Source organism: Triticum aestivum, chromosome 4A (genome assembly GCF_018294505.1).
Source record: "Triticum aestivum cultivar Chinese Spring chromosome 4A, IWGSC CS RefSeq v2.1, whole genome shotgun sequence".
NCBI lineage: Eukaryota > Viridiplantae > Streptophyta > Magnoliopsida > Poales > Poaceae > Triticum > Triticum aestivum.
Window position 1 is genome coordinate 585,369,330 of NC_057803.1, and position 71,783 is coordinate 585,441,112.

Below are 71,783 nucleotides of genomic sequence, written 5' to 3' on the forward strand. Positions count from 1 at the left end.
GGCCAAAGGGGAAAGCCCACAAGGTTTTTGGAAAGCGCAAAAGGAAGTTTTGCGGAGTCCAGGGGCCAGACGCCAGGGTCCCTGGCGTCTGGGTCCAGACACCGGGAACCCTGGCGTCTGGCCCTGGAGTCCGAGAAGGACTCTTGCCTTTCGGGTGAAACCGACTTTGTGGAGGCTTTTACTCCAAGTTTCGACCCCAAGGCTCAACATATAAATAGAGGGGTAGGGATAGCACCCAAGACACATCAAGAAACACCAAGCCGTGTGCCGGCAACCCCGTCCCCTCTAGTTTATCCTCCGTCATAGTTTTTGTAGTGCTTAGGCGAAGCCCTGCGGAGATTGTTCATCACCAACACCGTCACCACGCCGTCGTGCTGCCGGAACTCATCTACTACTTCGCCCCTCTTGCTGGATCGAGAAGTCGAGGACGTCACCGAGCCGAACGTGTGCAGAACTCGAAGGTGTCGTGCTTTCGGTACTTGGATCGGTCGGACGTGAAGACGTACGACTACATCAACCGCGTTGATATAACGCTTCCGCGAACGGTCTATGAGGGTACATAGACAACACTCTCCCCTCTCGTTGCTATGCATCACCATGATCCTGCGTGTGTGTAGGAATTTTTTTGAAATTACTACATTTCCGAACACTGGATGCATATCAAGAAATCATACAGTCGGTATTGGTTCTTTAAAAACATGCGGGCTGCTTGGGATCTTGCCCAGGACTGCAAGTTCCGTCTGTTGGAGGATAACCTTTATACAGTTCAGTTCCTTTTCTTGGGAGATTGGGAACGGGTGATGCAGGAGGGCCCTTGGAACTTCCGTGGGAACGCAGTCATCCTAGCACAGTATGATGGCATAACACATCCCTCTATGGTACCATTGGACACGCTTGACTTTTGGATTCAGATCCATGACGTGCCGGACAAATATGCACACCTGGTTGATGCTCTTGCTAGCAGGGTGGGGGAAGTCCTATTCTCAGAAAAGCTTTCCCAAGATTTTGCAGGCAATTTTTATCGGGTGTGGGTTAAAATTAACGTGCTAAAACCTTTGAAGAATGTTGTCACAATGGTGAGAGATGGCACACGTCAGATTTATAGAGTTCGGTATGAAAAACTTCCGAACTGGTGCGCAGTATGTGGGCATCTTGGCCATTTCAAGGAGCACGGGGATGGGATCCATCCACCATCGTCTATGTACTTCAAAGATCTGCGTGCGTCGTGGGCAATGCGGACTAGAACAGGCCCTGGAGGGGGTCGTGGTCGCAGGGGGGGGGGGCAGAAGTGCACAAGGAGGACGAACAGCAGCCGAGCCAGCTAAGAAACCGAGGTCAATGGACATGGAAATTGCAAACAGAGAACAGACAGGGTTGGAGGGGGATATTGACATGTCTGAACCGAACAGGAAGCGAGGCGACAGGAAGGACGCAGGCCAAGGCAGCGGTATCTAACACTAGCTCAAAATCTTTGACAATCCTCTAGCGATTGTGCCATCAGCTACAAACCCCACGAGTCCCCCTCCCAAGAGGGAGCCGAAGAGAGTTAAAGCTTCTGAAGGAGTCGAGGGAAACAATGAAACAACAAAACCAACTAAGGCGGGCCCCAATGACGGGCGCCGCCGGGCCCAATGAGTCCTTGTGTGGAACTTCCGTGGTGCTGGCAAACCCGCGGCAGTTCGAGAGCTTTGCAATATGGCGAAGCAGTTTGCCCCCTCTATTACATGCATTGTTGAAACTCAGTTAGAGGGTAGTCGTGTTGAAAATTTAGCTGAAACACTTGGTTATGATAAAGGTTTTGCTGTTAGTAGCTCTGGCAGGAGCGGTGGTTTAGGCGTGTTTTGGAACGATTCAATAAAGGTTGAAATTATTGGTTATTCGGAGTATCATGTGGATGTTGAAGTGGATTCCTTATTAGGTGTTGACGCAAGATTTACCTTTGTATACGGGGAGGCCCAAGTAAACGAGCGTTTCAAAACTTGGAACATGATGAGAGGCATTGCTAGCTCGAGCTCTCTGCCTTGGGCGACCTTGGGAGATTTTAATGAAGTCCTAAGAGCAGATGAACATGATGGTGTAGGCAACAGAAGTCAGGCCCAAATGGATGCATTCCAGGACGCAATCGACACTTGTGGTTTAGCAGATATTGGATATCAGGGACTCCATGGACGTCTGAAAAGAGGGTCACAGGTGGCACCTATACCAGGGTGAGGCTGGATCGGTGTGTTGCTTCGCCAGAGTGGTCTTTGGCTTTCCCATCAGCAAATCTTGAACACAAGAACACGGCCAACTCGGACCATGCAGCAATCCTCCTAACTTTGGCCGATGAGAATGCTTTTAATGTCCGGCCACAATCCTTTAGGCACGAGCTCATGTGGGAATGACACCCAGATTTTATGGATATGGTAAATGAGAATTGGAACAGATCATCCGCAGCCACAGTGGGGGAGCTGCAAGAAAAATTGGAAAACCTCTCTAAAGGATTGTTAGCCTGGGACAGAACAGAGTTCGGATCAGTTTTGGCAGAGATAAAAAAACTAAAAACTGAACTTGATGCATTGCGTGCTCAGCCAGGAAGGTCAGGGCCGAATCATCTAGAGACGAAGGTGATGGATCGATTGGTGGAACTTTACCACCGTGAAGAGATCTTGTGGCGCCAGCGGGCTAGAATTGAGTGGTCATCTCATGGGGACAAAAACACTTACTTCTTCCACTTGAGAGCGAGTAGAAGAAGAAGGAAGAATAAGATTAAGGCACTCCAACGGCCTGAGGCAGCCTCACGGAGGATACTAGAGAGATGGAGGAGATGGTAAATTCGTTCTACCAACACTTATACAACTCTAAGGGAGTTCATGACATGGAGAGAGTAATCGGGACCGTATCACGGAAAGTCACGGATGAGATGAATGCTCAGCTTGATACGCCCTACCCACAGCAAGAGGTGAAGGACGCCCTGTTTCAGATGTTCCCCACGAAATCACCTGGCCCTGATGGCTTTCCTGCTCATTTCTTTCAGAGACATTGGGGGTGTGTGTGGGGAAGAAGTCACTAAGATGGTGCTAACTTAGTTGAAGGCAATGAGTCCCCCGAGTGCATCAACGAGACTATCTTAGTTTTGATCCCAAAGGTAAAGGAGCCGAACCAGTTAACTCAATTTCGTCCAATTAGCTTATGCAATGTCCTATATAAAATTGCTTCAAAAGTGATCTCGAACCGTCTGAAAGTGGTCCTTCCTGAGATTATCTCCCCGGAGCAGTCGGCCTTTGTCTCGGGCAGGCTTATCACTGACAATATAATTGCAGCTGATGAATGCATACATTTCATGAAGAGAAATAAGGCGAAGAAAAATCAGCATTGTGCTTTGAAACTGGATATGACGAAAGCCTATGATAGGGTCGAGTGGGCTTACCTTTGAGCTATTATGATTATACTCGGCTTTACACAGAGATGGGTGGATATCGTCATGGGCATGGTCCCGTCGGAGAAATTCTCGGTAATGTTTAATGGTAAGAAGTTGGAACAATTTATCCCTTCACTAGGTATTAAACAGGGAGACCCAATCTCTCCATACTTGTTCTTGTTAGCAGCAGAGGGCCTTTCGTGCATGTTAAAATCTCGAGATGAGTCATCAAACCTTAATGGAGTACAAGTGGCACCCTCGGCGTCGCATGTAAACCATCTTCTTTTTGCAGATGACAGCCTGCTGTTTTTCAAGGCAAATAGTGTGGGAGCGAATGAGGTTAACCAGGTCTTGGATATGTATTGTCAAGCAACGGGCCAACGTATAAACTATGATAAATCATCAATATTTTTCAGCAAGGGTGTTCCGGGAAGTGTTCGAGATGAGATCAAGCAAACACTCCAAGTCCCTAATGAATCCCTAAATGAGAAATATTTCGGTATGCCTTCAGATGTGGGATCTTCAAAGAACAGTGCCTTTAAGTTCTTGAAAGACAGATTATGGAGTAGAATACAAGGCTGGATTGAGAAGACTCTATCCACAGCAGGCAAGGAAGTACTGGTAAAATCAGTGGCGCAAGCTATTCCTGTTTTCTCCATGTCTTGCTTTAAACTTCCTCGGGGATTATGTGAACATCTCAACATGCTGATAAGGAAGTTCTGGTGGGGCAGCAAAGAGGGGCACCGAAAACCTAGTCGGGTTTCTTGGAAGGCGATGACACAACCCAAGGCTATGGGTGGATTAGGCTTCAAGGACTTTGAACTTTTTAACCTCGCAATGTTAGCTAAACAGGGCTAGAGGATCTTCCAACAGCCGCACTCGTTGAGCGCTCGGATTCTAAAAAGTGTGTATTTCCCAAATACAACAATACTTCAAGCCGAGTTGGGCTCCCGGCCAAGTCAAGTATGGAGAGCGCTTAAAGAAGGTGTTGATGTTTTGAAACTTGGACTGATAAAACGCATCGGTAATGATAACAGTACCGATGTATGGCTGGACAACTGGATACCCCAAGATGAAATGTTGCGCTCTTATGGAAGCAAGATTGTTAATCCACCCAGGTTAGCTTCAGACTATTTCAACTTAAGCACCGCCTCATGGGACAAGCAAAAAGTTGAACAGACTATTATGCCTATGGATGTTGAAGCTATCCTAGCGATTCCTATATGCATCCGCAACTTTGATGATTATTGGGCTTGGCACTTTGAAAGGAATGGTAAGTTCACAGTCCGGTTAGTGTATAGAATGATGGTGGCCATACGGAACAGAAGGGGCGCTTGGCTCGAAGGAGTGGCTGGACCCTCGACGACAAGTAATGAGGAGAAGTCATGGAAGCAGCTTTGGAACGTGCAGGTACCGGCAAAAATCAGGATGTTTCTATGGCGATTAGCAAGACAATCCCTCCCCACTGAGGATGTTCGAGCTCACCGTAATATATCAACTACTAGCTCATGTTGCTTCTGTGGCTCGCACGACTCGTGGAGACACTCCCTCCTTGAGTGTTCAGTTGCACGGTGTGTATGGGCCTTGGAGGACGGCGAAACGGTGGATTGGATGATAGCTACGAAGGAACCAAATGCAAAACAGTGGCTCTTTACCCTCATGGCGTCCTTGAGTCATAGCAGCTTCGTTCGGGTGGCGGCGACTTTGTGGGCCATCTGGACGGCTCGGCGAAAATATATTACACGAAGGAATCACCCAAAGCCCGCAGGCCATCTTCTTGTTCGTCAGCAGCTTCATCCGAGAGCTAGAATTGGTTCATGCAAAGCCACAACGCAATTTGCAGGGAGCTCCTCGAACAACTCCGGCGGTACATGCAAGGCCAAAAGCACCTCCGAAGGGATTTGTGAAGATCCATGTGGACGGAGCGGTCTACCGAAATCGACGTGGGACGGCGGCGGCGGTATGCCGTGACCAGGCGGGCAATTATCTGGGCAGTTCGGCGTTGGTCTTGCCAGGGATCACCGACCCACCCACATTGGAGGCGATTGCTTGTAGAGAAGGACTGGCTTTGGCGGATGATCTTCTCTTGAGGAACCTAATAGTCGCATCAGACTGCAAGCAGGTTGTTGATGATATCAAGCTTCGTAATCAGGGTTCTTATGGTTCGGTGATTACAGAAATTTTACTTCGCTCTTCGGACTTTAATTGTAATTTTGTTTTTGAAAGTCGTTCTTCAAACGGTGATGCTCATAGGTTAGCTAAGTATGCACTATCTCTCGATGTGGGGCACCACGTTTGATTGGTCAACTCTTACAATCCGAATTTTATACCACTCCATGTAGATTTTGATCAATAAAGCTTAGCGTTTGCCCTAAAAAAAAAGGTGAGCAGTGCTATTGCCTCGCATAAAGCAAGACCTAGCCGCGCCCCAATCTATGTCTTTCAATGGTGTAATTCGATAAAAGAAGAGTATCGGCCTGATATGGTCACACTAACCACCCCTAGCCCAATGTGATAATGAAACATTAACGAGGCCATGAGCATGTACGTACCTTGTGGCTATGCCAGGCCCAAACATCACCAAGTGTCATGCAGACTAGTGGTTGGGGCCCGCCAATGGCGGGCCTCCTGAGGCGTTCCTATGCGGCCCTATCTTGACTCAGTACATTTTTCTGTCTTGTTTGATCCCTAATCTCAACTCATGTAACCTTTCTTTACATGTCTAAGAGAAACACCGATCCTGCTAATGGATGGGACAAAGCTTATCAGGTTGCTACAAGTTTACAACCAATTGGTCATTATTGTATGATTGGGTGCACACATCATTTGGTTGGAACACTTCCCCAAGAAAATTCAAGAGTAAGGTTAGACCTTATCTAGTCAAGAATAAAATGACATCAATATCAACATATTCACTTTGCACCTCAAGGCAATGGGAGAGGTTAACGCAGATCATAATGGAAAGATGTATGAGCAGGACGAAGACACTTGTTTTATAGTCTTGACATATATGAGGATATACCATAAGTTACATGTAAAAAGTAGCAATGGGCTTATAATATAGTTTCTAGAATAATCTTCAATGAGAAATAAACTTGGTAGGGTAAACAATGAATTTATGATCTTTAAGCTTTAGCCGACACATCAGTCTTTACAACCTTAAAATATACTCTAAAATATTCATAGCTTGAAGGGGCAAGTAGATTTCCTACAAAAAAATAAATAGAAAATAGTTAGGCGTGGTGACTGGTGAGTGGACAGACACATTAGTGTGGTCAAAAGGAACAACAACATTTTAACATGCCTACAAAAACCAGAAAATATGGGAGGACACTGTAATATCATGCAAAGAAGAAATCATCTCAGACACTTCTCCCTTTTTAGGAGAACTGTATCAAACACCTGAGTTGTACAAACCAAAAATACGAAATTAGCAACTCTCGGTACTTCCTTCACATTCAGTTATATGAGTTTCATCATTTACAACCTGCAATATTTAACTCTTGCTAGTCCTTAGAGCTAGAAGTACACATATTAGATTGGGAAGATCACATTCAGTTAGTCCAAATTAATCAATGAACTACTCAACTAAGTTTGCTTGTGTAAACAATAATATGCACCCATCAATGATCTGGCTATGCAAACAACTATAATTTATAATTTTCTAGGATCCTCGGGTCTGAGTATACCTTCACTAAACTGCTGCTCAGGTTGGTCACCTCGGATCACATCAGTGCCTACAGCACTTTCAATAACAGACTTGCTAAAACTTCTTACTACTGGCACGCTTTCCTGCAAAGTAGGTTCGATCAAAGAGCATCAAGGGAGAGTGAGTACCTAAAAATTCTGAAGATCTAGAACGTAACCTCCTGCAGGCGGCACGCCGTACGAAAGGGGGCAAGGCTGCTGGATCAAAATCTCGACGTCCTCTGTCATCCTCTAGTCAGACTACTCAACTTATTTTCATAGACCTGAATTAAATGTTAGAAAAATGAAATTTCATGATTACATAGATGAGATGGTCTAGAAGTAGGGCACTGGAAGAAAGGGGAAGGAAAATATCAGGAAGAAGAGAGGAGGGTGTGTACCTGCGTCAACAACACAGTCAAGTATATGGAGAAAAGGTCCGCTGTGCACTTGCCTCAACACGACAATTAATCGAAAGAACTATCCTCTGCACCTGTAGCGCTCAGTCCTGTAGATAGTCTAGTATTTAAAACAACTCCATTCTAACTGCAAGAATACACATTGTCGCTAGTGAGCAGAACCATGGCTCCACATCCATACTGATCTTATTGACATTTAAATATAAACATGGATAGTTAGAACCACATAAAGTACCTGCAGTAGTTCAGGCTGCATATCGAGCACTTAAGTACCAATCTGGTCAGCGATTACAGTGGCACACATTGATGATGCTCAGTGTTGGTGGTTCAGTTCTAGCATATGCACAGAGAAATGAAATCACCTTATAGCATCTAACATGTATTCGTTGTGGTACTGTATCCTCTTATCATCTTGAAGACATATTTCAACCTATCATGCCTGCCATATATAAGTAGTTAATTATCACTGACAATTTATTTAAGGGCAAAAATCTTATCGGCAGGGAACTATACAATCTTCAGCGACTTACCATTCTTAGTAATGAACACAGGCAGATTTCCATACTTCTTCTTAACATGTTTCACCAGACTGAACATTCCCTAGGGAACTAACTATGTGCAGCAAACTCAATGCTGCCTGAAAGTAGACAAATATTTGTGTATTATCAATTGAACATGTGATTAAGTAAGATAGCAAACAAAAGTTTAGAGAAAACCTGAAGCTGCAAGTATATCGTTTTTCCTATTCTCTTTCCATGCCTGTAAGCTGCATAGCACATGGAGAAATCAGTAATATTGACACTGGATTATGGGGATTATCATATGTTTTTTCATCATGACTGACGGAGATGAGATGACTGCAGCATCCGTTGAAGCATCATTCATGACAACTTTTCTGACGTGCATCCCGTCGTTCCTAGCATATAATGTTGTGTAGTGGTTTATGCCTATCAACAAAAGTTAGATCAAATTGAGTGTGTTTGCATACAGATTCTGAATATGCAGAAAGGGTGTTACATACTATCCAAGATTTTGCTGTCCAGCTTAATCTTATACTGGTGGCAATAAAAAGAAAAGCATCAAAGGATTAGTACCAGAAGTAAGTTCCTATGTTTATCATATCTACTTTTACAAAGTTAGGATGCCTATTCCTTATATGAACTGATACTTGAACTTTGTATCTGACACTGAGTACATAAGAGCTCAATTTCAGCGATGTACATTCAGTAATGTGTATAAATGTCATGCAAATACAATTGTATTCAGTAATGCTATGAAAATGTCAATTTTTTTTTGCATGGAAAATGTAAGCAGAACACCTTCTACTTCTAATCTTTGTATGGAAGTGCATGATAAAATCAACAACACCTACAAGTCAAACTGGGCGTGCCTTATCCATATGCTGCACCAAGCTCTGCATCTCCAACCTCAACTACAAGACAATGTCTCCAAGGTAAAAAGGACCATTCTACTTCTATAAGTTTGCCCATGAAAATAATATATTTTGTACAGTTTAGCGCAAGGAGAGAGGAGCAGGGAAATACCAGTGGCGGCAGCGGTGGTGGCGCGATCTTGGCGGAGTATACCCCGGCGGCGGCGGGAGTCGACGCAACTGGAGTCGATCTGCGGTGGAGGAGGGAATCTAAGGGACGACGACGGTGTCCGCTTCAAACTGGAACCTATAGGCGCATGGCACAATGAAAAGCAACCAATCAATATCACTGGATGGCTGGATGTAACACAGGACGAAGGGTGGATTCTGGGTCTAGTTATACGTCTTAAATTAAATCAACAATGCCACCATCTACTCAGTTTGCCTAGTTCACAAATTCTATTTCGGTGAATGGCTCCCCCGCGTGAAGCTTGAGGGCAACATCACCAACAACCTGCACACAAAGGCAGAGCAAAATTCAGTACGAGAGGAAATGGTAAATGGTCACACAAGTCAGCCAGCTTTAATTCTTTTGCGTCGAAGATTTCAATGATAATACACACAGTTAATGATGATGGTGGTGACTTCCTTTATTAAGAATGAAATGATAATGCACATGACACGCCTATCTAAGCAGGGGTTGAATGAGGTGTCCTTCAGTTCAAAGTAATTCTAGGATATCGAAAAAGGAAGCAACAATCCACAAAATCATGAATTTATGCGCAAAGAGAAAGAGGAGGTTGCTAAGTGGCTAATATCGATAAAGAATAAACCATTTTGTTTAAGCATATATGTTATTGTTTACTGATGCTTTTAGTCATGAGAAAAAAAGTTCTTCCAACAGAATACTGCCTTTTCATACCAGGCCTGTGGCCAGGAAAGCTGATCATCCAAATTGGCACTGTAATGTTTAAACAGTGTGCTCATGAAGCCAATGAGGTAGCTCATAAATCATATGATTCTAGTGCTAGTTTTGTTTGAAAAGATGATCCACCAGACGTATTATAGAGGCTAATGTAATTGATGCTACCTAATGATATTAAAACGTCACAGTTGGCTCAAAAATAAATAAATAAATGTGGCGCTTCTGAATCTAGAAGTTCTTTTAACACAAATAGTATAATGTCACTATAGGAGTTGTCAAGATATAACTACTAACGACAACTACATGATTGGTAAATGAGAACCAACTCTGTGTATTGCAAAGAAACAAGTGCAAACCAACTCTGTGATTCCTGCAACATGTGGTGTTATAATAACATTTGGGAATTTCAGAATTGGATCCTCTTGATCGAATGGCTCCGTCCAAGCAACATCAATGCCTAAACCACCTAAATGACCTGACTCAAGGTGATTAAACACAGCCATATAGTCCAGTAGGCGCCCTCTGGCAATATTGATGAGATATGATCCCTACAAGAACATGGCAGTTATTGAGAATGGGAGTTCTGCTGTCAGGTGCATACTTCACAGTTTTCCAAAAATCAAAAACAGATCCTATATGTAGATTGCAAAATAATATATGCACTCTGTAAGTTTTTGTCATGAAATATGTCCATTTATGTGTGTGCAAGGAGAGAAATACTAAAATATCAACTCTATGCCATGAACCTTAGTTCATGATGGATAATACCGCCAGCCTGGTATGGCTAGGTTGATAGTGGAGGACAGGCTCGAAGATAAGGCTGATTATTTCTTGTTTCATTAATATATTCTAAGAGGATCTTCTTTACATAGAGCCAAACAATAAAAAACAGGATATCTTATTTCTGCTGGCGTAAGGGCCAGGTTACAAGATATCTTCCTAATTTAAATAGTTAAAACATCCCATAATTTGTGCCGATTGGGGTCGGTTATGCCTGTCACATGTGTTTCTGCAGCAAGTTTTTTTTCCGATACCGGTTTTCTTTTTTGGAATGGGCCGGAAGAACCGAATTGCGATAAATCTCGGAAATCTCAGAATTATTCCGTCTGAATGTATTCAAACAAATTCTTGATTTTTTTTGCGTCACAATATGTAATTTTAACCTGGCACACACACATACTCTCACGGATTCCACTGGTCACCTCGCACATGCCTTTTTTCCGTGTGGGGTGTGGGTTTTAACCCTCGCTGCTGCACTATTTTGCTATGCACCATTTACAGCTGAAGAAGCTGCAAACATTGATGGGACAATAGGGGAATCCCCAAGACCTCCAAGGGTGTAAGTTATGGACCTCACCACCACACGAGGCAGTGAGTTGTGATAACATATGCATACAGAGCCTATTTGACAGTCTTAGCATTTGAATTCATTTTTTTTTCAAAAAAGTCGAACAGTTACACTGTTTCTTGGGGGTCAGCGAAAGTTCTGTTCGGTTACCACTCGGAAAAAACCTTGATCTGCAGTGGTGCACACACACGGCACCCTTTTTGCGGGGAACACACGACGCTTTTTTTTGCGGGGAACACACGAGGCTATATGTATGCATTTCTTTATAGACTTTACCAAAAGAGCTGTACATACAGTATCATTCCACGAACGTCTATGAATATTCTTGATATCTTTTCCTTTTGAAAACTTGGAGCAGCACGCTTGTTCTTTGAAACAAGAACATATGCTCCTGGGATCACTTTGGCATTTTCTGATGGTTATTCCAATGAATACACCAGCACAATCTGATCCTCCAACACTATTCTAAGATTAATGTTTCCTCATATACAAATTTTCTTCTTACAGGATGAATCAAGAATGATGGCTTATTTATTCCGTAAAATAAATAAATCTCAGAAGAAGATTTAAGAAATGAGAAGATGTAAATCTCCTACGATGCAGACAAGTATATTGGAGAAAAATACATGTACCTTTTTCAAAGCTGACAGGAACTTGTGATCCACAATCCCAACCTATAAATATTTATAGCTTAGTAACCGCCTAACTGAAGTCAAATAGAGATATTACTGGCAGAATTTTTATTAAATAAATGAACAAAGAGAAGAATTAACTGATTCATTGTTTAACGTCATGCAAGTTATAACTATGTCAGCTTCTCGAACGAGTTCGTACATATCTTCTGGACCACCTTTCTTGTCAACCAGCCCATCAAGATCTGCAATAGCAATATTTTGAGAGAGGAAGATAACACAACATCTAATAAGGGAATGATACTGCAACTACTGCAGCTTACCACAAGACACTGTATTTGATGACCAGTTTCTTTTTGTAGCAAGAATTTTCACTCCAAATGGTCTTAGTCTCTTGGCAATTTCCATGCCAATGGCTCCGAACCCCAGGATAAGTATCTAGCATAGTAAATACAAGTTTCTACTCAAATGGGATTTTTCTTGTGGAAAGTAGATAAAAGTAACTTATACACGAAAAGCATACTGTTTTCCCGAATATTGCTTCTCCAACTGGAAGGCCCAAGTCCTTCTGAATGACAGCAGTATCCATTTCCTTCTGCAAATTATGGCCAAAGTCCAAAACATGAATATTCCATTACAACTGACAGAAGTAACTTATAGTTATTAAACTAAAAAAACTTATCTTCCAAATGATGGAAGCTACAAAGGTAGCTTATTTAACAAAAAACTGAGTTAATATCCGGTACAAATATATGCAACATGATGAACCATGGCTTGAAATCAGTGTCCGATTGCCTAAATTGTTGGATATTGTACTAAGTAGGATCCACGTGAAACAGAAACCATGTTTAATAGGCTCATCATGTATTTTTTTCCCAAATTTCTGCAGCTTGCAGGCCCTTTTATCAAATCCAGCGGCTGCCGCATCAGCAGCTCAAACTGGAACCTACAGGCGCATGGCACAATGAAAAGCAACCAATCAATATCACTGGATGGCTGGATGCAACACAGGACGAAGGGTGGATGGCAGGGAGGGAGGGAGCAACGCGATACCTCGAGCAGGAAGGGGTTGGGGCCGGGGAGGGGGAGGTCGAGGGAGCGCGCGAAGCGCGCAGAGCTGAGCAGCCTCTCGCCGTAGCAGGAGAGGTCCATGCCGCCGCCCTGGATGATGAGCAGGAAGACGAGCAGCGAGGGCCCGGACTCGAAGAGCTCGCCGCCGCACTCCTCTTCCTCACCTTGGACAGCGGCCGCGATGTCGACCTGAGTCTGGCAAATCGACAGATCAGACGAAAGTGGTCACACCGTGCTCGGCAGCGGCGTCGCGGCCCTCCTTCCGCTGCCGTACTCGGGGAAGAAAGGGAGGGGTGAGGAAGCTGGTGTTCGGGCCGGTGCTGGCACTACAGCGAGGAGCCGGTGGTGGAGGCGGCGGAGCTCGGGGCGGGGATAGAGGCGGCGTACTGTGGTGCCGGGCGGCGGAGGACCTGGGGCAGTGGCGGCGGCAGCCTAGGGAAGGGAGGAAAGGGGAGGTTGCGTAGAAAGAAAAGAAGGCACCGACGTCCTGCGCTTTTTTACTTTTTTTTTCTCTCTCACTAGCACAGTAAAATTGACGAGGTGCCTTTGATGCGCACCTTATTGTTTTGGATTACGCTAGGTTATATTGTTTGCACTAGTTATGTTTGGTATCCATATGGCCCTTCCACATCAGTAATTCATGCATGTCAGACATAAATTTTTAAAAAAATAGTTGCAACCCACTATATATTTTCATATATATACATGCAACCACGACACATCAACAAGTCATACATGTTAGTCATAAGTTACTTTTTTTGCACTAATTATTTTTTCTATCCATGTAACTCTGCAACATCAGCAAGTCATGCATTCTAGTTATAATTAACATTTTTTTCATTAATTTTATGTTGTCATGCATACTACATGTGTTGGACACGAGCGTTCCTATATAGTTCATCCTTCGCAATTTTGTTAGAAAATGAAATTTCGTTAACTGCAATACATTTATTCTCTTTTTATATATAATTTAATTACCTGCTTCAATTTTTTATTTGTTGTATTTAAAAATGCAAATAGAGATCACTCTTACATTGGCTTTGCATTAGTATGAGTTTTTTTTTGTAGAATCTATTTATGCATTTCTTCCAACAAGGTATCTCCAACAATGCATGAGATGACATCTAGTGTGATTAAAAAAATGCTCATATATCATAAAAAGGATGTGCATGCTATGGAAAGAAACATAGATATGTTTCAAGTAAAGACATATTTCACATGAAAATATTCACGTGTTTACTAAAAAGGAATAAAAAATTAATTCAGAAATTCATGTATAATAAATGCAGCGTTCATGTATCATGAAAATAAATAAATAATATCATGAGTCAAATAAATACCTAAATTTACTATGATGAAAACTAAAAGCAAAAACACAACAACAGAAAAATAGAAACGACAAACAAGAATCACGGAGCATGGCCGGGGTATCATCTAGTGTGATTAAAAAACGCTCATATGTCATAGAAGGATGTTCATGCTATGGAAAAGAAACATCCATCTGTTTCAAATAAATAATTATATTGCAGGAGAATATTCATGTGTGGTATTAAAAAGGAATATAAAATTAAATATTTAAATTCATGTAAAACAAAGGTAATGTTCATGTCTCTTGAAAGTAAAAAATAATAATATCAATAATTAAATAAATAACCTAAAATTAGTAAAATGAAAACTAAAAACAAAAGCAAAACAAGAGGAAAAAAATGATAAATGAGAATAAGGAAAAAAGGAAATAGAAAAAGGGTAGCAGAAGAAATAAAGAAGCAAAATCACTTTCGAACACAACCACTCATGCAGAAGCTTCAGGCTTTGGCTCCCTTATTTGCCACAACGTGCCGCAAATAGGGTTTGCCGTCCGAGGCAAGAGGGAAATGGTACACGTAAATCCAATTTCTTGTGACTGAGCTATATTTGTAATTTCAAGTTCTAAAAATTACAGAAAAAATCATGCACATTGAAATGGGAGTAGCAGGTTTTTATGAAAAAGAATATAATCACTCGCCACTCGCCAGCCGTACAAAAAAAAAAATCATGTTTTACGGCATGGGGTGAATTGCTCCATTGTTTTGAAATAGTACGTTTTCACTGAGAAATTATGATTTTTAAATATACAGGTGCATCGACTGGTACATTTAGCTTCGTGACAACACATCCCTTCAATTAACTCACATGTCACTGAAATATTTCACTGAACCTTATTATGTCTTGTGTGAGTGGGTTCCGATTTCATTTACGTATACTGAGCTGAGAATGAATTGCAAAAAAGTAATTGGGCAAATATAAGAACTAATATTTGTATATAGCGTTCAATATATAGAGGAAATATGGCAATAGAAAGTAATACATTTCAATTCCTCGTGTCGGTTTTGACGGCCAGAACTGCGAGGCTAACTTATTCAATCGTATTACAACTGCATGCATGCGAGCTTAACCAGAAGCTTATATACAAGTCTCGTGCTGTGAACTAGTATTAAATTTCGCTAGCGTAGCATGCAGATCGGATTATGTATTGATCATCTTGGGCAGGCTCTTAGGAGGCCTGGAAAGACCCACCGGCGAACCTGGACTTGAGAAGTTCGACCACCCCGGCGTCCACCCGGAGAGCCCTAGTGAGCACCGGCGTGGGGATGGGCGGGTCGGAGCCGAAGAGCGTGAGCGGCACGAAGACGATGCCGGGGTTCTGGCTGTTGAAGGAGACAAACATGGTGGCCACAGTGTCGCCGGTGTTGAACTGGAAGTGCATGAGGCCGCGCGGGATGAGGAAGTTCTCGCCGGCGCGCACCACCCTGGAGTAGAGCCTGTTCCCGGACTCGTTGCTGCCGATGATGCCCACGAGGAGCTCGCCTTTCACCACGAGGCCGATCTCGGTGGCGCGCGGGTGGATGTGCGGCGGGTTGGTGCCCCCGGGCGCGAAGTCCACGCGGTTCATGGAGATACCCTGCGTGTTCTCGCCGGGGAACTCCGTCACGTCCAGCCTCGTCACGGCCGAGCCGTTCGGGGTGGACGTGTTGCCGCCCCTGGCTAGCTTGGAGGAGAAGAGGAAGTCGTCGCCGGCTTCCGACTGGGGCACGCACGGGTATCCGTTCACCCGGACTGCGTTGTCGTCGAGGTCGGCCACACAGAAGTCCTGGAGAGGGTCAGGGTCCGTGGCCATGATGGCCGGAGCAAGGAGCAGCATGGTGAACATGCAAGCTATGGTTTTGGAGTAGACCATTGCTTGCTATGGTTGTTCAAGATCAAGAGTGTCTAAGGCACTGGTGGTAGCTGAGCTAAGCTATGGAGGATGAGTGAGTGCAGTTCTGAGTGAGTGGTAAGGCAAGCATATGGATCCTTTATATAGGGGATATTGCACGCATGCATGTATGTGCCGCATGTGTGAACACGAGAAGAAGAATTACTTTATTAAAAGTAGAGTATATTATTGCGCGTTTGATGTTTCTCATATACCTTAAAGAATTTCGAAAGCGTCACTGGATTTTAGTAGGAAGAGAAGTGTATCCTGAGAACTAGAAGGGGAGGCCGCAGACTCCATGATGAGTGTGAACAGTGAATGAGCGACGGTGGGAGCGAGTCCGAGGGTTGATTGTTCGTGTCATGGGTGCAGAGTCGTTGCTACCCTTGGAGTTGGAGAGAGGAGGGGGGGGTAGAGGCTTCTCAGGGGCGGCAAGGCGAGCAGACCGCGGTAGAGCCACTGGCCGCGGGAGGCCAGATATTCGGTTTTCACCCGTGAGCACGTCCGAGTAATATTTCATCCTTGAGCACGCCCGAGCAATATAAGGCAACGCCTTCAACAAGGACACAACCACATCAGCACCGCCATTGGCATGTGCAAGCATCGAAAGTCAAATCTAGGGTTTTAAACTAGGAGGTCGAGACCCATTAATGGACGAGCACCACTTAGGCGAAGTCAACTTGTATTGCCGCCACCACTTGCTGAAGAAGTCGATACTACATGGAGGGGCACACAAAGATCATTGTCACGGAAAATTGGAATCTGAACGGTCCCATGGTATACATGCTCGGAGAGAGTCGTTCATGTGCGTATCCCAGAGTTGTTGTAAGTCGAGGGGCTTGTATGGATGGTCGGGGCGGTGGCCAACACGGCGGTGTTGAAGATTAATGGGGAAGCGAGGTGGTGTGCGGTAGAGCCCGCCATCGGGGAGGAGGGGGGTGGGGGAGGCAGGCGGTTAGTGCTGGGTAGGCCACGAGGGAAGAAAAAGAAAGAAGATGAACAATGGAAGGTGATCTTGCCGCTCATTCCTGATCTAACGGCTACGAGGAAAACTAGCTAATGGTATTTCTTTTTCAGGTACCTGTTAAATACTCCTAGCAAAAATGCTACATCCACATAATTTCTACTTAAAGCTACTAAATCTTCCATTCCTAACTAACGATAATGCTCTATATATCTAGGAAAAGGTCTACGCAAGGTAACATAACCTTCCTAACAATAATTCTCTTCAGCCCGTCTCACTTTTCCTAACCAATAAAATCTTTCCAGCTAGGATCCTTTGTAAGTTACAGAAAATATTTTACGTAGGTGTAGCGTTGTCCATACTCCTAGATGTCAACGGAATGGACAATACACATTGCCTTTTTGCGGGGAATGAGCAGCACACTTGCTACACAGGCTGACGGGTACGTACCTAGCTCGCACGGATATGGTTGACGGAGGCACGGAAGCAACGCGGATCATTGAAGCGGTAGACGGCGACGCTGCACGGGTTGCAGACACCCGGTAGAAATCTTCTTCCTCTCGAGTTGACACGGCCGGGCAGGCGATAAGCGGGGATCGATCGATGATGGTTGATGTGTCGGTGACATGCGTGTGCTGTCTGCCTCTGGAGAGTGGGACTGAAGACGGAAAAGAGACGGGCCGGCCGGTGCATGCCCTGGATCGATCGCGGTCAGAGAGTCTGACTTGAAAGTTGAAACCATGCATGCATGCTCTCGTTGTCTCGCTGGCGTCTCCTTCCCGTGACATGAATCCATTCTCTGGGATGATTGGCAAGGCAGGAAGAAGAGAAACAAATCCAAGAAACCATTGATGTGCCTCTTCAGCGAGAGTCCAGGCCCAGGGTAGGCAAAGCTAGTTTCAGCTTTCCATTCCCGGCGATCGACGAGTAGTCGAGCACATTTTGGCCACGTAAACGTTAGCTGATGGCCTGACGTCTCTTCAGCGAGCACTGATAAACCGCAGCCACCGGACGGCTACGTGCAGCAGACTCTTGCACGTTCCGTCGGGGAGACCAATCAGTAGCAAGATCGTTGAAAATAGCAGCACACGTCGCCCTCTCGCCCAACCGTCGACATGATCAGCCGACGCGCCGAAATCCTCGCTCCCTGATCACTCTTGTCTGCAAAGAATTTATCTATCCATCTGTGTATGTACTAAAAGCACAATACGGAAGAAAGATGGATGGATCACTAGAATTCTTGCAAAAACAACACTTTCATATACTTCCTCCGTCCCATAATATAAAAACATTTTTTACACTAATATAGTGTTAAAAACGTTCTTATATTATGGGACGGAAGAAGTATATGAAAGTGTTGTTTTTGCAAGAATTAATGTAGTGTTCAAAACGTTCTTATATTTTGGGACAGAGGGAGTATGATTTATAGATCATGACCGTTAGATCTTAAACAGATCACGACCGCTAGATCTTCATCATTGTACCCGGACAGATCACACAATTAGATCTTCATAATTGTATTTAAATAGTTTCACATCCATTAGATCTTCATAATTGTATTTAAATAGTTTCACATCCATTAGGTCTAGGCACACAATTTAGTTTTCCCATCAGGTGTTGAAATTGTATGTGATGAGAAATAATCATCACACACAATTCTGAAAATCAACCTGTTTGCCACATTTTTCTTTGGAGAACTTTCTGCTATAGCCTACACAGAGTCGTTTTAAATTACATGTGTGATGGATCCATACATCAAACACGTTGTTTTCAGATGAACTGTTTGCATGTCGTCGCACATAGTTTACCTTCTCGGGTTGTGAGTGATGATCCAACTATCACACTCGCACACCGTGGGTGATGTGGTCCTCACACACAGGTTTTTGCAGCCGTGTGCTATTGGGGGGGGGGGGGGGGGGGGCTTAATAGCCCCATCCGGTATTGGTGCTAGTAGTAGGTCCCCAAGGGGAAAAACAAATGCCATTTTCGAATACACGTTATGTAAATCATGAGAAACTTGTTCATTCATGTTTGTTTTGAGACATGGTTGTAAACCACCTCTCACTTTTGTCTTTTCGATGAGCAATGGTACCAACAAATTCTATGTGATGAAAGAAAGGTTCTAGCTGATTGTGGACCATCTCCCCCCCCTTTTCCCAGTATTTCTTGTTTGTTCATCCTCTATATCAGCTCCTTTTTTTGTTTGATGGTACTGTTCGTTGGGTTCTTTTCCTCTTAAATACATGGGCCTCCCTGTCTCTACAGAGCGCCTTCTTTCAAAGGACTTTTCCCCGATTGTTCTTAAAGTTAGTAATAGAGTAATGTCATGGCATGAGCGGTACAACTCCAGCGCGGGCAAAGTCTGTCTTATTAACTCTTGCCTCTCCTCTCTTCCTATGTACCTAATGGGATTCTATCTTTTGTCCAAAGGAACTCATGCGGGCTTCGACAAGCACCGTAGCGCTTTCTTTTGGAATTCTACTGAGAATAAGGGCAAATACCATCTGGTCAAGTGAAAATTGATGTGTAAATCGAAAGGCACGGGTGGTCCTAGTATTATGAATACTTCGGTCATGAATACCTGCCTCATTGTCAAGTGGTGGTGGCGGATTTTCAAAACCACGGAGGGCACGTTGTTGTGTGACATCCTTAAGGCCAGATACTTCCCCTCTGGTAATCTGATGTTTGCTTCGGCAGCAGGAGGCTCTCAGTTTTGGCGCGATTTGGTTAGGACAATGGATACCTTTTGATCTCAGGTTAAATTTGTGGTTGGTAATGGTGTCAATATTCGGTTCTGGACAGACTGGTGGTGTGGCGACAAGCCTCTTTTTTTGCGTTCCCAGCTAGTTTCTCTTATGTTTCTCGTGCTGAGATTTCCATCTCGGATCTTGCGCTCGGTGGCTGGGATTTGCATCTTCGTCACGCTCTCTTTCTCCTGAAGAGTTGATTCAGTGGCAACACCTTGCTGAGCTATTTCCACTGCTCTCGGAGGAGGCAGGCCAAGTTTCCTAGCCTCATTCGGCCTCTGTCTGGTTTTCTGTCAAGTCTCTGTACTCTAGATTGATAGTAGGGTCCTCGAGCTCAAAATTTAAGGATGTCTGGCATTGTAAGATCCCTCTCAAGATCAAAAATTTCATGTGGCAAGCGATCCGCGGTAGGCTTCCCGCGGCGGACCAAATCCGCAAACGAAATAGACTTGGACTGCGTTTTGTAAGCTTTCAGAGCTAAAGAGGATAACAACCATGTGCTTTTCAACTGCCATCTTGCTAAACTGTTTTGGTGCGGACTGCGAGATTGGATGGGTGTGAACTGGTCTCCTTCCTCCTTCTCCGATCTCCATTACTCCTCTAGCTCGCTTTGAGGTCAAACCAGACGTTTGTTCTGGTTCGGCTTTTCGGCCAGGTCCTGGGTCATGTGGACTATCAGGAATAAGTTTACTATCGAATATTCTTCCTGCCAAACCCGCTGACTATATGTTCAAATCATTGATTAAGGAGCAGGATCTCAACTGAAGTCCTGACCGCTAGGGTGCACTCAACGACGTCTTCCTTGCTTCGGTCCACCCCTACCTCTGCCGGCTGAGTTAGCCTTTTTTGGTAGTGTGGCCCTCGGGGCATAGGTAGTTGTCCTGCGTGCCGTTTCAGGCTCGTATGCCTTGTAACCGTACTTCTCACTATTTTGGCCGATGGTCGTTTGTCGTTTGTTGGTATTTGTTCCTGAACCTTGCCTGTTGGCTTTATCTATAAAGTCGGGCGTCAGCCTTTTCTCTAAAAATGCAAGGAAACTTCACTTGAGTAAAAATCTTGCCATCCATCCCTACATGTATCTTTGCAGGTGCATTCATGATCCAAACGTTTAAAAATATAATCCTCATTTATTTATGAAAAGAAGAGTGCTATTTCTACTTTCTGGATAGTACAAAGAGAGTGGTTTAGAGTTCATACTTCATAACATTCAATTTCACTAATGTAATGCAATTGAGAATTGACAAACTTATCAAGCAATTGACGAATCAAGATCTTGTAATTTTACCTTATTGAATTGTATGATATTAATATTAGGTTGCCGATGACTTGCTGGAGCCGACACTCCCTCTGCACATTCTCTTTTCTCGAATACGCACCAGTGTGCGTACTATATATTACAGAAGGGATGGGGTAGAGAGCCCCTCCACATTGGCAGTTACAACATAAGTTACAACCCCAACTCCACCATCAAGGAGATATGCACGCTATTCTATCTCACCTAAACCTACCGCTAGTGCCCTAAGAAAGGCATCCGCGCCCGCCTTTAGGAGGCCCGCTGTTGCCCACGTTCTCCCCTCGGCCATCACCGAGCGAATCACCCTAATGGTCGAGGGGGTTACTCCATTGAACACTATCACATCTCAGTGTTTCCACAACTCCCACATTACAAGGATTAGGACGAGCGTGGCGAGCGCGCTCCTCCTCCTCGTGTTCCCGGCGCTCCTCCTCCTCCTCGTATGCCCAGCGCTGCCGACGTTCCTCCTCCTCGTGCTTCATCTGCATGCGCCGCTCGCCGTCTTCCCGCTCCTCCGCCAGCGCTAAGGCCCTCTGTCGGTGTCAAAACCGGCAGATCTCGGGTAGGGGATCCCGAACTGTGCGTCTAGGCCGGATGGTAACAGGAGACAGGGGACACTTTGTTTTACCCAGGTTCGGGCCCTCTCGATGGAGGTAATACCCTACTCCTGCTTGATTAATATTGATGATATGGGTAGTACAAGAGTAGATCTACCACGAGATCAAGGAGGCTAAACCCTAGAAGCTAGCCTATGGTATGATTGTTGTGTATGGAGTTGATTTCGTCCTACGGACTACAACCCTCCGGTTTATATAGACACCGGATAGGGTTAGGGTTACACAGAGTCGGTTACAATGGTAGGGGATCTTGAATATCACATCGCCAAGATTGCCTTCCACGCCAAGGAAAGTCCCATCCAGACACGGGACGAAGTCTTCAATCTTGTATCTTCATAGTCCAGGAGTCCGGCTGAAGGTATAGTCCGGCTATCCGAACACCCCCTAATCCAGGACTCCCTCAGTGGCCCCTGAACCAGGCTTCAATGACGACGAGTCTGGCGCGCAAATTGTCTTCGACATTGCAAGGCGGGTTCCTCCTCCCAGTCCTTCATAAAAGATTGTAAACACCAAGAGTAGTGTCCGGCTCTGCAAAATAAGTTTCCACATATTGCCATAGAGAGAATAATATTAACACAAATCAAATCTGCTGACGTATTTTGCAGTGCGCCATCACATTACAGCCAAGCCCTTTACTCGAATCTTTTTTACTTTTCCACCTCAGCATGTTTTGCGAGGCGGTTTTCTTGGCACGTCTTGTCAAAGCAGAGATCGCGTACCCTTTTTACGGGATTCTTATCAATACGGACGTGGGTAACCCAACCGCGCCATTTATCACGGCGCTCGGGAGGCAAGCGAGTTTTATTAGGCGGGTGGGGACGCATAACCGCATCCGCCTATATAAAGGGATAAGGATCCACCCTTTTTACCTACGCCTTCTTCCTCCCTTGCCTACCCATCTCTCGCGCACCCGAGCTCCAGCGCCCAAGCCCGCACTTCCCACCTCAACCTTCTCCAGCAATGTCCGGAGCAGGAGGCAAATGGATGGTCTCCTCCGTTACGGAGGGTAAAATCAAGAAGCTAAGGAAGGCCGGGCATCTGTCCAAGGACATCGCGTACCGGTTTCCCGAGGAGGGGCAGCTTATCCCCATCCCAAGGCCCCATGAGTGGGTGGTATTTCTCCTCCACTTCCTCCGTGGACTGGGTTTTCCACTCCACCCATTTGTTCGGGGGCTCATGTTCTACTACGGCCTGGATTTCCACGATCTGGCTCCGAACTTCATCCTCAACATCTCGGCGTTTATCGTCGTGTGCGAGGCTTTTCTCCGCGTCCGCCCCCATTTCGGCCTCTGGCTCAAGACTTTCAACGTCAAGCCCAAGGTGGTGAGCGGCAGCCAGGCGGAGTGCGGAGGCGCCATGGCGGGCAAGATGGCCAACGCCCTATGGTTCGAGGGCTCTTTTGTGGAGACCCTAAAGGGATGGCAATCCGGGTGGTTTTACATCACTGAGCCACGCGATCCAGAATGGACCGCGGCCCCCGAGTTCCGATCCGGACCCCCACGCGGCTTGTGTCCTGGAAAGAGACGGGCCTGTCGTGGGGTGACGAAAAAGAGGTGACTGGATTGTAAACATGCATCCAGTCCCTGGTGAACAAGCCAGTCCTGCTAGTTAATATAATCCAGGTTATGCTCGTTCGCCGGATCCTCCCGTGCCAACAACGGGATTTCAATCTGTGGGAGTTCGACCCGGCGCAGCATCAAACCCTCAGCAGGCTCTTCGACACAACGTACGAGGATGCTGGAAGATGCTATTCAAGGGCGTCGATGCTCCCGCATCCGCCTCTGAGGACCGCGGATACAGCTCGCAGCGTCACGCTAGCAAGGTATGCCATCTATGTTGGAAATATGCCCTAGAGGCAATAATAAAAGTGTTATTATTATATTTCTTTGTTCATGATAATAGTCTTTTATTCATGCTATAACTGTATTATCCGGAAATCGTAATACACGTGTGAATACATAGACCACAATATGTCCCTAGTAAGCCTCTAGTTGACTAGCTCATTGTGATCAACAGATAGTCATGGTTTCCTGGCTATGGACATTGGATGTCATTGATAACGGGATCACATCATTAGGAGAATGATGTGATGGACAAGACCCAATCCTAAGCATAGCACAAAGGTCGTGTAGTTCGTTTGCTAGAGCTTTGCCAATGTCAAGTATCTCTTCCTTCGACCATGAGATCGTGTAACTCCTGGATACCGTAGGAATGCTTTGGGTGTATCAAACGTCACAACGTAACTGGGTGACTATAAAGATGCACTACAGGTATCTCCGAAAGTGTCTATTGGGTTGACACGGATCGAGACTGGGATTTGTCACTCCGTATGACGGAGAGGTATCTCTGGGCCCACTCGGTAATGCATCATCATAATGAGCTCAAGGTGACCAAGGTGTTGGCAACGGGATCATGCATTACGGTACGAGTAAAGTGACTTGCCGGTAACGAGACTGAACAAAGTATTGGGATACCAACGATCGAGTCTCGGGCAAGTAACGTACCGATTGACAAAGGGAATTGTATACGGGGTTTGATCGAATCCTCGACATCGTGGTTCATCCGATGACATCATCGACGAGCATGTGGGAGCCAACATGGGTATCCAAATCCCGCTGTTGGTTATTGACCGGAGAGTCTCGGTCATGTCTGCATGTCTCCCGAACCCGTAGGGTCTACACACTTAAGGTTCGATGACGCTAGGGTTATCAGGAAGACAAGTATGTGATTACCGAATGTTGTTCGGAGTCCCGGATGAGATCCCGGACGTCACGAGGAGTTCCAGAATGGTCCGGAGGTAAAGTTTTATATATGGGAAGTTGTTAAACGGGCACCGGAAAGTTTCGGGGTCATATCGGTATTGTACCGGGACCACCGGAAAGGTTCCGGGGGTCCACCGGGAGGGACCACCCCTCCCGGGGGGGGCCACTTGGGCTGTGTAGGGATAGCAGCCAGCCCCTAGTGGGCTTGGCGCCCCCCCCCCCTTGGGCCCATGCGCCTAGGGTTGGGGGGGAAACCCTAAAGGGGGCGCACCCCCCTTGCTTGGGGGGCAAGCCCCCCACCCCTTGGCCGCCGCCCCCCCCCTAGGGTTTTCCCTAGAGGGCCAGCCCCCCTTGCCCCTTCCCCTATATATAGAGGGGTGAGGGGAGGGCTGCAATATACCACAACTCAAGGCGCAGCCCCTCCCCTCCCCAACACCTCTCCTCCTCCGTACGTGCTCGGCGAAGCTCTGTCGGAATACTGCTGCTCCAACTGCACCACGCCATCGTGCTGCCCTTGGAGCTACCTTCCTCAACCTCTCCTTCCTCCTTGCTGGATCAAGACGGAGGAGACGTCTCCCGTCCCGTACGTGTGTTGAACGCGGAGGTGCTGTCCGTTCAGCACTTGGACATCGGTGATCCGAATCACGTTCGAGTACGACTCCATCATCACCATCCCCTTGGCAAGCTTCCGCTCGTGATCTACAAGTGGTATGTAGATGCAAACTCTCTCCCTTGACTCGTTGCTTAGATGAACTCATAGATGGATCTTGGTGAAACCGTAGGAAAAATTTTAATTTTCTGCAACGTTCCCCAACAATCTACACCTTTTACAGGATGTTAAGCTTTTTTCATAGTTTGACTCTATGCGGGATCTAAACTCCCTTACCTTGACAGGCTTGGCGGGCGATAGCCGAACCAATTAACTGTCCGGCTCCGTTACCCGAAGACCCAGCCCCAACTCTACTAGTGAAGCTGCTGGCTGCGGTGCCTTATGTGGTGCCGGAAAAGAAGGCCAAGAAGAAGAAGACCACAGGGACTCGAAAGAGTACCCGTAATGTGGTGCCGTCGGACTCGTCATCCGACGAGTCCGAGATGCCCTCTTCCCGTGAAAACGAAGAGGAGGAAGAAGAAACCTCTCCCCCTCCAGCGGGGGGAGGAAAGAAAAGGAAGGCTGCCCCAGCGGGGGGGGGGGGGGGGCGAAGGGTCCAAGAAGAGGAAAACCCCTCCGCCGGACTACGCCCCCGACGCCGACGAGGGCGAAGAGGAGTGGCCAGATTGGGCCAGGCATCCGGCAAAATCGTAAGTGTTCAGATACCAGAGTAACTCATGATATTCCTTTTGTTGCACATCTTCCCCTAATGTCGAATATAATCACGCAGCCCGCCCCGGGCCGAACTCAACGAGTCGTCGAGCGGCTCCCTGGATTCATCGGACGTGAACTCTGTTCCGCCCGCTGTCTCCCCCCGCACTGCGGATGACGCCGAAGTGGCGTCGCAACAAGCTCCGGGGCAGGAGGAGGTGGTCCTGGAGGAGCCGCAAGGCGACCTCCCGGACCCCAGGAGTGAAGGGGACAAGACCCCCCAGGGCTCCAAGTACGGCCTTAAGCCGGACACCGTGCCGGAATCTTCAACAATTCCGGACCGCGGCAGGAGAACTCCTTCCAAGAGGAGCAAGCCTTCTGAGCCGGCAGCCTCCGTCCAACCGGAGGCGCCGGACAATCTGCTGGAGGTGCTTGAAGGCGCCTCCATCGACGAGGAGCACCATACTATTATGAGTACGGTGATCCAGAAGGTTCAGTCCGCCAAGAGCGGGCTGAGTGAAGCTTGCGCTAGCCTCCTAACAGGCTTCGAGGTAAGTAAAAATATGTAAAAATATTACTGCATAGACAGTAGCCCCTGATGCTCTGTTTGGCGTTCGGAAAGAAAAGCCGAATAGAGGATCTATTAAATTTCGCAGGAGTCTAATAATGAAGAGTCAATATGCGTATGCAAGCTTCGCTGCTAGCCACCGCCGCACTGACTGCGGAGGTGGATGCCCTGAAACAGGGACTCGAGCGGTCCGAGCAAGAGCTCGGCCTTGCCAAGCAGCAGCTCGAGGAGAAAGAAGGTAAGAAATACCTTATAAAAAAGTGCCTATAGAGAGGCATGATTGCAAAAAAATAACAGGATTGTGCTGCTTATTATAGGGGCCACGATTGAGGTGGCGACCCTCAAGCAGGCGCTATCCGAGGCCGAAAAGAAGACGGTCGCGGAGCGCACCGAGCGAGAGATACTTGGGGCTCAGGTCGGCGAGGTGCAGCAAGAGCTTCAGGCTCTCATGAAAAAACATGAGAGTTTGGAGCTTGAGTCGAAGATCCAAGCGTCCGAGCTCGCGACGACCCTTGAGACTGCCAAGTCTGCCAAAGCCGAAGCCCAAAAGGCCCTCCGAGAGTTGGAGGATATGAAAAAGATAGCAGCGGGTAAGGCATTCTTTATGCAAAGTAGAAATATAAAAGTAAACTACTTGTTACTTACCCGAATCCGGAGTTCTCCAGGGGCATTCGCAGATCTTCCCCGCAGCATATCCGATGCCGCCGCATTCTACCAAGCTGAAGAGGGCAGCTCGACGGAGAAGGTGTTCTGGTCTCGGTATGCTGAGGCCGGACACCCTGTGCCCTTGAGCGACCAGCTAAAATAGCTGGTCGAACTCCACAAGGCGGCCGAACAGGCCATGAAGGGCTTCATAGTTCCGCTGTGGCCCGGAGAGGCCCTGCCTGGGAGCTACTTCGGGCTGGTGCGGCGGCTGGTGGAGGCCTGTCCAAGGCTCGAGGTCATCAAGCGCTCCGTCTGCATCGAAGGTGCCCGTAGGGCCCTTGCCCGTGTAAAGGTGCACTGGGGTAAGCTGGACGGTGAGAAGCTTGTGACGGACGGGCCGCCGCCGGGGAAGGAGCATCTCAAGTTGGAGAACTACTATAAGGATGTTCTTGCTGGTGCCCGCCTTGTGGCGGATGAGTGCACCAAGGATGTAATTTTTGAATGAATTCGCTCGTGTCTATCCTGTGCGCTGAAAACTTGTTCATATGCGTTAAGCAATGCTTATTGAATTTAAAATATTATTTTCTGTGCGGCCGTTTATAAAAAATTGAGAGATGGCCAGTCGTCGGCTTCTGCCCCCATGCCACTAGTGCTGGGGTGTTCGGTGATAAACCTGGGCGCTCTTTTTCCCATGGTTGGGTCCTTCAAGGGAGGCGCTCAGCACGACGAACCAGGCAATCGGACTATAATGCTTGAACACTCTCACTTAGCCATAGAACTTTATAATTTTAAATTTCGGCGAAGCCCCTAGTTCGGAAGACCGAGTTCAGGGCGCTATCCACGTCTTGGCTGGGGTTATCCAGCTCCTCGCTCGAAGCGGCATAAGCCTTTAGGGACTCGAAAAACCTCTCAAACAGCGACCGGTCTCTCGCCTCATCATGATAGTCAGTTTTAGCTTTCTCCACTGAGGTGCTTAACCCAGCTCAACCGGGGCACAATCGCAGTGGTTCTCCTAGTGCTACCTTAGCCGATATAGCGGAACGTAAGACACCAAAACATAGGAGCCGGGCAAACCCAACTATTGACCCAAATCATGATTCGGAGCCGATGCATGTAGTGCTATAAGTTCGGGGTGCCGCACTTGTGAAAGTGTACGGACTTCTCACACCATATTAAAGGGTACTGAAGCCCCTGGCGTACTTGCCGTACCACAATGTACGAATGCGACATGTCATTAATGAACATATATATGAAAAGAGTAATGCAAAAAAAGACAAAAAACTAAGCATTGTTTATGGAGAGGCTATTTATCAAAGCCGAACGATACAAATGGTGTGGTAAGCAAAAGATATTGGACTATTCAGTATGTCCTGACCAGGGGCAGGCCGCAGAATTATATATAAAGTAGGTATACCGCTCGTAACAGAAACCACCTGAGAGTTCCATAATGCGGCATGGCTTGTCTGCCTCCCTGGATCTTGCACGTTTGTGCGGCAATCGAATTGCCGAACAGGTCATCCGAAGTATGGAGTCCTGAAAGTAAGAAAAAAATTAAAAAAAGAATCCGGTAGCCCCTGGTACGTTTTAAGCCGTATTTTGGGCGTGCCGTTATTGTGCCCCTTCCCATGTGCCCATGGTATTTCAAGGGCGTAGTTATGTACGCGAGGTACTGGTTTCGCTAGGTCGCGAAAGCTGGGGTTGGGGCCGCATTGCTACGCTTGCTCAGAGTGTGCCAGGCGGTCCTGCTGTAGGTTACTCCGGGTGCGCTTGGCAGTGTCTGGCTTTTTAATGGCCGGACTGGAGAATTGCCTAAGAAGGCTACTTTGTACCTCCGATGCGAGAGCCGCCGTATGCTCCTTCATACGGAGGGAGCGTTCGGTGTTTCCGTTGATCGTGATTACTCCTCGAGGGCCTGGCATCTTGAGTTTGAGATATGCGTAGTGCGACACCGCATTGAATTTTGCGAATGCGGTTCGTCTGAGCAGGGCGTGATAGCCACTGCGAAACGGGACGATATCGAAGATTAACTCTTCGCTTCGGAAATTATCCGGGGATCCGAAGACCACGTCAAGTGTTACTGAGCCTGTACAGTTGGCTTCTACACCTGGTATGACGCCTTTAAAGGTCGTTCTTGTGGGTTTGATCCTTGAGGGATCTATGCCCATTTTCCGCACTATGTCCTGATAAAGCAGATTCAGGCTACTGCCGCCGTCCATAAGGACTCTTGTGAGGTGAAATCCGTCGATGATTGGGTCAAGAACCAATGCGGCGAAGCCGCCATGACGGATGCTAGTGGGATGGTCCCTTCGATCAAAAGTGATCGGGCAGGAGGACCATGGGTTGAACTTTGGGGCGACTGGCTCCATCGCGTATACGTCCCGTAGCGCACGCTTCTGCTCCCGCTTGGGAATGTGGGTTGCGTATATCATGTTCACCGTCCGCACTTGTGGGGGAAAGCCCTTCTGTCCATTGTTGTTCGGCGGCTTGGGCTCCTCGTCGTCGCTGTGCAGCCCCTTGTCTCTGTTTTCGGCTCTTAACTTGCCTGCCTGCTTGAACATCCAACAATCCCTGTTAGTGTGATTGGCTGGCTTTTCGGGGGTGGCATGTATCTGGCACAAGCGATCGAGTATTCGGTCCAAACTGGACGGGCCCTGAGTATTATTTTTGAATGCCTTTTTCCGCTGACCGGATTTATAGCCTCTGAATCCGGCATTGACTGCCATGTCTTCATTGCTGTCGCTGTTAACACGGCGTTTTTGGTTGTTCCGACGTGTCCTGCCACTTTTGTCCTTGGTATCCGAATTACCAGGGTTCTTTGATAAGTTGTTACTGCGAGCTAGCCAGCTGTCTTCACCCGCGCAAAAGCAGGTCATGAGTGTCGTGAAGGCTGCCATGGATTTCGGCTTTTCCTGTCCCAGGTGCCGGGCAAGCCACTCGTCGCGGATGTTATACTTGAAGGCTGCTAGGGCCTCTGCGTCCGGATAGTCGACTATCTGGTTTTTCTTTGTTAGGAACCATGTCCAGAATTGTCTGGCTGATTCTTCTGGCTGCTGAATTATGTGGCTTCAGTCGTCGGCATCCGGCGGTCGCACGTAAGTGCCCTGGAAGTTGTCAAGGAATGCGGCTTCCAGGTCCTCCCAAGAACTGATTGAGTCTGCTGGCAAGCTGTTAAGCCAATGCCGGGACGGTCCTTTAAGTTTGAGCGGGAGGTACTTGATGGCGTGTAGATCATCGCCGCGTGCCATGTGGATGTGAAGGAGATAATCCTCAATCCATACCGCCGGGTCTATGGTGCCATCGTATGATTCGATGTTTACGGGTTTAAAGCCCTCTGGGATTTTATGATCCATTACTTCATTCGTGAAGCATAGCGGGTGTGCGGCGCCTCTGTACTGGGCTATATCACGATGCAGCTCGGAAGAGCTATCTCTGTTGTGTTCGGCCCGGCCGAATTTGTTGTATCCGGCGTGAAGATCATTGTCACATACCGTAGGGCACCTGCGTGATCCGTAGATCGATCTTGTCTGTCTTGCCTTGTCCTCCAGTATGTCTCGCAGGTTGGGCGCATTTTCCTGTGCCTTAGTTGTGCGGCGTCGGGGCATGGCTTGGCTGGAGGGCTGAGAGGCCTCTCTGTCGCGGCCACGAGGTGGCCGGTCTGCCATGTCATGCGCTGGTGATGTAGGTGCTTCCTCCTCTGATCGGGGTAGCGGCCTGCACTTCGGGTAACTCTTGGAGGGGCGTTCGAGTTCATACTCTTCGGCCGCAAGGACTTCAGTCCATCTGTCAGCTAGCAAATCTTGGGCAGATTTAAGCTGTTGCTGCTTTTTCTTCAGGCTGCTTGCCGTGGCTAAAAGCCTGCGTCTAAAACGCTCTTGTTCAGCGGGGTCTGATGGTATGACGAATTCGTCATCATCGAGGCTTGCCTCGTCTTCGGAGGGAGGCGTATAGTTATCATCCTCGACCTCTCGGTCTGCCGCTCTCTCATGAGGGCTGGCTTCTCCATCTTCCTGTGCCGAATCTTGCTGGGGTGGGTGTTCTTCGGTGCTATCCGGGGTAGTATTATCTCCTGTTCCGGAATCATCGTTTTTGCTTTGGCGGGATTTAGAGCGGCGCCGCTGACGCCGGCGCTTCGGCTGTTTCTTGGGGGCGTCATCCCCCATTGTTCCATCGCCATCTCCATCTTTTGGAGTATCCACCATGTATATGCCATATGACGAGGTGGCGTTCCAGCGCCCTACAGGTGCTGGTTCCTGTTCGTCTCCTATATCGTCGTCCATGCCGTCGATGTCTTCGGAGCCGAAGTCAAGTATGCCGGTTAAATCGTTGACAGTGGCTACAAACTGGGTGGTGGGTGGGTTTTGAATTTCCTCACCGTCGGTATCCCACCCTTGCTGACCGTAGTTCGGCTAGGGCTCTCCTGATAAAGAGAGAGACTTAAGAGAATTCAGGATGTCGCCAAAAGGCGAATGCTGAAAGATGTCCGCGGCGGTGAACTCCATTACCGGCGCCCAATCGGATTCGATTGGTAGGGGTGCGGGGGGCTCAGAGTTCGGAGGGGAATCCGGCTCCTCGGAGTCACGGGCCACGCGGAGTGCGGGGCTGGAGTTCAGCTTGATCGCCTTTGAGATCGCAGCCCCTGAGGCAGCGTCCAACCGCTGATCCTCGATCGACGCAGTAGGTTCCGAATCAATGGTCGAAACCGATGCGTGTGCGGCCTCCAAGGCGCTGTTCGGCGGCAGAGCTATATCATGCCCATCGAGACAGTGCGGCACGCTTGGCTGTGGCTCGAATCCGTCGAAGATAAAGTCCCCGCGGATGTCAGTCGTGTAGTTTAGGCTTCCAAACCTGACCTGATGGCCAGGGGCGTAGCTTTCGATCTGCTCAAGGTGGCCAAGCGAATTGGCCCGTAGTGCGAAGCCGTCGAAGACGAAGATCTGTCCGGAGAGAAAAGTCTCACCCTGGACCGCATCGTTGTTGAAGATCGAAGGAGCCATCGGGCCTAAAGGCGACGACACAGAGGAACTCTCAATGAAAGAACCAATGTCGGTGTCAAAACGGGCAGATCTCGGGTAGGGGGTCCCGAACTGTGCGTCTAGGCCGGATGGTAACAGGAGACAGGGGACACTTTGTTTTACCCAGGTTCGGGCCCTCTCGATGGAGGTAATACCCTACTCCTGCTTGATTAATATTGATGATATGGGTAGTACAAGAGTAGATCTACCACGAGATCAAGGAGGCTAAACCCTAGAAGCTAGCCTACGGTATGATTGTTGTGTATGGAGTTGATTTCGTCCTACGGACTACAACCCTCCGGTTTATATAGACACCGGATAGGGTTAGGGTTACACAGAGTCGGTTACAATGGTAGGAGATCTTAAATATCGCATCGCCAAGCTTGCCTTCCACGCCAAGGAAAGTCCCATCCGGACACGGGACGAAGTCTTCAATCTTGTATCTTCATAGTCCAGGAGTCCGGCTGAAGGTATAGTCCGGCTACCCGAACACCCCCTAATCCAGGACTCCCTCACCCTCCATTGCTGGAGGTATGTCGCCTCTTGCTCCGGCGTCGCGCCCAGTCACACGGACGGCGCTCTCACCCACTCGCGAATGTACCCTTGCCACAGGTACCACTCGTCGAGGTCGGCCGGCGGCAGCGTGGGCGTGAGCTCGGTCTCGTCCTTGGGCTCGGGGAGAGGCGGTGGTGGCGGGGGGTAGACGTAGTCCCCCATGGTCAAGAACTGGAGCCGTCTCTTGCATGCTGAGCCAACGCACGTCCTTCTCGCGTTAGGTATCCTTGAGGACACGTTGGAGCGGCTCCTCGAGGGCGGCCTGGTGCGTCGCCTCCGCCTCCTCGTCCTCCAGCGCCACCACCGGGGGTGATGGAGGGATGCCGGCGTCGATGTGGACGGCGTCGTGGCGGGCAGTGTTGTGCTCGGTGGCGAACTAGACTTCCCAGTTGGGGGAGTCTGGCACGAACGCTGGGTCGCGGCGTTGCTCCAGTGTCAGGAGGGCATGTCACTTGTGCACCTCATCCGTTTGCGCGCGCGGTAACCGCGACACCGGGATACTGTGGGGGTCAAGGTGCTAGCCGTGGGGATGTTCACGTCTGACCATGGCAATGGGACGCGGAATTCCCAGTGGTACCGCGCTCGGTGCACCGGGAGGTAGAAGCGATCGCGCGGCCGGCGCGGCCTCTATGAGGTGGTAGTTGGGCATTTAGTAGGACCGCGGTGGTGGTTGGGCGGCCGACACGTGAGCCCGAAGCAGACACCAAGTGGACCCGCGGCGCATCCGTCTCGAGTCCGTGTGGACGTAAATCAGGTGTTAATTTCGGGCCAGGAAATGTGTCCAGACGGATAACGAGCGGACGGGTTTTGGGTTTGCGTCGGCGCATTGGGCCGATGTTTTTTTTTCATTCGACTCGAACGGATACGCGTGAACGAAATGCGTCGGCGTCTTAGAGTTGCCTGGTAATATCAGATGTTTTTTTTTGAATAACTTGGATTGCTTATCACATGTGTCACATGGTTGATATAATATCCATATGCTAGTCTAGCTACAATTAATGGCTAACACCGAAAACAAAAAATTGGGGCAATGTAACACACGCTTATCCGTTGGAGACACGCCGTTTGCGGGCCGCATCTGACGATCGTCCTTATGTACCGCGATAAGAAACCTGTACCAGTGGAACAGGGGCACGTTGGACCACGTTACTTTACACGGATCCGTCTGCGTGTGGCACTGTTGCCCTGGGTGTATCCGGCCTGTGTCTCGCGTTCCGATTCATGCACGTACTGGGAGCAGGCGACCCCGTCCACGCCATCGCCGCTCTCTTTACCGTGATTTACGGGAGTAATCTAGACTAGAAAAAAGATCCCACGATGGTAAGTAAATCACACGGCGTCCCAATAAAATCGTACCGAGTCGGTTAGGTTCCGGAAAGGCCGGCCACGATTGAGTATATATATGCGATGCGACGATGACGTTCAGGATCGAATCGTCTTCCTTCCTTGGATTGGAAATTGGAAAGTACCGACCATGTCTTCGATCTCAGAAGAGAAATCGATCGTGCGGAACATCCTTGCGAAGCTGCCGACGAGGGACGTCGCCCGCTGCCGCTGCGTCTGCCGACGGTGGCGCCGCATAGTCGCCGACCCCTCCTTCCGCGCCCTCCACGGCTCCGTCGGCGGTGGCGACGTGCAAGCACAGACTTTGCTCGTGTACAGGAGGTCAGCTACGCCCTGGGGTTTGGTTGTATCGGTTGATTGCTTTGGAATACAAAGCGGGGGAAATCCTTTTTCGTCGTTCAGCCCTCCACCCGCCGGTACAAGCTCTTCCGCCTCTCCTTCCCGCCCAATGGCTGTTGCTACATGGACGTGCGCACCTTAGGCGGCGGCGGCGACCAGCTGTGGCGCAGGTTCCTGGACCCGCTCCAATGTCGAGCGGTCTCGGCACCGTCTCCGGCGCTCGTAGACAGCAAGATCTACTTAACATGTGGCGAGGGGATATTGACGATGGACGTGGCAACCGAGGCGCATTGCACCTACCCCCTCCCCATGTACGAGGGGGAGAAGCTCGCCTTCGAGCTGCGCGGCCGGCTGTGCGTCGCGGTGCACGTCATCGCCCAGCGCATGCTCTACCTTTTGGGTATTGCATCTCGACCAAGACAAGAAGGATGGCACGGCGCCCTTGCTTGACTGGGAACTACGCTACACCTTCCACATGGTCCACGGCGGCGACGACAATGACGGTGAAGACCAGCCGAGCGGCGCTGGATTCAACGACCGTGACGGGGTGCTATGCTACAGGATGAGTGACCGTCTCTACAGGTACAACACCACCTAGAACGACGACCATCATCATAAGGTTGCTGCTTTGTTGGAATGGGACAAGATAACCCAACTGCCCAACAAAGATTGGTGGAACATCTATGGCGGTTACCGTCCCACCCTAGTCTCGCCACGTACCCTCCTTGTCGACCCCCTTGCTGAGCACCGCCACAAAGAATTTCAGGACTCTCTGTTAGCTGCTTTGCGTCATCCATAAATTCGTTGTATTCATGATACATACTTTCAACCACGACGAGTAATTTGGAACCAAGGGAGTATTTATGTTCCTTGAACAACATGGTTTGTATTGAACTAGTATTGAATAGCAAGTAATATGTGATTTGTTCTAAACTTAATTGATTACTATCCCCCTCAGTTCCTAAATAATACAAGTCTTTTTAGAGATTCCCTTTCAATAGGACCGACTATTATTTCTATCGATCAAATTGCTTCCGTGTTGTCTCGGTTAGAGTTTGCATGAAACTGGAGATTTCTTTTTTGAAGCAACGAGCCTCCCTCGCCGATTTCCATTAAAGAAACCACCCTCAGTTTTACAAGCATCAAACAAAGAAAGTAAAGAGAAAACTACATCAAAGAAAAAGAGGCCAAACGGATCATACACCCCAGCCTTACACACGACCGTTTTCCCGCACAGAAGCTACAAAAGCAGTATAGCATGTCTCAGGCCAAACATCAAAAGAGGAATTTTAATGGAAACTGGAGATTGCTTCAGTCTTGTTACAATTGTTTGAGACTGTTTTAGTCTTGTAGTTAGAAGCTGTGTCCAGTGTATTGTTTGAGCAGAAAAAATATATGTTTCATGCACCTGAGAATTGTTTTGAATGTATATCGACAATTGTGACTCCAACAAAATAAAAATTATTTCCATCATCATACAATGCATTTAAAAAAAAGTAGAACTTGCTTCCGAAGAAAATACAATTTGCTCCAAAATAATTTCAAATCTGCTTCCAGAGAAGTTGCTTCGAACCCTACTAAGACAATACAAACCCCATCGATAGTGGTCGCGTATGCTTCCACCAACCAGATGGTCCAAGTTTTTTTCTTCACAATCTTCATGCCTGGTGGTCCATGTAACACCCCGAGTGTCATGCTACAGTAACTTCACATTAATGGTTTGACTAAGTCAAATTGCGCTTGATAAAGATCCAAGTCAAACTCAAATAATAAGTGAAATAAAAAAATTCACAACCATGAAAACTAAAATGTTCATACTGTTGCAAATATTCCCTGGATAATTGTCATGGAGAAACCAACATTTTATAAATTGTTTAAATGCCCTAATTTTTTTTAAAAAGAGGCTAAAAATTATTTAAATGTTCTTTAATTTATCCCAATCCGTGACTATGTTATTAAAGTGCCAAATTTTTTGTTGCATTAGCCTAATTTAAGATACTAATTTAGGTGGAAGTTTTATATTTTATAAAACTATATTTGTTCTAAAAAGAAATAGAAAACAAAAATAAATTAAAAAGGAAAACAAAAATAACGGAAAGGAAAAGAAAACCCCCTGCCCCCACTGGGCCTTAGCCCAACGGGCCCAGTCGACCGGCCCAGCGCCGCCGCGGGGTCGCCCCCTCCCCTCTCACTGCTCCTCCGAATGGGCGCCCGGGCGCGCTCCCGCCCAACCGCCTCGCCAGCGACGCTAGGAGGGGATAAGGGCGCCGAGCCCCCCCTCCCCTCAACACCTCGACCCCTCCCACTCACCAGTCCCCCTCGCTCTCCCTCTTGCCCTCTCCGCCTCAAAGCCGCCGTGCCGCACGCACCTGAGCGAGTCTGTCGCCATGCCTCGTCGGCGTCATGACCATTGGCCTTAATGCTGCCCATGAAGACGCCCAGGTGCTTCGGCGTGCCTCTCCTCGTCGACTGTGCGCGCCAGACCAACCGGAGGCGCACCAAGACGACGCGCCCGACCCCACCTTCCCCTTTGGTCGCCGGAGGTCGCCGCCACCGCACCTTCCTATTCAGCCCACCCCGAGCCCGTTGTCGTCCCCCTACAACCCCACTGTGAGCCCCCACTCCCTTCCCCTCTCTTCGCGCCTCGAATTCGTCCTCCTAACCGTCACTGCTGTCGTGACCGAAGCTCACAGCTACCATGGCCGGGGCTCAATCCTGTGCGCACTCACCCGTCCCCTGCTGTGCCCTGGCCGTCTAGGGCCACGCCTTGCTCGCCCGGACACGCCCTCTTGCGCGCCCTCTTGCGCTTGGCCATGCCCAGCCGTTCCCCTCGCGTCGATGGTCGCTTACGCCCGAGCGGTGCCATTGCTGAAGTCGTCGTCGATGGCGCTACACCGCACCCCCGTCCATCCCGCGACCACCATTCCATGTGCGTGGCCCCTAGCTATCCAACGCTGGCACATGTGCTTCCTCTTGTCATCGAAAATGGCCGGATGGCCAACTCCAGCGCGCTTGGCCTCGCCGGCATTGACCTGATGATGTGGCGCCTTCAAGCGGTTAATTAGCCACTAACCACCCACCCTAATCCCCCACTGACAGCTAGTTCCCGCAGCTTAACTAACCCTGGTTTAAATTTGACCTGTTTAACCCTGCTGAGTATGACATGTGGGGCCCCTGGCACTGTTACAGTGGATAGGGTTGACCCAGTCAGCCACTGACTCAGCAGGCTGGACCCACATGTCAGCCTATGCTGACTGGGTGCTAACTAGGCAGTTGACTTAGTCAACTAGCCCCACCTGTCAGCCATTGTATACACTGTGCTAGGTGAATTTAGCTTTTAGCTATTTATTGAATTAAAATAAATCCAGTAAATTTCAAAAAATGTTTAGAATTTTGAAAAATTATATAAATTAATCTACAAGTCAGATGCGAATAATTTATATATGAAAGTTGCTCAGAAAAATGTAATGAATCTGAATATGCAATCCGTTCATTTGTCACATGCCTCTAACATGATGAACATGGATCATTCCCCTTCGATTCATCTGTCCGAAAAATACTAAATGCTGGGAAAACATTCCTAGATGTTCTCCCGCTTCACCTGTAACGTGTAGTACTGCGTTGGGTCACTCCTAGCAATGCATATTGCCATGTCATGTTTAGTGATGAATCTATTTGCTTTATATTTATTGTTTCTTCCCCCTCCTCTCTCCGGTAGACACCGAGATTGACGCTGCTGCCGAGTATGACTACACCTCATGCTTGCATTAGATTCTGCTACTATAATTGATTGTTCCTATTATAATGCATAGGCTGCTTTTGTAACATGCTTTTGTACCTTACCTGCTTATCCTATATGCTTAGTATATAGGTTGGTTAGTGATCCATCAGTGACCCCTCACTTTGTCCCTGTTGCCCCCGCTGGATTACTAGATGACTCGATCAACGTGATCGACGTCCAGAGCCCGACACATCACCTCACTCCCCCTTAGTTGTATGACTCTGCAGAGTTACTATCGAGTGCCGAGGGTGATACCTCGTATAGCACTTCTGATGAGATCTCTGTAGTGTAGCTAATCGGTCGTGGTCTTCAGAGGGTGATTCTTCCTTCACCACTCTCGATAATAACTCTGTCGTGCAACACCTCAAGTGTGAACCTTCGAGGGTGATTCCTCCTTAGTTCACCTTGACGGTTACATCAAGTGGAATCCATCGAGGGTGATTCCTCGAATTCCCCCTTGGTGTTATGGACACACGGTGACTTGACTTTACCCCACAACCATGATGAAGTCGAGTCGGCCCCGAGGAGTATCTGCGAGAGGAATGTGAAGAGTGATGTGGAGTCGAGTTGACCTGGAGGGTACCCGTGAGATAACTATGCGGCACAGTCGGGCATTCTTACCCCTTGCCGTAAGTCCATGAGACGGGGTGATGGGACCAAATATCGTGGGTCATTGATCGTTACCGTGCGCTACCAAGACACTAACGGTTTGGATATGTGATCTGAGTAGGCCTCTGGCCTTTTCACACTAACCACCACTCAGGAATAAGTATGGGCACTCTGCGTCGTACGTTTCTCTGAAAGCTCTTCGAACGTCAGCAATTGAGTGATAGACACGCAGGTGGTCCGGTAAGCACCTGCTTTGTATAAAGAGGTAGCCAGGACTGATCCTGGCCGTCCATGCAACATGCAGGAGCGCAAAGGGCGATGGGCCTGATGTCTACTACGCAACTTTGTTCTTGTAGACACGTGTTGGGCCTCCAAGAGCAGAGTTTTGTAGGACAGTAGAAATTTTCCCTCAAGTGGATGACCTAAGGTTTATCAATCCGTGGGAGGTGTAGGATGAAGATGGTCTCTCTCAAACAACCCTGCAACCAAATACAAAAAATCTCTTGTGTCCCCAACACACCCAATACAATGACAAATTGTATAGGTGCACTAGTTTGGCGAAGAGATGGTGATAAAAGTGTAATATGGATGGTAAAAATATATTTTTATAATCTGAATAAATAAAAACAACAAGGTAGCAAATAGTAAACGCGCACAAAATGGTATGGCAATGCTTGGAAATGAGGCCTAGGGTCCGTACTTTCGCTAGTGCAATCTCTCAACAGTGCTAATATAATTGCATCATATAGCCACCCCTCAAAGTGCGATGAAGAATCACTCCAAAGTTCCTATCTAGCGGAGAACATAAGAAGAAATCGTTTGTAGGGTACGAAACCACCTCGAAGCTATTCTTTCTGATCGATCTATCTAAGAGTTCCTACTAAAATAACACCAAATAATTTCAGATTCATAATATTCAATCCAACACAAAGAACTTCAAAGAGTGCCCCAAGATTTATACCGGAGAAACAAAGACAAGAACGTGCATCAACCCCTATGTGTAGATTACCCCAATGTCACCGCGGGAATCCGTGAGTTGAGTGCCAAAACATATATCAAGTGAATTAATATGATACCCCATTGTCATCACGAGTATTCATATGCAAGACATATATCAAGTTCTCTCAAATCCATAAAAGTATTCAATCCGATAAAACGAAATCTCAAAGGGAAAACTCAATTCATCACAATAAGATAAAGAGAGGAAAACACCACATGATCCGACTATATTAACAAAGCCCGCGATACATCAAGATCATGACATCTCAAGAACATGAGAGAGATAGATTAAACACATAGCTACTGGTACAAACCCTCAGCCCAGAGGGTGGACTACTCCCTCCTCATCATGGTGGCTGCCGGGATGATGAAGATGGCCACCGGAGATGATTCCCCCCTCCGGCAGGGTGCCAAAACGGGGTCTAGATTTGTTTTCGGTGGCTACAGAGGCCTGCGGCGGTGGAACTTCTGATCTAGGGTTATTTCTAATGGTTTCTCTATTTATAGGATTTTTTGGCGTCGGTTTCACGCGAAGATGGGCCTCGAGGTGAGCACAACCCACCGGGGCAAGCCTGGCCCACCAGGCGCGCCCTGGTGGGTTGTGCCCTCCTCGTGGCTCTTCTGGCCCTCCCACGAAGCTTCGGGGGTCTCTTTTGTTCCAAAAAAATTGTCTAAAAGTTTTAGCTCATTTGGAGAACTTTCATTTCTGCATAAAAAAACAACACCACGGTAGTTCTGCTGAAAACAACGTCAGTCCGGGCTAGTTCCAAAAAAATGATATAAAGTTGCTATAAAATGATTGTAAAACAGACAAGAATGATAATATAACAACATGGAACAATGAAAAATTATAGATACATTGGAGACGTTGTTGGGGAACGTAGTAATTTCAAAAAAATTCCTACACACACGCAAGATCATGGTGATGCATAGCAACGAGAGGGGAGAGTGTTGTCCACGTACCCTCGTAGACCGAAAGCGGAAGCGTTAGCACAACGCAGTTGATGTAGTCATACGTCTTCACGATCCGACCGATCAAGTACCGAACGCACGACACCTCCGAGTTCAGCACACGTTCAGCTCGATGACGTCCCTCGAACTCCAATCCAGCCGAGCTTTGAGGGAGAGTTTCGTCAGCACGATGGCGTGGTGACGATGATGGTGTTCTATCGACGCAGGGCTTCGCCTAAGCACCGCTATGATATTATTGAGGTGGATTCTAGTGGAGGGGGGCACCGCACACGACTAAGAGATCAATGATCAATTGTTGTATATCTTTGGGGTGGCCCCTGCCCCCGTATATAAAGGAGCAAGGGGGGTGCGGCCGGCCAAGGGGAGAGGCGCGCCGGAGGAGTCCTACTCCCACTGGGAGTAGGACTCCCCCTTTCCTAGTTGGAATAGGATTCGGGAGGGGGGAAAGAGGAGAGAGAGAAGGAAGGGGGGCGCCCCCCTCTCCTTGTCCTATTCGGACTAGGGGGAGGGGCGCGCGGCCCAGCCCTGGCCGCCTGTCGTGGATCTAAATCTGACAGTAGAGTGGGGGGTAGGTATGGAGAGGCAAGGTCCTAGCTATGGAGAGGTTGTAAACACAAGAGATGTACGAATTCAGGCCCTTCTCGGAGGAAGTAAAAGCCCTACGTCTCGGAGCCCGGAGGCGGTCGAGTGGATTATGTGTATATGGATTACAGGGTGCCGAACCCCTCTGCCTGTGGAGGAGGATGGCTTATATAGAGTGCGCCAGGACCCCAGCCAACCCACGTAATGAAGGGTTTAAGGTACATTAAGTCCGGGGCGTTACTGGTAACGCCCCACATAAAGTGTCTTTACTATCATAAAGTCTACTCAATTACAGACCGTTGCAGTGCAGAGTGCCTCTTGACCTTCTGGTGGTCGAGTGAGTCTTCGTGGTCGAGTCCTTCAAGTCAGTCGAGTGAGTCCCTCGTAGGTTGACTGGAACGTGATCTCTTCTAAGGGTGTCCTTGGGCAGGGTACTTAGATCAGGCCTGTGACCCTACCCTAGGTACATGACTCCATCATTAGCCCCCGAATGGATTGAGGCTTGAGTGATGAAGGAGTTGATGTTGTTTTTGATTAGCCTTCGCATACTGGTCGTGCGTTGTTTTGAACCAAAAAATCTCTTTGTTGATAGTGAGCAACTTTTCTTCAGTCGACTCGATCCATTCTTTTCCTTCGTCGAGTGATCTTTTGGACTTCGCCGATTTCCGAGCGACGGATCGCAGGAAATCCCGCGTCTGGCAGACCGATCTGCCGTTCGCGGATTCCGCGGGATACGAAATTTGGGGAAGCACGCGAAGCGGGGCGGACCGCGGCGCTCGGATGGGACAGGGCATAGACGCCTCGATCCCCGCGCCGCTTTTTTCGCCACGTATCACGTCCGCGCAACTGTTTCAGGATATGATTAGATCGACCGGGCCCACCTGTCATCCACTCGGAAGGGATCTTATAAACGCGCCCGGCGAGGGTTTTTTGAGCAGTGCCTCAGCATCCTCTCTCTGCTTCCTTCGTCTCCGCCCAACGCGCTCGCTCTCGCCTCTGCACAACTTCTCCTCGCGCGTCTCGCCGGCAGCCATGGTCAAGGAGAAGACGGCGGCGCTGGAACGCATGAAGAAGGCGTCGGCGACGGAGAAGGCGAAGGGGAGATCCACCAGTCGTGGCGGGTCTTCGTCTAGATCTCGCCTGCCGAAAGGCTGGGTCCAGGGAGATTGGATCCAATCGACCATCACGGAGACGGATCTCCTCGACATGGCCAACGAGGGCCTGATCCCTCATGGAGCTGCAAGGCTTCCGAGGAAAGAGTGGCAGCCCCAGCCGGAAGAGGGTGAGTGCGTGCTTCTGGCTACCCATGTCGACCGCGGATTTTCTTTGCCGCCGAGTGTTTTCTTCCGTGGTTTCTTGAACTTCTTTGGAGCGCAACTCCACCACTTCACCCCGAATTCTATCGCCTATCTTGCCGCGTATGTGTCCATGTGTGAGAGTTTTCTGGGTTGTCGACCGCATTGGGGTTTGTTCAAGCACATATTCACGTGTCGCTCTCAGACCGTGAAGAAGGCGAGCCCAGGCGACGAAAAAACCCAAGTTGTCCAAATGTGTGGGGGTCTAGGGATCCAGGTGAGGAACAAGAGCACCTTCACAGCCATGACATTCCCGAGTCAGTCAGAGGCTGGCAGTCGACCTAGTTCTACTGCCAGGATCAGCCGACGCCGGGGCAGTCGAGTGGACTCCCTCAGTTCACCATGGGCCGAGTGAACAAGCCCTCCTCTCTGAAGGTGATTCCGGAGGAGAAAGCTGACGTGAAGATGCTGATGGAGCGTGTAGTTCAGTTGGTTCGGGAGGGAGTGACGGGTATGGATCTCCTGGAGGTTTTTCTTAGGCGTCGTATCCAGCCTCTTCAGTTCCGGAGCCATTGCATGTGGTTGTACCGCGGGACTGAGGATGAGACTCGGGTCAATCCAGAAGCAGTCGACGATGCCACTCTGGAAAGGTGGATGGCCGCTGTTACTGGGAACAAGGATAACCCTCGTGGATCCAGAAGGATTCCTCCACTCGACCACCACAGTGATCCAAACAAGGTATGTCTGCTCCACTTCCCATTGTATTCTTGTCACATTTATTTCTGTTTTCTCTGCCGATCGGTCGACTGATCTTTGTCTTGATGTCCATCAGGTCCTCACTGAGCTGTACTCGATGCCCAATGGAGCACAGGCTCCGACTGAGGAGGGAGAAGCGAGCGGGGGCGAGAGCCAGGAGGAGGAGTGGGACTTCGACGCCGCTGAGGATGATGATGATGACGATGACGACGATGATGATGATGATGAGGACGAAGAAGAGGAGGAGGAGGAGGTCGCACCACCGCGCTCGGAAAGGCGGTCGAAGCTTGTCCATGACCCTGCGACTGAACGTGGCAAGGGGGTTGCGACTGTTACACAGTCGACCAAGCGCCCTTGGACCACCTCTCCGGCGCCGACTGAAAAGGCGTCAAAGCAGCCCAGGGCGGCCCCGTCAAAGCCGACCAAGCTCCTGCCGAAGATGAAGGTGTCCATCCCCACCATATCAGGGTAATCATGCTGCTTAAGTCTTCTTGTTTTGTGCGAACTTTATCTCTGGTTGGTGCTGGAGTTAGTCGACTGATTCTTTGGAGTTGCAGTGCTACTACTTCTGAGACCTCAGCCCGGGCTGACGACCATGAGATGGAGGACGCAGCAACCTCAAAACCTGGTACTATACTCTTAACACCGTTTCTAGTCGACTGACTCATGATCTCTAATTCTGATTCTTTTCTGTAGCTCCATCCAATGTTGTTATCACTCTCCCTGATGATGATGAAGATGAGGAACTGCTGAAGCACAGAAGGAGTAGGAAAACGTCTGCCGGCAGGGTGCCCCAGGATGTGACGGTGCCTGAGACTCTGGTCGCGGAGGAGGAGAACACCACTCGACACACTGTGTCCTTCGCAGATCCACTGACGAGTGCTCTGCAGCCCTCCCTCTTCACGACGCACTACGTCCCAGAGGAGCAAGCTGGCGCCGCGAAGGAGGCGATACGCTAGGCAGGGATCATGATGGAGCAGTTGAAGACCATCCGGGATGCGAGCCAGGCAGCTTACGACGCCAGTTCCGCCCTTCAAAGCAATGTTCAGGTCAGTCGACCACCGCTTGTTTTGTTAGGATATGCTATCAAAAACTTTTCTTTCCAGGATTTATAGTAATCACCCACTGGGTGTGTCGATTTAAACTCCGTGTTAGCGGGGGCACGCTGAGTGCACCCAAGGTCGACTACTGGTAGTCGGCCTTAGGCTTTATAAGTTCAGTCTTTCCGTCATTCGACTATGGCGAATGGATTTCGCAAACCGGTGGGGGCACGCTGAGTGCACCCACTGGGTGTAGTCCCCGAGACTGTGGTCGACTGCTTGCAGTCGATTACAGTCTTAAAGAATACATCTTGTTTTTTTTTTGAGGTCAACTGGTCGACTCTGTCTTCAATAGGATTAGTGGGGGCACGCTGAGTGCACCCACTGGGTGTAGTCCCCGAGACTACGGTCGAATGCTTGTATTCGGCTGTAGTCTTAGAAACGCATGATTTTTCCTTTTCCACTCGGAAGTGAATTATCTTTGACATTTAGTCGATTGATTCTTCGCAGAGATCCTGTGACCTTGCGGCTCGCTACACTGAGCTGGAAAACAAGCACATTCAGCTCGAGCTGGATTTGAAGCTGGTTCAGGAGAATCTGACGAAGGCAAAGGAGGAGACCAAAGGTATGTTTGGTGAGACCTCGACGACTGCTTTTTCCCTTCATTTGTTTCAAAATCTGATCTTGCTGTAACTTGCAGGTAAGGTGAAGGAGGCCCAACAGAAAAAAGACCTTGAACTAGCTGAGAAGATCAAGCTTGCTGACTAGAAGTTAGCTTCAGTCACCAAGCTTGAACAAGAAAATACCAATCTGAAAGCTGCTCTTGGGAAGAAAAATGATCTGGAGGCCTTCCTGAGTGGTCTTGCCAAGAAGCTGTTCCTTATGCTTGAAGGTAAACCTTTACACTCAACAATCATTTTCAACTGTGATTTTTCCATTCGACCATTGCCTGACTCGGTGATCGCCCTTGCAGAATTTTGTCAAGACTTTGAAGAAGAGACTAGCCGGTTGGAACCAAACCTTGACCCCGTCAATTCTCTGGTGAACGACAAAGTTGCCATGAATGTTTTTCGACTGGAGTCCCGTGTTGCAGCTGTCGTGGACTATCTTGCAAGGCTGAAGGTCGCCACATCTCGCATCGACTCAACGCTCTGGCCCAGGGAGACACTCCAGAACGACCTCGAGTTGCTGATGGCTCGCTTGAACACGGTCCCTGGTCGAGTGCAGGAGTGGAAAAAGTCCTCGGCTCGGTGCGGTGCAGATGTTGCTCTGTGTCTGGCCCAAGTCCACTGCAAAGATGCGCGAGAAGACAAGCTGGTGGCCCTCCGGGTGGCCAACACCAAGAAACACGACTTCAGGTCCTTTATGGAAACTTTCATTGCTGCTGCCACTCGGATCGCAGATGGAATTGATCTTGATGAGTTTGTTGCACCTTCCAGCCCTCCACAGGAGGGGTAAAAAACTTCTTTTAAGCTCGACGCTTTAAATTTTCCTCGGTATGCCGAGTGGAGTTGTAACCGATAAACCTTAACAGGCTTAGCGCCTGAGCACTTTCGGTTCTTTTAGGTATCGTTCCGAACTTGAATTTGATGTTTGAATATGATTGCTTTTGGCTTGAAATGTCTTTTGCAGGTTCAAAGCAAGACACTCACTGCAGTCGACTTATTCCTTAATCCACTTAGGTAAGCGCTGGGCTGCAGCTAAGCCCCCGAGTGAGGGGTTTGCTCTTCACTCGGTAGGATTTTTATATCTTAGGCGAGCACTGGGCTGCAGCTAAGCCCCCGAGTGAGAGGTTTGCTCTTCACTCGGTAGGATTTTAATATCTTAGGCAAGCACTGGGCTGCAGCTAAGCCCCCGAGTGAGAGGTTTGCTCTTCACTCGGTAGGATTTTAATATCTTAGGCGAGCACTGGGCTGCAGCTAAGCCCCCGAGTGAGAGGTTTGCTCTTCACTCGGTAGGATTTTTATATCTTAGGCGAGTACTGGGCTGCAGCTAAGCCCCCGAGTGAGAGGTTTGCTCTTCACTCGGTAGGATTTTTATATCTTAGGCGAGCACTGGGCTGAAGCTAAGCCCCCGAGTGAGAGGTTTGCTCTTCACTCGGTAGGATTTTTATATCTTAGGCGAGCACTGGGCTGAAGCTAAGCCCCCGAGTGGAAGTCTGGCTTACCACTCGGTAGGATATTGATAATTTAGGCGAGTACTTGGACTGCAGCTAAGCCTCCGAGTGGAAGTCTGGCTTACCACTCGGTAGGATTTTTATAACTTAGGCGAGTACTTGGACTGCAGCTAAGCCCCCGAGTGGAAGTCTAGCTTACCACTCGGTAGGATTTTTATAACTTAGGCGAGTACTTCGACTGCAGCTAAGCCCCCGAGTGGAAGTCTAGCTTACCACTCGGTAGGATTTTATTTAATCTTAGGCGAAACGGATTCGCAGCTAAGCCTCCGAGTGGGAGTCTGGCTCACCACTCGGTAAGGATTTTTACAAACTTAGGCGAAACGGATTCGCGGCTAAGTCACCCACTGAGGGGAAAATTTTATTGGACAAAATAAAAAGTGACAAAAATTATGGAGGAACTATGACACTATTATTTTGAAATCCATGAACTACAGGAGTACTTTATTGCAACTCATCCGAGTGATAAACTTAAGTGTAAAATGGGCGGAGTAGTTCCGCGTTCCAAGCTCGGGGCTCGTCGATATTATGTTCGACGTTGTAAAGACGGTACGCCCCGTTGTGGAGAACTTTGGTGACGATGAAGGGTCCTTCCCAAGAAGGAGCAAGCTTGTGATGTTTCTTCTGATCCACTCGGAGAACTAAATCTCCTTCCTGGAAGGCTCGACCCCTCACATTTCTGGCGTGGAAACGACGCAAATCTTGTTGGTAGATGGTCGATCGGATCAGAGCCATCTCCCTTTCTTCCTCTAAAAGGTCGACTGCGTCCTGCCGCGCTTGTTCAGCTTCTGCTTCGTTGTAGATCTCAACTCGAGGAGCATTGTGGAGAAGATCACTCGGCAAGACTGCTTCAGCTCCATAGACCAAGAAGAATGGAGTTCTTCCGGTCGATCGATTAGGTGTGGTCCGCAGTCCCCAAAGCACCGAGGGAAGTTCGTCGACCCACGCTCCAGCTGCATGCTTGAGATCACGCATCAGTCGGGGTTTCAATCCCTTGAGAATTAGGCCATTGGCTCGCTCTGCTTGTCCATTCGTCTGCGGATGGGCGACTAAAGCGTAGTCAACTCGTGTGCCTTGAGAGTTGCAGAAATCCCTGAATTCCTCTGAGTCAAAGTTCGACCCATTATCCGTAATGATGCTGTGCGGGACTCCATATCTGAATATCAGTTCCCTGATGAAGCTAACAACAGTACCGGCGTCAAGGTTCTTGATTGGTTTAGCCTCAATCCACTTGGTGAACTTGTCGACTGCCACCAGTACATGCGTGAAGCCACTTCGACCTGTTCTCAAAGGACCGACCATGTCCAACCCCCATACTGCGAAAGGCCAGACGAGTGGAATGGTATTCAGAGCTGATGCAGGCTTGTGCGACATATTCGAGTAGAACTGACATCCTTCGCACTTATCCACTATTTCCTTTGCCATCTCATTCGCCTTTGGCCAGTAAAATCCGGCTCGGTATGCTTTGGCCACGATGGTCCGAGAGGACGCATGATGACCACATGTCCCTGAGTGGATATCATTAAGGATGATTCGACCTTCTTCTGGTGTTATGCACTTCTGACCAACTCCAGTCGCGCTTTCTCTATATAACTGTCCTTTGATTACGGTAAAGGCTTTAGATCGACGGACGATCTGTCGAGCCTATTCCTCATCCTCTGGAAGCTCTTTTCTCAGGATATACGCGATATACGGAACTGTCCAGTTGGGAATGACCACCAAGACCTCCATGACCAAGTCGACCACTGCTGGGACTTCAACCTCAGTCGGATCCGTGGCACTCTTGGGCTGTGGAGCTTCTTCGGTGAAAGGATCTTCTTTGACTGACGGAGTGTGTATATGCTCCAAGAACACACCACTCGGAATGGCTCCTCTCTTGGAACCTATCTTTGCTAGATCATCAGCTGCTTGATTTTTCAGTCGGGGTATATGATGGAGCTCCAACCGCTCGAACTTCTTTTCCAGCTTCCTCACTGCACTGCAGTATCCAGTCATGGCTGGGCTTCTCACGTCCCACTCCTTCATCACTTGGTTGGCCACTAAATCTGAATCGCCATAGACCATCAGGCGACGGACGCCGAGTGAAATGGCCATGCGCAATCCGTATAAGAGGGCCTCATACTCTGCCTCATTGTTGGAGGAATCAAAGTGAATCTGGAGCACATATCTGAGCTTATCTCCTCTGGGGGAAAGCAGGACAACCCCAGCACCGGAACCATTCAACATCTTAGAGCCATCAAAAAACATGGTCCAATGCTTCGAGTGAACTTCAGTCGGCTGCTGCTGTTCAATCCACTCGGCGAGGAAATCTGCTATTGCCTGGGACTTAATGGCTTTCTTTGCTTCAAACTTGATATCAAGGGGAAGAAGTTCAATCGCCCATTTCGCCACTCGACCAGTTGCATCTCTGTTGTGCAAAATCTCTGATAGTGGAGCGTCGCTGACGACTGTGATGGAATGATCAGAGAAATAATGAGCAACCTTCTTTGTGGTCATGTATATTCCATACACAAGCTTCTGATAATGAGGATATCTCTGCTTGGATGGAGTCAAGACTTCAGACAAATAATACACTGGGCGCTGAACTTTGAAAGCTTTTCCTTCTTCTTCCCGCTCGACCGTAAGCACTGTACTGACGACTTGTCCTATGGCTGCGATATAAAGCAACAGAGGCTCTTTGCTGATTGGAGCAGCAAGCACCGGCTGGGTGGAGAGCAGAGCTTTTAGCTCGGCAAACGCTGCATCAGCTTCTGGAGTCCACTCGAACTTGTCTGCCTTCTTCATTAGTCGGTAAAGAGGCAATGCCTTTTCACCGAGTCGTGAGATGAATCGACTTAATGCGGCCAAGCATCCAGTAAGCTTTTGGACATCGTGCACTCGCACAGGGCGTTTCATTCGGAGAATAGTGCCGATCTTTTCTGGATTAGCGTCGATCCCTCGCTCGGAAACGAGAAAACCGAGTAACTTGCCACCAGGAACTCCGAATGTGCACTTTGATGGATTGAGCTTGATATCATACCTTCTGAGGTTGGCAAATATTTCGGCGAGGTCAGCGAGCAGGTCGGAACCTTTTCGTGACTTGACGACGATATCATCCATATACGCTTCCACATTCCGACTGATTTGAGTGAGTAGACACTTCTGAATCATTCGCATAAATGTGGCTCCGGCATTCTTGAGGCCGAATGGCATGGTGATATAGCAGAAGCACCCGAATGGAGTGATGAAAGCTGTTTTTACCTCGTCGGGTCCGTACAGACGGATCTGGTGGTACCCGAAGTAGGCGTCTAGAAAAGACAATCTCTCGCATCCCGCGGTCGAGTCAACAATTTGATCTATGCGAGGGAGAGGAAAATGATCTTTCGGGCAGGCCCGGTTGATGTGCTTGAAATCAATGCACATTCGGAGCGATTTGTCCTTCTTAGGAACCATGACGACATTAGCGAGCCATTCGGAGTGGTATATCTCTCGGATAAATCCTGCCGCCAACAGTCGAGCCACTTCCTCACCAATGGCTTTTCTCTTCTGGACGGCGGACCGCCGAAGATGCTCTTTGACTGGTTTTGCTGATGAGTCAACTCTTAGGCGATGCTCAGCCAGTCCCCTGGGAACACCTGGCATGTCAGCGGGCTTCCATGCAAAAATGTCCCAGTTCTCACGGAGGAACTGGATGAGCGCTTCTTCCTATTTCGGGTCGAGTGTTGTGGAGATGTGGGTGGGGGTTGCATCGGGGTCGGTCGGGTGAATGTGAACAGGCTTCGTCTCACCGGACGACTGAAATGCAGATTCTGTGGCGGGTTTCTTGGATCGCAGCAAATCACTCGGATCTGCGTTTTGCTTGTATTCTTCAAACTCGACCGCTGTCACCTGGGAATCAGCAATCTCTGAGCCCTTCTGAAAGCACTCTTCTGCCTTTTTCCGATCACCGGTGACAGTGATCACTCCTTTGGGGCCGGGCATCTTCAATTTGAGGTACACATAACATGGTCGAGCCATGAACCGTGCATAAGCTGGTCTCCCCAAAATGGCATGATATGCACTCTGAAAATCCACGACCTCAAACGTCAACTTCTCTTTGCGAAAATGTTTCGAATCACCAAACACCACGTCCAGAGCTATTTGGCCGAGTGACTCAGCTTTCTTCCCTGGTATAACTCCATGAAAGCTCATGTTACTGGTGCTCAGTCGGGACATCGGAATGCCCATTCCTTTCAGTGTGTCTGCATACAACAAATTCAGCCCGCTACCACCGTCCATCAGCACTTTTGTCAGTCGAGTGCCTTCGACAACTGGATCGACCACCAAAGCTTGCCTCCCAGGGGTGGCAATATGAGTCGGGTGATCAGATTGGTCGAATGTGATGGGTGTTTGGGACCATCTCAGATAATTTGCTTTTGCTGGGGTAACCATGTTCACCTCGCGGTTAATGACTTTCAATCGACTCTTGCTTTCCACATCTGCAAAGATCATCAGAGTGGAGTTGACATGCGGATATCCTTCCTCACTGTCCTCCTTGTCTTCGACCTTGTCCGACTCCTTTTCCTTGTCTTTAGACTGTTTTCCTTGAAACTGCTGGATCAAGAGTCGACATTGGCGAGTGGTATGCTTTGGGTAAATGATATTCCCCTCTTCGTCTTTCTTCGTGTGGATGTGACACGGCATATCCATCATGTCGTTCCCTTCTTTATCCTTTACCTTCTTAGGGTTCCAGGATCCTTTTGGTTTCCCTTTAAACTTTCCATGAGTCACGGCCAGAGCCTCTCCAGGAGCTGCCGGTTCAGCCTTCCGCTTCTGTTTTCGACTGGTGTTTCCCTTCTCCGACTGGCTCGGCTTGTGCTTGCCGCTTCGGAGTCGGTCTTCTTCTTCGCCGTTGGCGTACTTGGTAGCAATTTCCATCATCCGACTCAAGGTCATGTCTCCGGTTCGACCAAATTTCAAACTCAATTCTCTGTTCTTGACACCATCCTTGAAGGCGCAGGCTGCCTGATGATCATACACATTCTCCACAGTATGGTGCAAAGTGATCCATCTCTGAATATACTCCCTGAGAGTCTCATTGGTCTTCTGCATGCAGACTTGCAGCTCCGTCAATCCAGCCGGTCGCTTGCAAGTTCCTTCAAACGTTCTGACGAACACTCGAGACAGATCTTCCCAAGTGTAAATGCTGCTAGGAGGTAACTGATTCAACCACGCTCTGGCAGAACCTTCCAACATGAGGGGCAAATGCTTCATGGCCACCTCGTCATTCCCACCACCAATCTGAACCGCCACTCGGTAGTCCTCAAGCCAAGTTTCAGGCTTAGACTCACCGATGAACTTGCTGACTCCTGTTGCCAACCTAAAATTGGGAGGAATCACTGCGGCTCTGATAGCTCTGCTGAAACATTCCGGACCAGAAACGTGCACTCGACTGCTCGTGGGCGCATCTCTGTCGAGTCCACCTCGATGGGCTCTGTTCCGGTCGACCAAGCCTTGCACGATAATGGATCGCGCGTCAAAGCCTGGTTCTCTGGGGTCGACTGGAACTCTTCGCCCCGCACTGAGCTGACGTCTGTCATCTTGCTGCCGAGGAGCGTAAGACCCACCCCTCGGAGGGGAAGTGGGCACTCGACGCCTATCATCTCGGTCGTGTCGGTCTCCATATTGGTCTCGCCGATTCTCGTGCCCTTCACGCCGCGGAGGTGATCTGGGACTGTAAGCCGACTGAACCGTATTCGCAGCGACGGATCGACTGTGAATTCTGTTGCGCGACTGCGACACGGCTGAATTCTGATCTCCTGCTGCCCGGAGCAGATCCCTGATCTGCATCAAGCCTCTGCCAGCTTCTGACTGAGAGGGCTGGATGGACTCTGCTATACGGGTCGCAGCTGCTAAATTCTGGATTGGGGTTCGATATACCTGAGTCGGCGGGAAGAGTTGACGTCGATTGGCGTCGAGAACTCATTGCCGCGCGCGCTCGTCGAGTGCTCGCTGAAGATTCTCCAGGCAAGCGCGTTCGGCCAAATTGGCCAAATGTGCCTCCTCCAAGGCGCGAGCCTCGGGGGTTTCTCCTGCGATGGGAGTATGCATGGCATCCATGTTCCTGCGGTGAAGTTCTTCTCTTTGCAGAGAGTCGAGTGGCTCGGGCTGGTACTCTTCGTGGTCTCGTGCGGGGTCGCCTCCGTCGCCTGCCCCACCATCACGGGCGAAGCCAGGGGGGCTGCGAGGCCCGTCGACCATCAGGATTTCCGCCGCTGGATCACTGCTATCGCATTCGGATGCAGTCTCTACGGAGCCAGTCGACAGATCGAACAGGCCGTAGAGAGATTCGTCGGGCTCGATTGCCGCAACTTGGGTGGTGGCCGTCTGGCGAGCCACCGCGTGTCTCACCCACCGCTGAAGCCTCGACCGACCTGAGCGCTTGCGCTGGCGGGAGACCGGGAGGGTGGTCGATAGGGGAGTCGACCGATATGGGGTCGACGGTTGCCGCAGCAGAACGCCGCGAACACATGCGCGAAAATGCGTCGCACCGCGGACGGGGAGCGCATCGACGTCGAGTGGAGCCTCCTGGAGCCAGGCGGAGTCGTCGGCGACGAAGGTGAGAGCACCGAGAAGAATCTCTCGACCCTCGACCAAAACTCCAGCAGCTACCATGAGGAAAGTACTCGGAAGAATCGCAACTTCTCCACAAAATCGCTAAAACACCGGCCCCACGGTGGGCGCCAACTGTCGTGGATCTAAATCTGACAGTAGAGTGGGGGGTAGGTATGGAGAGGCAAGGTCCTAGCTATGGAGAGGTTGTAAACACAAGAGATGTACGAATTCAGGCCCTTCTCAGAGGAAGTAAAAGCCCTACGTCTCGGAGCCCGGAGGCGGTCGAGTGGATTATGTGTATATGGATTACAGGGTGCCGAACCCCTCTGCCTGTGGAGGAGGATGGCTTATATAGAGTGCGCCAGGACCCCAGCCAACCCACGTAATGAAGGGTTTAAGGTACATTAAGTCCGGGGCGTTACTGGTAACGCCCCACATAAAGTGTCTTTACTATCATAAAGTCTACTCAATTACAGACCGTTGCAGTGCAGAGTGCCTCTTGACCTTCTGGTGGTCGAGTGAGTCTTCGTGGTCGAGTCCTTCAAGTCAGTCGAGTGAGTCCCTCGTAGGTCGACTGGAAGGTGATCTCTTCTAAGGGTGTCCTTGGGCAGGGTACTTAGATCAGGCCTGTGACCCTACCCTAGGTACATGACTCCATCATCGCCTCTCCTCTTCTCCGTAAAAGCCCACTAAGGCCCATAGACCTCCCGGCGAATTCCGGTAACTCTCTGGTACTCCGAAAAATACCCGAATCACTCGGAATCTTTCTGATGTCCGAATATAGTCGTCCAATATATCGATATTTACGTCTTGACCATTTTTAGACTCCTCTTCATGTCCCCGATCTCATCCGGGACTACGAAATACCTTCGGCACATCAAAACACATAAACTCATAATATAACCGTCATCGAACTTTAAGCATGCGGACCCTATGGGTTCGCGAACAATGTAGACATGACCGAGACATGTCTCCGGTCAATAGCCAATAGCGGAACCTGGATGCTCATATTGGCTCCCACATATTCTACAAAGATCTTTATCGGTCAAACCGCATAACAACATACTTTGTTCCCTTTGTCATCGGTATGTTACTTGCCCGAGATTCAATCGTCGGTATCTCAATACCTAGTTCAATCTCGTTACCGGCAAGTCTCTTTACTCGTTCTGTAATACATCATCCCGCAACTAACTCAATAGTTGCAATGCTTGCAAGGCTTAAGTGATGTGCATTACCGAGAGGGCCCAGAGATACCTCTCCGACAATCGGAGTGACAAATCCTAATCTCGAAATACGCCAACCCAACAAGTACCTTCGGAGACACCTGTAGAGCACCTTTATAATCACCCAGTTACGTTGTGACGTTTGGTAGCACACAAAGCGTTCCTCCGGTAAACGGGAGTTGTATAATCTCATAGTCATAGGAACTTGTATACGTCATGAAGAAAGCAATAGCAACATACTAAACGATCGAGTGCTAAGCTAACGGAATGGGTCAATTCAATCACATAATTATCCTAATTATGTCATCCCGTTAATCAAATGACAACTCATGTCAATGGCTAGGAAACATAACCATCTTTGATCAACGAGATAGTCAAGTAGAGGTATACTAGTGACACTCTATTTGTCTATGTATTCACACAAGTATTATGTTTCCGGTTAATACAATTCTAGCATGAATAATAAAAATTTATCATGAAATAAGGAAATAAATAATAACTTTATTATTGCCTCTAGGGCATATTTCCTTCAGTCTCCCACTTGCAATAGAGTCAATAATCTAGATCACATCACCATGTGATTTAACATCAATAGTTCACATCACCATGTGATTAACACCCATAGTTCACATCGTCATGTGACCAACACCCAAAGGGTTTACTAGAGTCAATAATCTAGTTCACATCTCTATGTGATTAACACCCAAAGAGTACTAAGGTGTGATCATGTTTTGCTTGTGAGAGAAGTTTAGTCAACGGGTGTAACGCCCCGAGACCGATGTGCCAGGTGTCCTCCAGTTATTCGCTGTTGTTTCCTTGTCTTTGCTTGCATGTCATTGATTGCATATCATGTCATCATGCACATTTCATTTGCATACATGTTCGTCTCATGCATCCGAGCATTTTCCTCATTGTCTGTTTTGCATTCCGGCGCTCCTATCTCCTCCGGTGGTCCTTTCTACCTTCTTTTCGTGTGTGGGGGTTAAACATTTCTGGATTGGACCGAGACTTGCCAAGCGGCCTTGGTTTACTACCGGTAGACTGCCTGTCAAGTTTCATACCATTTGGACTTCGTTTGATGCTCCAACGGTTAACCGAGGGACCGAAAAGGCCTCGCGTGTGTTGCAGCCCAACACCCTTCCAAAGTGGCCCAAAACCCACCTAAACCTCCTCCATCATCTCGGTCGTTCGATCACGATCGCGTGGCCGAAAACCGCACCTCATTTGGACTCTCCTAGCTCCCTCTACCTATATATATGTGGCCTCCCCCGAAATTTTCGCGGATGAAACCCTAATCCTCTTCCCCTCTCGCCCGCCAGACATGTCCTCACCGCATCGGACAATGTCCAGCCGCCGCTGCCACCTCGCTCCGGGCAATCCGGCCTCGCCATGTCAGCCGGCCGCCGCCCTCCACCAACCGGACAACGCCACCTGTCCAGCCGCGCCTCCCACCACCGCCGAAGCCCGCCGGGGCCCGGTTCGGTCCCTCCCGGCCCAGGACGTTGCCGCCGCCACCCGCGAGGCGCCCGAGCGGCGCCTCCCTCCGCCGCCTCAGGGGTCGCCGCCGTATGCCTCTCCGCCGCCGCCATGTTCGCTGGCGACCTGCCCGTGCTGCCTTCGCGCCCTCGCCGCCGGAGAGCCGTCGTCGTCGCCTTGGGTCGCCGGACCCCGCGCCACAGTCGCCGCCGTCCTCCCTACGCCGCCTCGCGCCAAGATCCGGCCGGATCCGGCGAGATCCGGCCCGGATCCGCCATCTCCGGCGAGGTCACTTCTCTCCCCGCCATCTCCGGCGAGAACCGCGCCGGCAAACCTCGGATTCTGTGCCGTTGACTTTTACCTCGAGGGTATAATTTCTTGTAAGTCCCCGAGATTTCCAGTTTCAAATGCACATGTTAATCATGTCGTAACTCCGCATCCGTAGCTCCGATTTGCGCATGTAGCACATCCAAATGTTCGCCTCAGAGAGTACATAATTTCATCTCATTGCATCATTTTCATTTGAGCTCATCTTGATGCCCGAAATGCTGTTGGAAGAGAGCTATTTGAGTTAGTTGTCAGATCTGTTGCACCAAATAGCTATTTGTCATTTTTGCCATGATTAATGTGTGTATGATATGCTCATGAGCTCTACATGTGTTTTGTTATATGCCATACCATCTTTCCAAGGTGTTATCCATGTATTTTTGTGATATGTGTGGTGACTAGCACAAGCTTGCAAAGTGGTGCATTCGTTAATGCTGATTTTAGAGACTTAGGATTTCTCTAAGTCCTTGATCTGTTTTATCAATATGCCATATGTTCATGTTGTTTGCTAGTGATTCGTGCCTCTTTTGAGGATGATCAATAAGGATGATTTGTTAATATTGTGGTGCTCTATCCATCCATGTCTTTGTTTACATTTATGGAGAACCCTAGCTTGAGTCAATCGAGCTCTACTTTTGCTATTTCGTAATTCCTGGCAGATTGTCTACTTGTTAGCGATTTTGCCGAGGATGTTGTTGTTGATCCGTGCATGCTATGTTGTTGTTCTTGCCATGTATAGCTTATATGATATGTATTCTTGATGGGTGTATGCTTAGTTTGTCATGCCATGCTCCGTAGTGAGTGCATCGAGCTCGTGAACATGCCTACTCGTTAACTGATTTGCATGCTCCAGTTTTTCTCTAAGTCTGAGATCTGATTATGTTTTTGCCATGTTCACATGCTTGTAATTGTATTTTCTGATCCCTTTTGGCTCAAGGTCACTAAGGGACTTTTGTTAAGCTCTTTGAGTAGCTCCATGCCATGCTTTACTTTGCCATGTTAAGTTCTTGTAGCATATAGTTTGCATGCTCTAAAGTGTGGTACCTGATATTAAATTCCAGGCTTGTGTTAATTTCACTAAGTCTGAAACCTGTTTATCATTTGCACTTTTTCCATACTTGTTTGAACCTGTTAATGGATGAATTGGCCATAGCTCAGTGTTCATTTGTTGTCAAGCATCATGAGTGGATCCCTGCCATGTATTTTGTCACCATGTTTGAGTGATGTAGCATAATTATTTTGATGCATTTAGGTGGCTACTTGCGGTTTATCGCAGACCGGTGCCATATTTGTTTTGCTTGCCATTTCCAAACCATGCACCCGATTCCGGTGATCTTTATATCGATTTCGACCGAAATCATCTCCTCTTTCTAGTGGCACTCTTGGATTTCTGAGTTGAGGCCATGTTCATTCATTCCCTTGCAAATCATGCATATGCATCACATACCGCATCCCGCATATCATACCTTGTTCATGTGTTGGTTGTTTACTATGTTGTGTGCTTCTTTCCGGTGTTTGCTCCTTCGGGTTGGATCCAGTAATGTCGTGTTTGTGAGGACCCGTTCGTCTATGTCCATTTGTCTTCTTCATGGACTCGTTCTTCTTCCTTGCAGGATTTCAGGCAAGATGATCATACCCTCGAAATCATTTTTATCTTTGCTTGCTAGATGCTCGCTCTTTTGCTATGCCTATGATGCGCTACCTACCACTTGCTTATCATGCCTCCTATATTGTTGAGCCAAGCCTCTAACCCACCTTGTCCTAGCAAACCGTTGTTTGGCTATGTTACCGCTTTGCTCAGCCCCTCTTATACCGTTGTTAGTTGCAGGTGAAGATTGAAGTTTGTTCCTTGTTGGAACATTGAGTTGTTGTTCCTTGTTGGAACATGTTTACTTGTTGGGATATCTCAATACCTTTTATTTAATTAATGCATCTATATACCTGGTAAAGGGTGGAAGGCTCGACCTTTATGCCTGGTGTTTTGTTCCACTCTTGCCGCCCTAGTTTCCATCATATCGGTGTTATGTTCCCGGATTTTGCATTCCTTAAGCGGTTGCCTTCTCTTCTCGCTCTCATTTGCGTATGTTAGCCACCATATATGCTAGTCACTTGCTGCAGCTCCATCTCATACCTTTACCTTACCCATAAGCTTAAATAGTCTTGATCGCGAGGGTGCGAGATTGCTGAGTCCCCGTGACTCACAGATACTTCCAAAACCAGTTTGCAGGTGCCGATGAGTCCGTGTAGATGACGCAACCAAGCTTAGGAGGAGCTCAATGAAGATCTTGTCCCTTCTGTTGTTTCGTTCTAGTTGATCAGTAGTGGAGCCCAGTTGGGGTCGATCGGGGACCTTGTCGCATTTGGGGTTCTTCTTTTATTTTGGTTCCGTAGTCGGACCTTGATTGTATTTGGATGTTGTAATGCTTTATTCATGTACTTGTGTGAAGTGGCGATTGTAAGCCAACTATGTATCTCTTTCCCTTATGTATTACATGGGTTGTGTGAAGATTACCTTACTTGCAACATTGCTTTCAATGCGGTTATGCCTCTAAGTCGTGCTTCGACACGTAGGAGATATAGCCGCATCGAGGGCGTTACAACGTGTCTGCCATATTCAGATCTGTATGTATTTTGCAAATTTCTGTGTCTACAATGCTCTGCACAGAGCTACTTTAGCTAATTTCTCCCACTTTCAATATGTATCCAGATGACGACTTAGAGTCATATGGATCAGTGTCAAAACTTGCATCCCCGTAACCCTTTACGACGAACCTTTTTGTCACCTCCATAATCGAGAAACATATCCTTATTCCACTAAGGATAATTTTGACCGCTGTCCAGTCATCTACTCCTAGATCACTATTGTACTCTCATGCCAAACTCAGTGGTAGGGTATACAATAGATCTGGTACACAGCATGGCATACTTTGTAGAACCCATGGCTGAGGCATAGGGAATGACTTTCATTCTCTTTCTATCTTCTGCTGTGGTCGGGCTTTGAGTCTTACTCAATTTCACACCTTGTAACACAGGCAAGAACTCTTTCTTTGACTGTTCCATTTTGAACTACTTCAAAATCTTGTCAAGGTATGTATTCATTGAAAAAACATATCAAGTGTCTTGATCAATCTCTATAGATCTTAATGCTCAGTATGTAAGCAGCTTCACCAAGGACTTTCTTTGGAAAAAAACTCCTTTCAAAAACTCCTTTATGCTTTCCAGAAAATTCTACATTATTTTCGATCAACAATATGTCATTCACATATAATTATCAGAAATGATGTAGTGCTCCCACTCACTTTCTTGTAAATACAGGCTTCACCACAAGTCTGTATAAAACTATATGCTTGATCAACTCATCAAAGCGTATATTCCAACTCCGAGATGCTTGCACCAGTCCATAGATGGATCGCTGCAGCTTGCACATTTTGTTAGCACCTTTAGGATTGACAAAACCTTCTGGTTGCATCATATACAACTCTTCTTTAATAAATCCATTAAGGAATGCATATTTGTTTATCCATTTGCCAGATTTCATAAAATGCGGCATTTGCTAACATGATTCGGACAGACTTAAGCATAGATACGAGTGAGAAACTCTCATCGTAGTCAACACCTTGAACTTGTCGAAAATCTTTTTGCGACAATTCGAGTTTTGTAGATAGTAACGCTACTATCAGCGTCCGTCTTCCTCTTGAAGATCCATTTATTTTCTATGGCTTGCCGATCATCGGGAAAGTCAACCAAAGTCCACACTTTGTTCTCATACATGGATCCCATCTTAGATTTCATGGCCTTAAGCTATTTTGCGGAATCTGGGCTCATCATCGCTTCCTCATAGTTCGTAGGTTCGTCATGGTCAAGTAACATGACCTCCAGAACAGGATTATCGTACCACTCTGGTGCGGATCTCATTCTGGTTGACCTACGAGGTTCGGTAGTAACTTGATCTAAAGTTACATGATCATCATCATTAGCTTCGTCACTAATTGGTATCCTATGAAGACACATTTCTCCAACTGCCTCCTTTGGGTATCCTATGAAGACACATTTCTCCGATTTGGGTTTGAGCTTATCAGGATGAAACTTTTTCTTATAAGCATCGCAATCCCAAACTTTAAGAAATGGCAACTTTGGTTTCTTGCCAAACCACAGTTCATACGGTGTCGTCTCAAACGAATTTAGATGGTGCCCCTTTTTTTACGTGAATGCAGCTGTCTCTAATGCATAACCCCAAAACTATAGTGGTAAATCGGTAAGAAGCACCATAGATTGCACTATATCCAATAAAGTACGGTTATGACGTTCGGACACACCATTATGTTGTGGTGTTCCAGGTGGCACGAATTTGTGAAACTATTCCACATTGTTTTAATTGAAGACCAAACTTGTAACTCAATATTTGTCTCCACGAGCAGATCGTAGAAACCTTATTTTCTTGTCATGATGATTTTCCACTTCACTCTGAAATTCTTTGAACTTTTCAAATGTTTCAGACTTATGTTTCATGAAGTAGATATACCCATATCTGCTCAAATCATCTGTGAAGGTCAGAAAATAATGATACCCGCCACGAGCCTCAACACTCATTGGATTGCATACATCAGCATGTATTATTTCCAATAAGTCAGTTGCTCGCTCCATTGTTCCGGAGAACAGAGTCTTAGTCATCTTGCCCATAACGCATAGTTCGCAATCATCAAGTGATTCCAAAAGCCCATCAGCATGGAGTTTCTTCATGCGCTTTACACCAATATGACCTAAACGGCAGTGCCACAAATAAGTTGCACTATCATTATTAACTTTGCATCTTTTGGCTTCAATATTATGAATATGTGTATCACTACGATCGAGATCCAACGAACCATTTTCATTGGGTGTGTAACCATATAAGGTTTTATTCATGTAAACAGAACAACAATTATTCTCTAACTTAAATGAATAACCGTATTGCAATAAACATGATCAAATCATATTCATGCTCAATGCAAACACCAAATAACACTTATTTAGGTTCAACACTAATCCCGAAAGTATAGGGAGTGTGCGATGATGATCATATCAATCTTGGAACTACTTCCAACACACATCGTCACTTCACCCTTAACTAGTCTCTGTTCATTCTGCAACTCCCGTTTCGAGTTACTAAGCTTAACAATTGAACTAGATTCAAATACTAAGTGGTTGCTATAAACACTAGTAAAGTACACATCAATAACATGTATATCAAATGTACCTTTGTGCACTATGCCATCCTTCTTATCCGCCAAGTATCTAGGGCAGTTCTAGTTCTAGTGACCAGTCCCTTTGCAGTAGAAGCACTTAGTCTCAGGCTTAGGTCCAGACTTGGGCTTGTTCACTTGAGAAGCAACTCACTTGCCGTTCTTCTTGAAGTTCCCCTTCTTCCCTTTGCCCTTTTCTTGAAACTAGTGGTCTTGTTAATCATCAACACTTGATGCTCTTTCTTGATTTCTGATTTCATCATCATGAAAAGCTCGGGAATCGTTTTCGTCATCCCTTGCATACTGTAGTTCATCACGAAGTTCTACTAACTTGGTGATGGTGACTAGAGAATTCTGTCAATCATTATTTTATCTAGAAGATTAACTCCCACTTGATTCAAGCGATTGTAGTACCCAGACCATCTGAGCACATGCTCACTGCTTGAGCTATTCTCCTCCATCTTTTGGCTATAGAACTTGTTGGAGATTTCATATCTCTCAACTCGGGTATTTGCTTGAAATATTAACTTAAACTCCTGGAACATCTCATATGGTACATGATGTTCAGAAAGTCTTTGAAGTCCTGATTCTAAGCCGTTAAGCATGGTGCACTAAACTATCAAGTAGTCATCATGTTGAGCTAGCCAAACGATCATAACATCTGCATCTGCTCCTGCAATAGGTTTGTCACCTAGCGGTGCATCAAGGCCATAATTCTTCTATGCAGCAATGAGGATAAACCTCAGATCACGGATCCAATCCGCATCATTGCTACTAACATCTTTCAACATAGTTTGCTCCAGGAACATATCAAAATAAAACAGGGGAGCTAAACACGAGCTATTGATCTACAACATAGATATGCTAATACTACGAGGACTAAGTTCATGATAAATTTAAGTTCAATTAATCATATTACTTAAGACTCCCACTTAGATAGACATCCCTCTAATCCTCTAAGTGATCACGTGATCCATATCAACTAAACCATGTCCGATCATCACGTGAGATGGAGTAATTTCAATGGTGAACATCACTATGTTGATCATATCTACTATATGATTCATGCTCGACCTTTCGGTCTCCGTGTTCCGAGGCCATATCTGTTATATGCTAGGCTCGTCAAGTTTAACCTGAGTATTCCGCGTGTGCAACTGTTTTACACCCGTTGTATTTGAACGTAGAGCCTATCACACCCGATCATCATGTGGTGTCTCAGCATGAAGAACTTTCGCAACGGTGCATACTTAGGGAGAACACTTGTACCTTGATAATTTAGTGAGAGATCATCTTATAATGCTACTGTCAATCAAAGAAAGATAAGATGCATAAAAGATAAACATCACATGCAATCAAAATATGTGACATGATATGGCCATCATCATCTTGTGCCTTTGATCTCCATCTCCAAAGCATCGTCATGATTTCCATTGTCATCGGCATGACGCCATGATCTCCATCATCTTGATCTATATCAATGTGTCGTCACATGGTTGTCTTGACAACTATTGCTCTTGCAACTATTGCTATTGCATAGCGATAAAGTAAGGCAATTATTTGGCGCTTGCATCTTATGCAATAAAGAGACAACCACAAGGCTTCTGCCAATTGCCAATAACTTCAGCAAAACATGATCATCTTCTACAACAACTTATATCTTATCACATCTTGATCATATCACATCACAACATGCCCTGCAAAAACAAGTTAGACGTCCTCTACTTTGTTGTTGCAAGTTTTACGTGGCTGCTACGGACTAAGCAAGAACCGTTCTTGCCTATGCATCAAAACCACAATGATAGTTTGTCAAGTTAGTGTTGTTTTAACCTTCTCAAGGACCGGGCGTAGCCACACTCGATTCAACTAAAGTTGGAGAAACTGACACCCGCTAGTTATCTGTGTGCAAAGCACGGCGGTAAAACCAGTCTCACGTAAGCGTACGCGTAATGTCGGTCCGGGCCGCTTCATCCAACAATACCGCCGAACCAAAGTATGACATTCTTGTAAGCAGTATGACTTATATCACCCACAACTCACTTGTGTTCTACTCGTGTATATGGCATCTACGCATAAAACCTAGCTCAGATGTCACTGTTGGGGAACGTAGTAATTTCAAAAAATTTCCTACGCACACACAAGATCATGGTGATGCATAGCAACGAGAGGGGAGAGTGTTGTCCATGTACCCTCGTAGACCGAAAGCGCAAGCGTTAGCACAACGCGGTTGATGTAGTCATACATCTTCACGATCCGACCGATCAAGTACCGAACGCACGGCACCTCCGAGTTCAGCACACGTTCAGCTTGATGAAGTCCCTCGAACTCCGATCCAGCCGAGCTTTGAGGGAGAGTTTCATCACCACGACGGCGTGGTGACGATGATGGTGTTGTACCGACGGAGGGCTTCACCTAAGCACCGCTACGATATTATTGAGGTGGATTCTAGTGGAGGGGGGCACCGCACACGGCTAAGAGATCAATGATCAATTGTTGTATATATTTGGGGTGCCCCCTGCCCCCGTATATAAAGGAGCAAGGGGGGTGCGGCCGGCCAAGTGGAGAGGCGCACCGGAGGAGTCCTACTCCCACCGGGAGTAGGACTCCCTCCCTTTCCTAGTTGGAATAGGATTCGGGAGGGGGGAAGAGGAGAGAGAGAAGGAAGGGGGGGGGGGGCGCCACCCCCCTCTCCTTGTCCTATTCGGACTAGGGGGAGGGGTGCGCGGCCCAGCCCTGGCCGCCTCTCCTCTTCTCCGTAAAAGCCCACTAAGGCCCATTTACCTCCCGACGAATTCCCGTAACTCTCCGGTACTCTAAAAAATAACCGAATCACTCGGAATCTTTCCGATGTCCGAATATAGTCGTCCAATATATCAATCTTTACTTCTCGACCATTTTCAGACTCCTCGTCATGTCCCCGATCTCATCCAGGACTCGGAACTACCATCGGTACATCAAAACACATAAACTCATAATATAACTGTCATCAAACTTTAAGCGTGCGGACCCTACGGGTTCGAGAACAATGTAGACATGACCGAGACACGTCTCCGGTCATTAACCAATAGCAGAACCTGGATGCTCATATTGGCTCCCACATATTCTACGAAGATCTTTATCGGTCAAACCGCATAACAACATACGTTGTTCCCTTTGTCACCGGTATGTTACTTGCCCGAGATTCGATCGTCGGTATCTCAATACCTAGTTCAATCTCGTTACTGGCAAGTCTCTTTACTCGTTCTGTAATACATCATCCCACAACTAACTCATTAGTTGCAATGCTTGCAAGGCTTAAGTGATGTGCATTACCGAGAGGGCCCAGAGATACCTCTCCGACAATTGGAGTGACAAATCCTAATCTCGAAATACGCCAACCCAACAAGTACCTTCGGAGACACCTGTAGAGCCCCTTTATTATCACCCAGTTACGTTGTGACATTTGGTAGCACACAAAGCGTTTCTTCGGTAAACGGGAGTTGCATAATCTCATAGTCATAGGAACTTGTATAAGTCATGAAGAAAGCAATAGCAACATACTAAACGATCGAGTGCTAAGATAACGGAATGGGTCAAGTCAATCACATCATTCTCCTAATGATATGATCCCGTTAATCAAATGACAACTCATGTCAATGGTTAGGAAACATAACCATCTTTGATCAATGAGCTAGTCAAGTAGAGGTATACTAGTGACACTCTGTTTGTCTATGTATTTACACAAATATTATGTTTCCGGTTAATACAATTCTAGCATGAATAATAAACATTTATCATGAAATAAGGAAAATAATAATAACTTTATTATTGCCCCTAGGGCATATTTCCTTCAGTCTCCCACTTGCACTAGAGTCAATAATCTAGATCACATCGCCATGTGATTTAACATCAATAGTTCACATCGTCATGTGACCAACACCCAAAGGGTTTACTAGAGTCTATAATCTAGTTCACATCTCTATGTGATTAACACCCAAAGAGTACTAAGGTGTGATCATGTTTTGCTTGTGAGAGAAGTTTAGTCAATGGGTGTGCCATATTCAGATCCGTATGTATTTTGCAAATTTCTATGTCTACAATGCTCTGCAGGAGCTACTTTAGCTAATTGCTCCCACTTTCAATATGTATCCAGATGAAGACTTAGAGTCATCTGGATCAGTGTCAAAACTTGCATCCCCGTAACCCTTTACGACGAACCTTTTTGTCACCTCCATAATCGAGAAACATATCCTTATTCCACTAAGGATAATTTTGACCGCTGTCCAGTGATCTACTCCGAGATCACTATTGTACTCTCATGCCAAACTCAGTGGTAGGGTATAGAATAGATCTGGTACACAGCATGGCATACTTTGTAGAACCTATGGCTAAGGCATAGGGAATGACTTTCATTCTCTTTCTATCTTCTGTCGTGGTTGGGCTTTGAGTCTTACTCAATTTCAACCTTGTAACACAGGCAAGAACTCTTTCTTTGACTGTTCCATTTTGAACTACATCAAAATCTTTTCAAGGTATGTATTCATTGAAAAAACTTATCAAGCGTCCTGATCTATCTCTATAGATCTTAATGCTCAATATGTAAGCAGCTTCACCGAGGACTTTCTTTGAAAAAAACTCCTTTCAAATACTCCTTTGTGCTTTCCAGAAAATTCTACATTATTTCCGATCAACAATATGTCATTCACATATACTTATCGGAAATGTTGTAGTGCTCCCTGAGGGAGTCCTGGATTAGGGGGTGTCCGGATGGCCGGACTATACCTTCAGCCGGACTCCTGGACTATGAAGATACAAGATTGAAGACTTCGTCCCTTGTCCTGAAGGGACTTTCCTTGGCGTGGAAGGCAATCTTGGCGATACGGATATGCAGATCTCCTACCATTGTAACCGACTTTGAAACCCTAACCCTCTTCGGTGTCTATATAAACCAGAGGGTTTTAGTTCGTAGGACAACATACATAACAACAATCATACCATAGGCTAGCTTCTAGGGTTTAGCCTCTCTGATCTCGTGGTAGATCTACTCTTGTACTACCCATATCATCAATATTAATCAAGCAGGACATAGGGTTTTACCTCCATCGAGAGGGCCCGGACCTGGGTAAAACTTCGTGTCCCTTGCCTCCTGTTACTATCCGGCCTAGACGCACAGTTCGGGACCCCCTACCCGAGATCCGCCGGTTTTGACACCGACATTGGTGCTTTCATTGAGAGTTCCTCTGTGTCGTCGCCGTCAGGCTTGATGGCTCCTACGATCATCAATGGTGATACAGTCCAGGGTGAGACCTTCCTCCCCAGACAGATCTTCGTCTTCGGCGGCTTTGCACTGCGGGCCAATTCACTTGGCCATCTGGAGCTGATCGAAAGCTATGCCCCCGGCCGTCAGGTCAGATTTGGAAGTTTAAACTACACGCCTGACATCCGCAGGGACTTGATCTTCGACGGATTCGAGCCACTGCCGAGCGCGCCGCACTGTCACAACGAGCATGATCTAGCTCTGCCGCCGAACAGTGCCCTGGAGGCCGCACCCGCATCGGCTTCCACCCTTAATTCGGAGCCAACTGCGCCGATCGAGGATGGGTGGTTGGACGCCACCTCGGGGGCTACGATCCCAACAGCGATCGAGTCGAACACCAGCCCCGCACTCCGCGAGACTCGTGACTCCAAGGAGTCGGACTCCTCTCCGGTCTCCGAACCCTCCGCGCCCCTGCCGATCGAATCCGATTGGGCGCCGATCATGGAGTTTACTGCCGCGGACATCTTTCAGCACTCGCCTTTCGGCGATATTCTAAAGACACTGAAGTCTCTCTCTTTATCAGGAGAGCCCTGGCCGGACTACGGTCAGCAAGGTTGGGATTCGGACGATGATGAAATTCAAAGCCCACCCACCACCCACTTTGTAGCCACTGTCGACGAGTTAACCGACATGCTCGACTTCGACTCCGAAGACATCGACGGTATGGACATCGATGAAGGAGACGATGAAGAACCAGTGCCTATCAGGCCCTGGAAAGCCACCTCATCATATGACATATACATGGTGGACACCCCAAAAGAAGGAGATGGCGATGGAACAGCAGAGGATGACCCCTCCAAGAAACAGCCTAAGCGCCGGCATCAGCGGCGCCGCTCAAAATCCTGCCAAAACAAATATGGTGATTCCAGCACGGGAGATAATAATACACCAGAAAGTGCCGAAGAAAACCCCCTGCAGCAAAATTTAGCACAGGAGGATGGAGAAACCAGCCCTCATGAGAGAGCGGCAGACAAAGAGGTCGAGGACGATAATTATATGCCTCCCTCTGAAGATGAGGCAAGCCTCGACGACGACGAATTCGTCGTGCCAGAGGATCCCGTCGAGCAAGAGTGTTTTCAACGCAGGCTTATGGCCACGACAAGAAGCCTCAAGAAAAAACAACAACAGCTTAGAGCTGATCAAGATTTGCTAGTCGACAGATGGACTGAAGTCCTTGTGGCCGAAGAGCATAAACTCGAACGCCCCTCCAAGAGCTACCCAAAGCGTAGGTTGCTACCCCGATTAGAGGAGGAAGCACTTGATGCGGCCGACCAGCCTCCTCGTGGCCGCGACAGAGAGGCCTCTCGGCCCTCCGCTCAAGCCGCACCCCATACCAAGGCACAGGAATATGCGCCGGACTTACGAGATATGTTGGAGGACAAGGCAAGGCAAACAAGATCAATCTACGGATCGCGTGGGCGCCCCACGACTCGAGACGGTAACCGTCACGCCGGCCACAAATCCGGCAGGGCCAAACACAGTAGACAAAGCTCATTGGAGCTACGTCATGATATAGCCCAGTACAGAGGCGCCGCACACCCACTATGCTTCACAGACGAAATAATGGATCATCAAATCCCCGAGGGTTTCAAACCCGTAAATATCGAATCATATGATGGCACAACAGATCCTGCGGTATGGATCGAGGATTATCTCCTTCATATCCACATGGCCCGCGGTGATGATTTCCATGCCATCAAATACCTCCCACTCAAGCTTAAAGGACCAGCTCGGCATTGGCTTAACAGCTTGCCAATAGGATCAATCAGTTGTTGGGAGGACCTGGAAGCCGCATTCCTCGACAATTTCCAGGGCACTTATGTGCGACCCCCAGACGCCGATGACCTAAGTCACGTAATTCAGCAGCCAGAGGAATCGGCCAGGCAATTCTGGACATGGTTCCTAACAAAGAAAAATCAAATAGTTGACTGTCCAGACGCTGAGGCCCTAGGAGCCTTCAAGCACAATATCCGTGACGAGTGGCTTGCCCGGCACCTTGGACAGGAAAAGCCGAAGTCTATGGCAGCACTCACGACACTCATGACCCGCTTTTGTACGGGAGAAGACAGCTGGCTTGCTCGTAGCAACAATATGACCAAGAACCCTGGTAATTCGGATACTAGGGACAGTAGTGGCAGGTCGCGTCGCAACAAGCAGAAGCGCCGCATTAACGGAGATAATGCTGAGGATACGACAGTTAATGCCGAATTCAGAGGCTCTAAATCCGGTCAGCGAAAAAAGCCATTCAAAAGGAATCCTAGGGGCCCGTCCAGTTTGGACCGAATACTCGACCGCTTGTGCCAGATACATGGCACCCCCGAAAGGCCGGCCAATCACACCAACAAGGATTGTTCGGTGTTCAAGCAGGCAGGCAAGTTAAACGCCGAAAATGAAGACAAGGGGCTGCATAGCGATGACGACGAGGAGCCCCGGCCGCTGAACAACAGTGGACAGAAGAGTTTTCCCCCACAAGTGCGGACGGTGAACATGATATACGCAACCCACGTCCCCAAAAGAGAGCGGAAGCGCGCGTTAAGGGACGTATACGCGGTAGAGACAGTCGCCCCAAAGTTCAACCCATGGTCCTCCTGCCCGATCACCTTTGATCGAAGGGACCATCCCACTAGCATCCGTCATGGCAGATTCGCCGCATTGGTTCTAGACCCAATTATTGATGGATTTCATCTCACTAGAGTCCTTATAGACGGCGGCAGCAGCCTGAACCTGCTTTACCAGGATATAGTGTGGAAAATGGGCATAGATCCCTCGAGGATTAAGCCCACCAAAACGACCTTTAAAGGCGCAATACCAGGTGTAGAGGCCAACTGTACAGGCTTAGTCACACTTGAAGTGGTCTTCGGATCTCCGGATAATTTCCGAAGCGAGGAGTCAATCTTCGACATAGTCCCATTCCGCAGTGGCTATCACGCATTGCTCGGGCGAACCGCATTCGCCAAGTTCAATGCGGTACCGCACTACGCATATGTTAAGCTCAAAATGCCAGGCCCTCGAGGAGTAATTATGGTCAATGGAAACACCGAACGCTCCCTACGAACATAGGAGCACACGGCGGCCCTTGCAGCAGAAGTACAAAGCAGCCTCTCCAGGCAGTTCTCCAGTACGGCCATTAAACGACCGGACACCGTCAAGCGCGCCCGGAGTAACCTACAACAAGACCGCCTGGCACGACCCGATCAGGCGTAGCAATGCGTCCCCAACCCCAGCCCTCGCAAAAATGCGATACCAGTACTTCGCGTACATAACTACGCTCTAGAAATACCATGGGTACAGGGGGAGGGGCACCATCACGACACGCCCGAAACACGGCTTAAACCGCACCAGGGGCTGCCAATTTTTTAATTTTCTCTTTCTTTCAGGACTCCACTCTTCGGAAGGCCCGTTCGACAGTTCAATTGCTGAACAAACTATGCAAGAACCAGGGAAGCAGACAAGCCATGCCGCATTACGGAACTCCCAGGTGGTCTCTATCACGAGCAGTATACCTGTTTCGCATACTATTCCACAGCTTGCCCCTGGAACGGACACGTTAAATAGCCCAACCTTTTGCTTATCGCATTATTTGTATCGTTCTGCTTTGATCCCAGCCCTCTTTAATAAACAATGCATAGCTTTTGTCTATTTTTGCATTATTCTTTTTTAATATATGTTCCTTAACGACATGTTGCATCCGTACACTTTGGTACGACCAAAATACGCCAGGGGCTTTAGTACCCCTCAATATGGTGTGAGAAGTCCGAACACTTTAAAAAGTGCGGCACCCCGAACTTATAGCATTATATGCATCGGCTCCGAATCATGTCTTGGGTCAATAGTTGGGTTTGCCCGGCTCCTATGTTTTGGTGCCTTACGTTCCACTATATCGGCTAAGGTAGCACTAGGAGAACCACTGCGATTGTGCCCCAGTTGAGCTGGGTCGAGCACCTCAGTGGAGAAAGCTAAAACTGATTGTCATGATGAAGCGAGAGCTGGTCGCTGTTCGAGAGGTTTTTCGAGTCCCTAAAGACTTATGCCACTTAGAGCAAGGAGCCGGCTCTGTCCGACCAAGGCGTGGATAGCGCCCTGAACTCGGTCTTCCGAATACCAGGGACTTCGTCGAAATTTAAAATTATAGAATTCTATGGCTAAGTGAGAGTGTTCACACATTATAGTCCGATTGCCTTGTTCGTTGGGCTGAGCGCCTCCCTCGAAGGACCCAAACATGGGAAAAAGAGCGCTCAGGTTTATCCCCGAACACCCCAGCACTAGCGGCACGGGGGCAGAAGCCGACGACTTGCCATCTCTCAGAATTGATAAACAGCCGCACAGAAGGTAATATTTTAAATTCCAAACAGCATTGTTTAGCGCATATGAACAAGTTTTCAGCACACAGGACAAAACGAGCAAGTTTCACTCAAAAATTACATCCCTAGAACATTCATCCGCCACAAGGCAGGCACCCTTCAGAACATCCTTATAATAATTCTCGGGCTTGCGATGCTCTTTTCCCGGCAGTGGCCCGTCCTTCACAAGCTTCTCAGCATCCAGCTTGCCCCAGTGCACCTTAGCATGGGCAAGGGCCCTACGGGCACCTTCAATGCAGACGGAGCGCTTGATGACTTCGAGCCTTCGACAGGCCTCCACCAGCCGCCGCACCAGCCCGAAATAGCTCCCAGGCAGAGCCCCTCCAGGCCACAGCCAAACTACGAGGCCCTTCATGGCCTGTTCGGCCACCTTGTGGAGCTCGACCAGTTGCTTCAGCTGGTCGCTCAGGGGCACGGGGTGTCCGGCCTCAGCATACTAAGACCAGAACACCTTCTCTGTCGATTTGCCCTCCTCGGCTTGATATAATGCGGCGGCAGCGGACACACTCCATGGAAGATCTGCGAACGCTCTTGGAGAGCTCCGGATTCGGGTAGGTAACAAGTAACTCACGTTTATGTGTTTTCTTTGCATAAAGAATGCCTTACCCACCGCTATCTTCTTCACCTCATCCAACTCCTGGAGGGTCTTCTGGGATTCGGCCTTGGCAGACTTGGTATTTTCAATAGCCACCACGAGCTCGGACGCTCGCGTCTTTGAGTCAAGCTCCAAACTCTCATGTTTTTCCATGAGAGCTTGGAGCTCTTGCCGTACCTTGCCAACCTCGGCCTCATACTTCTCCCTCTCGGTGCGCTCCGTGGCCACCCTCTTCTCGGCCTCGACCAGCGCTTGCTTAAGGGTCGCCAC

At 48.1% G+C, this 71,783-nt stretch overlaps 2 protein-coding genes across 19 annotated transcripts; both read right to left on the bottom strand.

The window, feature by feature from the left end:
- Positions 1-6,370: 6,370 nt before the first annotated feature.
- On the bottom strand, positions 6,371-13,365 carry LOC123087208 (putative 2-hydroxyacid dehydrogenase HI_1556). Of its 18 annotated transcripts, none has more exons than XM_044509160.1 (17): positions 12,837-13,365; positions 12,307-12,378; positions 12,107-12,221; positions 11,925-12,028; positions 11,784-11,825; positions 10,130-10,351; positions 9,282-9,392; positions 9,051-9,185; positions 8,879-8,938; positions 8,351-8,453; positions 8,223-8,272; positions 8,037-8,143; positions 7,869-7,945; positions 7,742-7,783; positions 7,489-7,595; positions 7,090-7,371; positions 6,371-6,608 (listed from the first exon to the last, which is right to left on the bottom strand). In XM_044509160.1, the coding sequence occupies exons 1-7, from the start codon at positions 12,933-12,935 to the stop codon at positions 9,324-9,326; spliced, it is 723 nt and encodes a 240-aa protein (XP_044365095.1). In that variant the 5' UTR covers positions 12,936-13,365; the 3' UTR covers positions 6,371-6,608; positions 7,090-7,371; positions 7,489-7,595; positions 7,742-7,783; positions 7,869-7,945; positions 8,037-8,143; positions 8,223-8,272; positions 8,351-8,453; positions 8,879-8,938; positions 9,051-9,185; positions 9,282-9,323. The 18 variants fall into 18 exon arrangements, with proteins under 18 accessions (XP_044365095.1, XP_044365088.1, XP_044365081.1 ...); XM_044509153.1 differs by having other exon boundaries at positions 7,489-7,633; XM_044509146.1 differs by having other exon boundaries at positions 7,090-7,192; positions 7,267-7,371; positions 7,489-7,633; positions 7,742-7,945.
- Positions 13,366-15,137: 1,772 nt separating this feature from the next.
- Positions 15,138-16,181, bottom strand: LOC123082397 (oxalate oxidase 1). The gene has a single exon (XM_044504737.1). It carries the CDS (start codon positions 16,069-16,071, stop codon positions 15,388-15,390), a length of 684 nt encoding a protein of 227 aa, XP_044360672.1. The 5' UTR covers positions 16,072-16,181; the 3' UTR covers positions 15,138-15,387.
- Between the last annotated feature and the right edge of the window lie 55,602 nt (positions 16,182-71,783).

What these genes read in the sequence shown, in the direction of transcription:
- LOC123087208 (XM_044509159.1), bottom strand. Translation starts at nt 12,935, where the DNA reads ATGGACCTCTCCTGCTACGGCGAGAGGCTGCTCAGCTCTGCGCGCTTC. An exon ending in ATCAAATACAGTGTCTTGTG is followed by an intron (nt 12,029 to 12,106) that starts GTAAGCTGCAGT and finishes TTGCTATTGCAG; the next exon opens with ATCTTGATGGGCTGGTTGAC. An exon ending in TGACGTTAAACAATGAATCA is followed by an intron (nt 11,826 to 11,924) that starts GTTAATTCTTCT and finishes AAATATTTATAG; the next exon opens with GTTGGGATTGTGGATCACAA.
- LOC123082397 (XM_044504737.1), bottom strand. Translation starts at nt 16,071, where the DNA reads ATGGTCTACTCCAAAACCATAGCTTGCATGTTCACCATGCTGCTCCTT.